Genomic DNA, 72,089 nt, shown 5'->3' on the forward strand with positions numbered 1-72,089 from the left:
CAGCATGGCACGTGATGTAATGGCAAACAAGATCACTTTCATCATTTTAATTCTTATATGCATTTTCAATCATCATCATACATGCAGCAAGATACAATCATTAATGACAATACAAATCCATGGGGTCCATACAACTTAGAATAGTCCATATATCATGCCTTTTTGAAATTTAATAAATTCCAGCTTGCACAATTTTGGAAAACAATTAAATTAAATATCCATATCATCCTCAAAAAATCACACAATCAGAGCATGTATTAGAAAAGACATAAAGGTAACAATTTCATGAAGAACACATGCCCAAAAGAGCTTCACACAAAAAGATATAGCTCACACATTACAACATGCAAAATTCGGACAAAGTCAGATTGCGAAGTTCTTGAAATATTTCGATTAAAATACACGAATGACCTCCAAAAATTCTGAAATTTTACCAGGTTATATTCAAGACCCTAAGCTAAATTTTTCATGCAGACATCTAAGTCAGATTCGCTCTAGATAATTTACTATAGACGGTCGAAGTTCCTGTTCCTAGTACCGAACAGTCCAGTTTAGCTATCTTCGAAAAATCGAGGTTTCGCCTACTTATCTTTCTTCGTTTCCTCTGAAATTTTGATATGTTTTGCTTCAAGAGATCCCCTACAACTTTTATTAAAGGATCTAAGTGAGATTCGCAAATAATAGTCACCATATAGTCTAAGAAGTCTCGGGAGTCCGGTACCGTACTTCCAGATTTGCCGTCTTCAAAATAAAGTCGTTTCACTAGGCTACACTAGCTCATTTTACCTCAAATTTGAGTATGTTAGTCTTTAGGATGTTCTCTACAACTTTTATTAAGAAGTCTAAGTGAGATTCTCCGTAAAAAGTGACATGCAACCCACAAAACCACCAAGAGGTCGACAAAACAGTTCCAGATCTAGCGTTTTCGTATAGGAAGGGTTTTCACCCCTTAAAAATCAGTCATTTTGTCTCCAATTTTAGTATGTTATACTTTGAGATGTTGTCTACAACTTTCATGAAGGATTCAAAGTCAAAACCAACTTAAAACACGCATGCAATCCTCTACAACGTTCGGGGTCAGGCGGCACACTCAACAACAGAACACCTTTTCAAGAGCAACACACTCTAACTTCGGTTTCTTAGACCCTAAACACCCAAGATTCAACACCATTCCAAACACACATGCAAGGCACACATGCAAGAGCAGAAAATGGATCCCAACTTGCCTCCAAAATCGAACAAACGACGGCACACGGACGGCGACGGGCGAGCGGACGGACGGACGACGGGCAGGCGAGCGGCTCCTTCTTCCTCTCTCTCGGTTCCTCTCTTTCTCTCGCAACTCTCTCTCTCTCTCTCTCTCTCTCTCTCTCTCTCTCTCTCTTGGCTTGGGCGACAGCCCCTCAATCGGCCACTCTCTCTCTCCTTTTATTCCCCACAAAGCCATCATTTGAAATGATGAGAAGCCTCCCCCAATGGCCAATGCATGGAGTCTTCTTTTTGCCACTTGGCAAGACACATGCAAGATGGGCTTGGGAAGAAGTGGGCCGGCCTCTCCCCTTTGTGGCCGACAACAGCCCTATCCGTGGGCTTCATGGGCTGGCGACAGCTCCTCTTTTTGGGCTGTGCGGGTAGGCCCAAATGGCCGAAAATAAGGTGAGGTCATGGGCTGATTTTAAGCAATTACTTTGGCCCTTATCTCATCCTATTAATTTACCTAATCCTTAATTATATAAACTCCTAATTTAAATTCATAAATCACAAAACTTTGTGACCTATCTTAATAAATTCCAATTCCATAATCCTTCATGGCCAAAATAGAAATTTTCATCAAATAATTATTCGCCATAGGCTTGGCCAAAGTCTTAATGCAAGACGTTTAATTTGAGCACCCCTAATGACTGGCAAGGAATTTTAGGATGCCACATAATTGTCCAAGAAGTGTTGCACCAATTCATAATTGGGGAAAGAAAAAGGAAGTTTCAAGTGGTACTCAAACTCGATATGCAAATAGCATCCAAGTGGAATGAGATTTCTTGTGCGAGTGCATGACTACTAGGTTTCTTTGGTTAATACATGCATTTCAACCACCACATTCAACATCAAAGTTAATAGAGAACTTCTCTAACCATTCAAACTAACTAGAGGATTAAAGGCAATGGGACCCTTGTTGGAGAAATCTCTCTAAAGTGTTTTGAACCTGACAAAATGTTTCTATCAGTCTAGTCTGGAAGCTGTGCAGACCCTTGTACTTAAAGTCTGAAGACTTTCAGATCACCAGACTCAGCACACAAGACTCAAGACTCAAGACTATTCTCATTGACAGTTTCTAATCCAGTGACGAAGGCGATCCAGAGCTAAAGTGTTTGGTTAAGGATTTGGCCTTATCGACTAGAGAAGATCTCTTGGTTGGATTTGATACAACGGAGTAATTATTCGAAATCAAGATCAGTTGAAGATCCGATGATTGACGAAATATTCTTGGAAGGTTCTATTCTTGGAAACCAAGATCCTGATTGTATGGGCGAACAGGATTGATGGGCTATCGACATGTTCATTTAATAGCTCGAATGACCTTCTTAATTGATTCTGTCCAACGGGAAGATTGGAAGAATTCCTTTGGTAAGTGCCAACGGGTATGATGGCATAAAGGAGTATAAAAAGAAGACGTTCAAGTTATTCTAGTAAGTGCTCGATAGAGAAATTCCAGAGTTTGAAGCTCCTTGATTATTAGTCGATTCATATTGAGCGAAACTGTACACACAAAGAGAGTCTATACTTAGTGATACCTTGAGAGAGTTTGGTAGATCTTCTACACCAAGAAATCAAGGAAGAACAGTGCTGTAATATCTCTTTGTTCATAGTGGAATCCAGCCAGTGGGCTGTCAGTGCAGAAGAGTGGACGTAAGCTTGAAATAAGCCGAACCACTATAAACCTCGTGTTCAATTTTCTCTTCCCTACTCTCAGTCTTACTTTGATCGTTGTTTGTTTATTGACGAGGAAAAATTGTCTCATTTCTATCAATTGTCTAGTATTGTGCGATTATCATTAGAAATTACTCGTTATACCTATTCACCCCCCCTCTAGGTACTTATACTAGCCATATCAATTGGTATCAGAGCTCATGTACTCACTCTATTTGAAGTGTTTTACTTCAGAGTAAAAGATCCATGGCTAGTATGCTAGCTCCAGGGCTGGTGGAAGGTCAAAGCAATACCAGACCTCCTTACTTTGATGGAAAGGACTACAACATCTGGAAAAACAAAATGAAAGCATTTCTTCGATCAAAGGATCCTCGGAATGGGACGTTGTAGAAAAAGGAATCACTCCTAAAGTTGCATCCGTCTTAGAAAGAGGGAAAGAAACCTGTTGAGACCCAATGAGAATGTCTCGGGAAGAGATAATCAAGAGACAAACTCTTGATGCAAAAGCTATATATTCTTTATATTGTGCCTTGTCACCTACTGAATATAACATAATATCTTCTTGTGTTATAGCAAAAGAAGTCTGGGATAGGTTACATATCACCTATGAAGGAACCGATCGAGTAAAAGAGACCGTAATCAACATCCTTCTCGGTCAATATGAAGCCTTCAAAATGAGACTGAAGAATCTATAACTGACATGTTTAGCCATTTTACAGAAATTGTAAATGGTCTTGAAAATCAAGGACAACCAATTTCTGATCTTATGAAGGTAAACAAGCTACTGCGTGGACTCTCCAAGGATTGGAATGACATAAAGACTTCAATAAAAGAGACGCAAAGAATCATGCCACTATCTGTCGATGAGCTGGTTGGAACTCTTCAGTCTTATGAAGTGGAACGAATTAACGAAGACAAAGATCCAAAAGGTAAGAAATCCATTGCATTAAAATCAAATGATGATTCTGATGCTACAGATTCTGAAGATGATATGGACGATGAGGAGCTTGCTCTCATGATAAGAAGATTCAGAAAGCTGAATAGAAAAGGAAGAAGATTCAACTCAAAGAAACAAAGCTTTCAAATACAACAGACCAAGTCTATTGATGATGATGAATCAAACAAAGATATAGTTTGCTTTGAATGTAAGAAAAAGTGACACATCAAACCCAACTGTCCCCTTCTAAAGAAGAAGAAAGGAAAAGCTGAAAAGCCTCGAAAGGCTCTCAAAGCCGAAACCTGGAGTGATACAGAGTGTGAAGGAAGTGATGATGAATATGCCAATTTGTATCGATGGCGCAATCGGACTCGGACTCAAACTCGAATCGACTCGGACAGTGAATTTGAGGTAAGTAATTTTAAAATTCCTGTCAAGGTTTCTAAGTATATTGATGAGCTGTGTTTTAGTCTTAAGACTTCTCTTAAAAGGATTTCCGAACTTAAAAAGAAAACGCTGTTCTAAAACAACAGGAAAATGTGTTGAAAGAAAGAGTTAAATGTTTAGACATGAATGTTTCTACTCTCAAAGAAAGTGAAGAAAATCTTTTGAAAGAAAATGCTCTTTTAAAAATTGACTGATCAAATATTTCAAAGAAATTTTCAATAGGGTCCGAGAAACTTGAAAAAAATTCTTTCAGCTCAAAGACCTTATTTCAATAAGTCTGGTTTAGGTATGATTTGCGGAAACTATTCCCTTGATTGATTTTCCTAAAGTAAAAGAAAGAATCAAGCAAAGACCCTCAAGAGAGGCCTACAAAAATCATTTCAAGAAGGTTTTGTAAAGTACGTAGGTCGAAATGCTTCAGTGTTCAAAATGCAATAGCCCGGATCACTTTGAAAAAGAGTGTCCTATGGTTTGGAAACCGTTAAGAAAACATGGGCTAATACTTGTTTATCTTACTAACACCAATGGACCCAAGAAAATATGGGTACCAAAGAAAACTTGAGACTCTATTTTAAATGCGGGTCTCCATCAAAGAAAAGGTAAAGTGGTATATGGACGGTGGATGCTCAAGACATATGATGGGAGACTCAAATTGCTTTATAAAGCTAGTTCAAGTAAATGGTGGAAAAGTCTCATTTGGTGGAAACAAAGAAAGGAAGAATTGTGGGATTTGGAACTATGAAAATTGGAAATCTCACAATAAGTAATGTTTCCCTAGTAGAAGGACTCAATTATAATCTTCTCAAAGATAAGCCAACTATGTGATACTGGTTTTAAGATCTTCTTTCAAAAAGGAATATGTTCTGGAATCAATAAAGACTCTACTCAGTCTTTTATGGATCGAAGGCATGGAAATATCTATCTTCTGGATATGAAACCGGATGAATCGCAACTTAATTTCAATTCAAGACAAAGCAAGCTTGTGGCACAGAAAGCTTGGTCACATCAATATGAAACAGATAGCCAAAATCTCATCAAAGCAGCTTGTTCGTGATCTACCCAATTTATCATACCAAAAGTCTGATCTATGCACTCCATGTATATTGGGAAAGCAGGTAAGAAATTCATCTAAGCCAATAAATCATGTCTCTACTAATTATGTACTCTGCAATTGCTGCATATGGATATCTTCGGACCAACCTTGAGAACCCGAGCATTGGAGGTAAGAAATATTGCCTAGTAATCGTGGACGATTACTCCCGATTTACTTGGGTATATTTCCTTGCAAGTAAGTCTGAAACCTTCTCGTATTTTGAAAATTTTGCTAAAAAGGTTCAAAATGAAAAAGGATATGTTATTTCAAGAATAAGAACAAACCATGGAGGTGAATTTGAAAATCAAGATTTTACAAAATTTTGTGATGAATCTGGCTTCAAGCATGTGTTCTCCTCTCCATACACTCCTCAGCAAAATGGAGTTGTGGAAAGAAAGAATAGATCTCTTCAAGAAATGGCTAGAACTCTTTTAATTGAAAGTAAGATTTCTTCACAATTTTGGGCTGAAAGTTTGTTTCAACAGCGTGCTATATCATAAATAGAGTCTTTTTAAGACCTATTCTAGAAAAAAAAAAAAAAAACCCTTATGAGTTATTCAAAGGTAAGAAGCCTATTGTTTCGTACTTTCATGTGTTCGGTTGCAAATGCTTTATATTGAAAAATGTAAAAGATCGAGTTGGTAAGTTTGAAGAAAGATCGGATGAAGGCATCTTCCTTGGATATTCTACATCAAGCAAAGCCTACGAGTCTATAACAAGAAGAGTCAATCGGTGGAGGAATCAATGAATGTCAAATTTCAAGATTCAATGCAAAATGAATCCAAAGTCGAGACTCAACATGAAGAATGCGAACCTGCTCCGGACTCTTCAAAGCTTACATCTCAAGAAGCATCTCGGACTACGGAAGACCAGCATCAAGTTGTTCATGAAGATTCAAGTAAAGAAAGAGATCATCAATCGACAAATCAACCCGATCCTTGGAAGCATAAGTCCGGTCATCCCAAAGATCTCATTATTGGCGAAATTAATGAAGGAATTCGCACGAGATCCAAAAGGCGTGAAGAGTCTAGTCTTTGTGGCACTTGTTTCGAAATAGAACCCAAAAGCATAGAAGAAGCTTTATCGATGAAAGCTGGATTGAAGCTATGCAAGAAGAGCTCGAGCAATTCGGTATCAATGATGTCTAGGAATTAACTCCTAAACCAAAAGGTAAATCATTATTGGAGCTAAATGGGTTTTCGGGAACAAGATGAACGAGAAAGGAAAAGTCGTAAGAAACAAAGCAAGACTCGTGGCCAAGGGATATACACAAGAAGAGGGGATAGACTAGGATGAGACCTACACTCCAGTAGCAAGGTTAGAAGCTATTCGATTATTGCTTGTTTTTGCTTGTTATAAAAATTTCAGGTTATTCCAAATGGACGTCAAAAGTGCCTTCCTGAATGGATTTATCCATGAGGAAGTTTATGTGGAACAACCACCAAGGTTTGAAGACCCAAAGAAACCAGACTCAGTCTTCAGACTGAAAAAGGTCTTGTATGGTTTAAAGCAAGCACCTCGAGCTTGGTACGACAGACTAAGTAAGTTTTTAATACATAATGGTTTTGTCAAAGGTAAAGTAGATACTACTCTATTTATCAAAAAGGAAAACAAAAGCTTTCTACTTGTTCAAATATATGTGGATGATATTATTTTTGGATCCTCTAATGAAAGTCTGTGTGAGAAATTCTCTAAGTCTATGCAGGATGAGTTTGAAATGAGTATGATGGGAGAGTTAACCTTCTTTCTTGGACTTCAAGTAAAACAATTGAAGGAATGAACTTTTATTCATCAAGAAAAATATGCTAATGATCTTGTCAAAAGGTTTGGACTGGAAAAGTGCAAAAAGACCGACATACCAAGGTCAAGTTCTTTGAAGATAGACAAAGATGAAGAAGGGAAGAAAGTTGATCAAAAGCTGTACAGGAGTATCATCAGTTCACTTCTTTATCTTACTACCTCTAGACCTGACATTTTGTTGAGTGTGTACATCTGTGCTAGGTTTCAATCAGACCCTAGAGAATCTCATCTCAATGCTGCGAAACGCATTATCAAATACATTGCTTCATCTTCAAGCATCGGTCTTTGGTATCCTAAGAAGGGAGACTTTAATCTTCTTGGATACAAGCCCCTTCAACCTTATGAAGTCAACTGTTGAAAGGCTTATATTTCACTTTCAGAGATTTCTTGAGGGCAAACAAGAGATCTAGATTGTTTTGGGGATGGCAAAGTTTAATACAAGGAAGAGAGATGTTAGAGCAGCAAATTAGATGGACAGTGGGAGATGGATCGCAAATCGGGGTGAGAGAAGACAAATGGTTCATGGATGCATTGGAGGATCAACAAACCAAGGTGAACCCCCAATATGTGGCTGAGCTAATTGACCAAGAGTCCAAGCAATGAGATGAGTATAAACTAAAGAACTTATTTGAATAAGATTTAGTAAAAGAAATCCTCGTGGCCCCACTAAGGCATACTATGGAGAAAGACAACAGTTCCGGCACCAACTCAGTCAAAAGCAAATGCAACAACATACAAATAGCAGACAGCCATAACAAATCCGAAGCATCCTCATCATACCAACCCCCCAAAAAACTATAGAACTTGATCTGAGGCCTCCACACCCACCCAAAAATCAAGTTCTTTATATGGAGTTTGTATGCAAATCCGCTACCAATGAAGGAAAACCTCTATAAGAGGGAGATGTTACTTGATCAAAGTTGCCCAATCTGCCATCGAATGCCAGAAACGACATAACACATTTTCCTCCTCTGTCCATGGACGAACGAAATGTGGTCAAACCTAAAGCTGAGACTAAATCCTTCCCCTAAATACATCACTAGAATAGACACATGGTTTTTCGAAACCCTTACCTCTTACAGCAAGCCTCTGTCAAAGGAGTTGGTAACTGGAGTTCTCTGGCAAATCTAGAAAAAAAGAAACTCCATGGTCTTCAAAGGCGAACCCCTACACCCAAGCGAAGCTGTGAACAAAGGAATGGCAAGTCTACAACTTTACCACTGGTGGAACCCAAGAAAATGAAAGTGAAGCCAAGAACTCACGGACTCACCTACGAAGTGGGTCTCTTAAAGGGTTCCATGAAGTACAACGTTGATGGATCATGGACGAAAGAACAAAGAGAGGGAGTAATGGCCAAGATCTGCAATAATGAAGAAGGCATCCTTATAGATGGCTTCACATAGAAGATTACAGTCAATTTAGCCCTAAAAACGGAGGCCTTGGCCCTTCGTGTGGCTCTGTCGAGGTTAGTGGAGGCAAGAGAGAGAAAGTCGTCTTCAACTTTGCCTAAACTAAACTGTAAGTTCAAGTACAATCTAACAGCAAAGTAGTTGCGGAGGGTTTAATGGGCCTAATATTGAGCCCATGGACGGTGGAAACAATTAAGAAGATAGCAAAGTCTTACTGGCCCAACTTAAAAGAGTCTTAGTATCTTATGTGCCTAAAGAAGCTAACAAGTCCGCTGACTGGGTAGCAAAAGCCCATTGAGACAATCGTCTTTCTCATAATTGGGTATTATATCCCCCTATCAACTATGGGTGTTATTATGTAATGATTCCAAACTTAGGGTGTGTTTGTTTCACTAAAAGTATTTTACCAGAAAGTGTTTTCCGGATTTTCAACCATTTGGTTTTCTAAAAAAGATTTGGTCAACGGAAAAGACTTTCTGGTCAACACAAATATTATGTATTATTTTAGGAAAACGATTTCCTCCGAGTAAGAAGGTGAAAACACTTTCCCTTCTCATTTTTCTCTCTGGCCTTTCACTTTTCCTCTCTGTACGCCGCTCTCTCCCTTCGCTCTTTCACTTGTCTTTCTTCTTTAGCTCTTCTACAACGAGACACATCTTCTTCGCCATTGAAGGTCCAAATCTTCTTCTTCATCATCAAAGGTTTGGCTCTTCTTCAACAACGCTCAACACGGTTCCAGGTTCTCTCTCCTCTCCGATTTGATAATAATCTCAGAATTTTTTTTTTATCGATGCTTTACATCGTTGAGTTGATGTTGATTCTCTGCATTTCAGTTGTTTGATACATGTTTCCGTTCATCTTCTTCAAGCAATTGAAGTGAAACGCCCCTCAAAGCCTCTCTCTTGATCCTCTGTGTATTCCAGAAGCTTCTACCCCTGCTGATCGGCGCCAAAATCCACCGCCACCTTGCCACATCCAGTGCTCTTCGGATCATGATGTTCTTGCGCACTTGAGCTTCGAATCCGTGTGCTCCATCAATGGACTCAAGTTTATTGACTGACAAATTTCTGGTGGCTTTCGGCAACCTCTTCTAATTGCTATCTTGCTTTCAAATCGAATGTTGAGCACGGAAGGACTGAGAGTTTTAAGAACTTTTCAGGGGGCTTAATGACTCTGTTAGCTGCATTAGGTTATATGCATCTTACAGGGAAGCTAGAGAGGAGAAAAGTATTCCGTCAGTGTATGCGCACTCATTGTTCTCCTCCAGAGCTCGTTTGAGTCATTTCTAAGGTGTTGATAATTTGCATGGTTTGGATTTTTGCACAAGTTCGAGGGTACTTGCATAGGGTGGAATTGTGTCATGCAAATGCTTGAGTTCTTTTCCAGGGAAATGTGTTTGTATTTGGCATTTACTTGTTCTTTAATTGTTTCAAGGTGACCTGATTGGTGTTATTTTATTTCGAGGTTGGAATCTTCTTGGGTGCACGTTTATGTGTTTATTTGCTCGCGCATGTAGAGCGGTTTGGAGCCTCTGTGCCCTCTAATTAGCTGAATACTACTATATATTGTAGAGCAGCAATTTGGAGAACATAACCCTTTGTGATGTCAATTGTATCCGGTGTTTTCAAGATGTTCTACAGAGTCATAGAAGAGAGGCCTTGTTTTCAAGAAGTTGTGCAGAGTTAATAGTTTAGCATGTATAGATGTGCTTGTCATAAGTTTATAATCTCACTCGTTATTGTGGTTTTGTTTTCCTGCAAGTTGCAGGACTATAGCTTACATGCTACATAGTGCTTTTCTAGTTATTTACGACAGTCTTTGGCAACACTCCATGCCAAAAAATCCTGTCTCTTAGGCTAGCTTTTCTAGTTATTTGTTAAGAGAGTGTAGAGGACTACAGCTTACTTATTACATTGTGTCTTTTTATTTGATTTTAGGGGGCACATTATATCTGAATATAGTAATAACTCGCAGGCTCCAAGTTTCTTAGGTAGAAGGATTGCAAAATGGGTTTTCCTTTTGTTCTAATGTTGATAAATCTCCTCTTATGAGATGCTATCCATTTATTTTGAATGATCCATTTTTCATGCTTGATAATGCCACTAACAAGGATGATAGGTTTGCAATGCTCTCGGAGAAAATAGGAGAGGTTGCTAATGCAATTAAAAAGATGAGTCAAAATCAATTGGATGTTGTTGAGCTCTACAAAGAAGTGATGGAGGTCGAAGGTTTTGATGAAGCTACCCTCGCACATGCCTTTGATTATCTAGTGGACAAGGAGAGAGTTGCAAAAGCATTCATTGTCAAGAGTGTTAAGCTAAAGAAGTTATGGGTCAAAGATTTCTTAAATAGAAGAGAAAGTGGATATTTACAAGCATCTGACTTTCAATGTTTGTTCTTGATATTGTTTGAACATTAGACTTGTTCTTTGGTTACTTGTAGTAGCTATTCAAGTAGCTAAGCATCAAACTCTGAATGTTTGTTCTTGATATTGTCTAAACATTGGACCTTTGGTAACTTGTAGTAGCTATCCAAGTCGCTTTTTGTGGCACAATGTTCTTTGATTACTTGTTGTAGTGGCTATCCAAGTAGCTTTTTGTGTCACAATTTATCCTAATGTGTCATGGGAAGATAGAGACATTAGTACTAAACTATGAAATGTTTAGCTCATTTACTATGTGGGACATCTTTATCATTCAAACAGGTTGTCTTCAAAGAGTATGGAATATTTGAAGTTCCAGGTCCTTTCAAGTTGTGGGCAACGCAAGAAAGATCGTCTAGTGCATTCTGAACTTCGTGTTTGACAATATCAATGCTTCTTACTGCTGTTGCAAGTTACGGCTTGGCTCTGTACAACTCTTAGCTTTTTAGAGTTGAGCTTCTCTTACCATAAGCTTAAGCTCGTCATTGAACTCTCTGCTTCAAGCTCTGATATCAAAGTATCCTATGGGAGAACAGAAAAACTCATGAGGACCCTTCGTGGGGATGTTGCGGAGCAGTAGTTATGTGTGTCCATGGAGAATTGATCAATTTCCTTATCTACAGGACATAGATTCTAGGTATGGTCTTTCGTGGTGTCCATGGGCAATTCAGGATAACTTGCAGAGAGCCGCACAAGAGGTGCATCCATCTGAAGAGAACCAAATGTATTGAAGCGATTAATGAGATCATTTTAACTTGCTCTTGTAACCGGAAATCATGTCCATTTTCAGGAAAAAAAAAAAAATACGTGTATGAATTCAGGTTTCCTTTTCATTTTTCATTTTGCAAGTTCAAATTCTAGATTTACTAAACTGATCGAGAAAAATCCATTTATAAAGTAACATGGACTCAACAAATTACTCTGGAAGTAAGAGGCATACTATTGTCAATTGTCAGATCATTTTTCAAATGTGATCCAAACACCAAAAAATACTTTCAGTCACGTATCACCAAACAAAGAAAAACCAAAGAAAAACTAATCACTTTCCTAGAAAATGGTTTTTCGGAAAACATTTTCCAAAAACGTTACGTTTTCTATGAAACAAACACACCCTTAGTTGCGTCTCAGCAACAAATTTGTAATGAAAACCTTTTATCAACCCAAAAAAAAAAAAAAAAAATATATATATATATATATATATATATATATATATTATTAAGTGGTTAATTTTAAATATCAAAGCTCGAGTTACTGTTATCTAACATTACTATTTTACACAGTTTCCATGTATCATAATATTTTAGAGACGACACGTGACTTATAAAAGATAACAGCACGTTATCCCCGTCCTTGACATTCTAATCAATAAATTACATGTTCAACGTGGCAGAGATAATCAGCTCATAATGTTTAATTTTGTAGTCTAGTATGATGATCTTACAAAATTATAGTGTTCTCTCTCTACATGAGCATGCGTGATTATATTGATACTGGCCATTTGATCTTATTGAATTGAATATATCTATCCCTTATATAAAGAGGATAAAGTTCACTTGATTGTTGGCTTCTTTCTCTCTCTCTCTCTCTCTCTCTCTCTCTCTCTCTCTCTCTCTCTCCGCTATTGGATTTTATTAGTTGAAAGATTGTGTTCATTGAACCCAGAGGCCGTGTCGAGCCATTTTATTTTCAGGTACGATTGTTTAATTATTCTCAAGTTAATTTAAATGTAGGTTTTTAAGAATTAATTTGAAAATAAACCTATAGTAAAGATTTTTAAGGTTATTCTCAACCTTGAGCTATAAAGGGACACCTAAATAAATCAATGAGAAAAAAATAAAACAATATCTCAAGACATTCTCTTTTGTCTAAGACATGAAAACCATGTGAAAATTTGGATTTACTTGAATTTATTACAAAAAGGACCGATTGAGAGCTGTGAAAAAGAAACTTTTAGCTGATGAAAGGATACATAAATTGACAGAAAAGAAAGAAAAGAAAAGAAATTATGTAATTTGTTTACGATGAAAAGATGGCTCAAGAAATAAACTAAATAAAAGCGGAAGTTTTACTGTAGAAGAAATGGAAATTAAAAGTACGAAAAGATTAACAAAAAAAAAAAAAAAAAAGAATTAAGAACTAGAGAGAGAGAGAGAGAGAGAGAGAAGAGCCAAGAATCGAACCTACCCAACCGCACCACAAATTGAGTGCTCTATTACTGGGCCATGCAATATTCACTTATGATAGGGCAACGCAATAAGTATATGTCTAAAAGGTTAATTGAGCAACCAATCATTAACTGACACGCGACAAATCCTAAAAGTTGCGTTGGACTCACTCTTGGTACCGCACCTTAATAAATATAAAGATATTCCTCTTCATGATTAACCATTTCATGGCAACGCCATGATGCGTTGATGCATAAAATGATGTACTAAATTACTCTACAAGCTGAAAGTACGCAAAATCAAATCTACTACTCAAATGTATCACCATAAGTAATATGATTAGGAATCGAATATCATTATCGGTAGTGGGCATAATAAAAGTATTTTTCTTTGTTATCGATATTAAAGTTGAAATAAAGACTGTAGAAATTCCAAAAATATTATATGGAGAACCCTTTAGTGTCACAATTTTTTGAAATGATCGCTTAAAGTCAAAAACTTTTTAGAGCGACTCAATAAAGCACCTTTGACGATTTATATCACTTGAAAATTCTTCATGGCTATTGGAAAAATCTTCCTAAAAAATTAAACACATCTAAACACATAGTTCAATATAGTCTTCCCCAAAGTGAGAAATCTATTTGCAAATGGATTTATGGGCGTTTTCAATGATTTTCATCTTTCAAGTGTAATTCAATATATTCGTTTGCTTCCGTGTTTGGTTTCAAGCATTCTGATTACCCAATTTACCTTACTTCAAATTAAAGAGAATTCGTCATTTTTATCAAAATTAGATACATTATATTTCAATATTTTATATATTTCTTATCATGTATTACGACACATACAAATGACTAATTCGGCTTGGATGAATTTTTCCAGTTTCAAATTGAGATGAAATATCAATTTAGGGTTTTTCAACGGATGTCCATTATGAACGGTTTTACATGTAATTTGAGTTTTTTTCATCAATCGATGCATAAAATCAAGTTACACACTTCCAGATATGCAAAACCCATTGAACTTGTGTCTTGATTTTGGTGAATCCAACCAAAGTCGGGTCAAGTTGGACCCGACCAAAGAGTGAAGACAATCTTCGACCCAACACGTGGTGGAAAATAGAGCCAATTTTTTTTTCTTTCCAAAAACGATAGTGTCAATTCGGATGTTTTAAGCTTAATAGAATGCCAACAAGGACAAATTTGATGTTAGAATATACCATCTACAGTAAAAGTGATTGATTTTAAGGTTAATAGATTCTAAACGAAAAAGCTAAAACCTATTCCATGTGAGCCAATTCCCATTTTTCTGGAATGAGGAACCAAACCAATTGACCAAATCGGTCATTTCGTTTCAAGGTCGACTCTAAAATCCACCTCTTTTTCTTTTTATCTCTTCCTATTTCATTTCTTTAGTTAATTGTGGAGATAAGATCTGAACAACAATATTCTGAATAAGAGATAAACTGCAAAAAATTCAAACCAGTAGACATGTGATAAATTTACCACAAATTAATTTTTTCACTATAAAAAAACCTTAAATTGATACACTTGTAACAAATTCATCTTATATTATTTTCTGTTAAATTTTACTGTTAAACTGCTGAATTAAATGACTTGTGACGGTTGTACAAATATACTAATTTGAAGTTTCACCCTCGATTTGTCACATATGTATCAATTTATGTTTTTTTGTAATATTAATCTAATTTAATGACTAACAGAGATAAATTTATCACAAATGTCAAATTTAGTGTTTTTGGTACTCAAAAATTAATTTAAAGTAAATTTGTCACATATGTATCGGTTTATAGTTTTTCATGATATTAATCCAATTTCAATCTTTAACTAATTTATGTTTTTTTTTCAAAATAATTACACCAAATATTTTATATTTGAACATTAATAAGACTTACTTTAGTCACGTGTGATTAGTATGATTATTTTTAAAATTTTAGTATTGTATAAGACATTATGCTTATTCTCGCTCATATGATATTTGATATTGAAATTTGCAAGGGCAAAAATATCACCCCCAATAGAATTGCCATTCATCTAATATCTAACTTTTTTTCAAATAAAGCCAACTCCACCTTCACTTTTAATTCATCTGAACAAATTTTTTTTTTTAAAAAGTCATATTTTCCCCTTATTTACTGTTAAAAAAAATTCAAACCATATCTTTTAATAGTGGGTTATAAAATAATTACCATCATTTAAAAACGAATTCTCCGGATTTTTATATTTGTAATTGGCCAATCGCAAAATTGATCGGAAGAAAAAATTAAGAAAAAATTATGGCTTTGAAAAGATCGTTTCCTTCGCTTCTTTTTGTCGTTTCTAAACTTTTACGTTTCTTATTTTGTACCACAAATTTTTCCAGCGACTCGTCGAAAGTTGATTTGATTGGGGAGTGCCGTGTCATGGGACCCCATTGTCTGCTTTCCACACAAAAGTCATTCCTCGATTGGTGTTACCGTCGACGTCCATGGATGTGATGGCTGAGGCAGTACACACCACAGACGAAATAAGAGCATCATTATCTCACGAAACAACTTCTTATCATATGCCCAAGTGAAGATGAGATGGTGATCATGAGGGCGAGCTTGGGCCCATCCTCTAAAAGTGTTAATATCATGAAAAATATTAATTAATATATTTAAGATAAATTCATTGTAAATTCATTTTTGAATTATTAAGATCTCAAATTAATATTTACGCGAAAGATTTATATCTAAATTTCCATTTAGATATCATTCACTCGGTAAAAGCTAATAGATAATAAATATGTTAAAAATATATTAGTTTGAAATTTTTGATAATTTAAAAATTAATTTCATGTAAATTTATCAAAATTCTACAAATTTTGAAGTTTTCGGTGCTCTGAAAATTAATTTAATGTAATTTTATTTTAAATATAGTAATTTGAGATTTTTCATGATATATTAACTCACGATGAAAAGATCGATATTAAATAAATAGATATCTGACTTCAAAAAATATTCAATTAACTTCATGAATTAAATAAGATAAATCCAATATGATAAGCATTTCATCTAATGATATCTAACTTTGACATACCTAAGTTCTTGATTTCTACAAGTCCGGATGAAATAGCGGATGTTACTAAAGAAGGGGATAAACAAGAGCATGTTTGCACAAAAAGAGATGAAATGGCATGGGAAACTAGAGATAAAGAAAAGTTGGAAAAGCAATTTGAGGTGACGTTTGATGAAATGAAGTGACATCCGAACTGTCATCACTTCAGGACAGGACGTGGGTGTCGTCCAGTCCATGCATGGGTCCCTCTTTCGTCTCCTCTTCCACCTCCCCTCATATCCGTGGCTGATAACTTTTCTGGCCCTCATGCTGTCATAAGCACCACATGGAGTCTCACTTATGACGAAATTTAATCATGTATGCTCTGTAAAGAAGATCAATTCATGGATATGGACGAAGATCTAGTGTATATCCCCAAACCACGTTCTCCGGTTGTCTCCTTCACTAAATTCGAATGAGCAATCTTTTTAATTGGATGTCTACCTAATCAAATTGTTTTATTATGGACGCCTTAGACAATCAGAATTCAATATTCCTTATAAATGAAAATATTCTATTCCACCTAATATTATAGAGCATTATACATGATGCTGGATAGAGAATCCATGTTCCTATAGTTTTTCATTTCTCTCTCTTTATCATGTTTTTTATCATTATAATGGATGATGTTGGAATTGAGAATGTTGCTTTCAATGGAGCTCATCGCGGAGTTTCGAGCTCCAACTTGTCGCCGTTAACAAGCCTCTCTATATTTGGAGGCAAGGAGCCTTCACCTAGAGGCTCGACACCTCCTTGGTGGTCATTTAAGTCTCCAAGGTGGCATCGAGCTTGTTGAGACCTTGACAAATCCAGAGGCCAGGTGCGAGAGCAAAGGATCATATGCGCTTGGGGAGAGGGCAATGAGAGAGAGATTAGGGTGGGGGGAGATGATTGAGGAACGAATTGGACATTGGCAGCAAGCACGACGAAAGTTGATAGCAACTGTCAGGATGAGGCGTTGGTGGTGGGGCAACGATGCATTAAGGGGAGAGACAGAGAGAGAGACAGAGAGAGAGAGTCCTTAAAATATAGATGAAGTGGATGAAAAACAATCACTATAGCTAACATACGTTAAAAGTGTAATATCGTGCAATATATATTTGAAATTTTGGGTTTACATTCGGCTAATAAATACATCATATTCATAAGATGTAAACTCTTTTTGCTGGTTGTGGATACCCTTCCTCTCCGTTTGGTTGTGGCCAATGTTTGGCTGTTTGCTCTTTTTGCTCGTTGTTTTTCTTCTCTTTTTCTACTTTTCTTTCTTTTCTTGGCACCATTTCGCTCAGATTGACTTCTATATCACCTTAATTGTAGGCTTTGGTGTCGGGTTCCCTTGCTGTAGAGTTGTATAGCTATTGGATTAAAGTCAATATATATTTTACACTCTAAAAAAAAAAAAAAAAAAAAAAAACTTCACTCATCATGAGAAGAAATTATAGGATCTCTCCCTCATTGCCTATCTGAAATCGGATGTCCTCTCTTGTGTATTAACAAGCTATGATTATAAATATCATAAACATATAAACTTAACTAAAAAAAAAAAAAATGTATTTATGTTTCTAGCCCATTAATGAAAAAGGATGCAGGTGACGAGTCGTCACATATCATTCGAAAGGGTCACAGAACTCGGACGATCCACGTCCCTCTCGTCTTTTCTCAGGACGAGATATACGCAAGATTTTTTGCCTATCCTATGACCCTCCACGCTCTCTTATCCTCTTATTTATATTCCTCGCTCGCTGGTCCCTTCACCCACACGCACCCCCTGTCTCTCTCCCTCTCTCTCTCTCTCTCTCTACCATGGTACTTATTTTCTTCCACTAGCTGTCGTCTGCACTCAACAGACTAGTCAAAATCAGGAAACGGAATCATCTTTTCGACCCACTTGAAGCAAAAACTCGAGGAATTTATACCTGATCTTGTGCTCATCTCTTGCGATACCGACTCTTGCTTCTTAGAATCCTTAAGTACTGACACAGAGAGAGAGAGAGAGATCCTACTCATATTGATTATCTCAACATGTCAGCCGCCATAGCCGCTGCAGCAGCCGGGGCGTTGAGCAGCCAGTGCAACTACATCGGCACGACCTCCGCCCCGGACGCCGCAAGATCCCATCTCCACCAGTCGTTTATGTATCAGCCGCCGGTGTTTCTGCCGCCCGCCCTGAGCCGCTACGAGTCGCAGAAGCGGCGCGACTGGAGCGCGTTCCTGCAGTACCTGCGCGACCACAAGCCGCCGCTGGTTCTGTCGCGGTGCAGCGGCGCGCACGTGCTCGAGTTCCTCAGGCACCTCGACCAGTTCGGGAAGACCAAGGTCCACGCCGAGGGCTGCCCCTTGTTCGGGTGCCCGCAGCCGTCACCGGCGTGCCCGTGCCCGCTGCGGCAGGCCTGGGGCAGCCTCGACGCGCTCGTGGGGCGGCTTAGGGCCGCCTTCGAGGAGACCGGCGGGGACCCGGAGACGAACCCGTTCGGCACGCGGGCCGTGAGGCTGTACCTGAGGGAGGTGAGGGATGCGCAGGCCAAGGCCAGGGGGATCGTTTACGAGAAGAAGAAGCGGAGGAAGCAATACGAGGAGCCGAGGTCGGAGGCAATAACGTTTCGGCACTGACGATGACAGTGATGTTTTGAGTTGCTTGAGATTGACGCTAGACAGACTTCTCAAGAATAATTAATTTGATGTGGCTTTCTTTTTTCTGGTTTTGCGTTAAGCTATTACTAGATGGATCGCGAACACGATCCATTCCTTGGTATTTCCATGAATTTCAACCATTGATTTCTGCTGTCGAGGTATCAAGCGAGCACCGTTCGAGATAGAGGATCTTCATCCGAATTTGGCAGCCGGGGATTGATGTGCAACATCTAGAATGTGGGTATGGTTAGGAAGATGAGAGTAATTTAATGTTTTGGCACCCTATATGTCTATGCAGCTGGAATTTGTAACTCAAATTATCATTGCAGACCCTATACCACTTCGCACCGGTCATTGCTTTCTTGATTAATATAATGGTTTTTGTGGAACCTCAACGTTGTCTCGGCCCTCTTGGGCAATCTGAAAGGTAGAAGAAAAAAAAAACTAAAGAGAACAGATAGCTTCCGATGCATCTGCTCAGTGCTTACATTAGAAGATCTTGCGAATGTTTAATTTACCGAGGGAAATGATAGGTTTTTAGCTGAGTGTGGAAGAAATTTGATTCTTGCACTGAATATTTAGACAATATTATGCAACATCTGATCCGAATTGCAACATTACTTAATAAATATGTTCTAAGAAAAATTTATTATGTATATAACATCGCTACATTACATATGGAGTTATTATGCAAAGGTTTTTTTTTCTTTCGCGCACTCAGTTGAGTTTTCCAAAAGCTTTGGGTAATTAGACAAGTTTGGAGCGCTATCATTCCTATTAGTTCCTGCTCAATAAATCACCAACAGTAGATTATGTGAACAGGATTTTGATAAAAGTTTGGGACTAATTATAGAGGGTTTGGGATCTCAAAGGGAAGTCATGGGGAAGAAATTGAGAAAATGTCTTTCCAAATTTCATCGAAATTTTGTTGCTTGAACTTTGAATGAAGCGAGTTCATAAATAACGTAAATGTGTTTTTTCATAGTTGATTTTTCTTGAATTTAAATTATTAATTGAGTGAGTTTCGAGAGAGTCTAATCGTAACTACATGAATTCTGAGTAAGCAAAGATATTAACGTAAACTATATAGATTGTATATCTTGCATTTTGTATATCTTCAATCCTCTCAATTATGAAAATTTTGGCTACGAAAAGTTTGTTATGAAAGAAATTTTGCGACTGAAAAGCAGCTTTTTTTTTTACATAGCCGCCAAGTAAACTCTGGAGTGATGCTAGCGGAGAACCCACCACCCCGACATCACGCTTAAGTCGCCGATGCTTCCCCTAGGGTTTGACCCCTCGACCTTTCCCCCAAGGTTGAGGTTTCTTATCCAGCGGAGCCATCAAGGCCGGCGGTACTGAAAAGCAGCTTTTTGTTGCAAAATTTCAAATCGGGGCGAACATGTCCTAAAATAGCCACGAAATGCAATTTTTTCGTGGCTGAAGGTATGACCTATTTGGGGCAATAGTTCTCATCTTCGGCCAAGAAAATAATTCTCGTGGTGGAAGATTAGACGTGCCACTACGAAAAAAATAGTCGTGATAGTATATTTGACTATTAGCCACGAATTATTCCATTTCTTGGCAAAAAATGTGAACTTAAATTGACATTAGTCACGATATACAACAATTTTGTGGTAAATGATTTGTATTTTAACTACGAACAAAGTTTCTCTGGCAAACATTTTGTGCTGGTATATCTTATATCTAACCACGAAAATATTATTAATGAGAGAAGTTAAAACTTAATGCCACGAAAAATGCTTTTAGGACAACATGTCAGATCTTGTATCACGAAAAAGTATATTGTGGCCGCATGTTCCTGGCAATAGGTTGGATCTTTAGCCACCAATTTTCAGGGCAAACAGTTATACCTGGTATGAAAGTCCCTTTCTTGGCAATATAATACATTTCTAGCCATGAAATAATGTTCGTGGCGAATTTTTTGGAACACTTTGTCCCGTATTTAACTATGTAAACAAGTTTTGTGGCTAATAGATCATACATTTTGTAATGAGAATTTGTTTCGTGGCTAATGTTTTATGGTAGTGCTAGTAGGTGAGGTCTTTATCGACAAAGCTTGGTTCGTCGCTAAAGAGCTGACTTATTGCCAAACATGTTTCGTGGCTAGAAGTAATGATCTATAGCCACAAGTTTCAATCGATGGTCAAATTGTCGTGGCCATTGGTAATTCGTTTTCTTTGTGACAATAAACAAAATTTATGGCACTGAGAATGACTCTGTCATTGTCAAATTCACTGCCAGGAAATACTAATTATGTAACCCTTCTACAAATTTATCACATCTCATGTCTATCGATCATATATAATTAATGATAGCAAATTATTGAATGTGCAAGGATAGCTAATTTTGGGAAGAATCACTCAATTGGTCATGAACCTATTATACATTTTGCTAATTTAGTTCTAAGTTTTTGTGCAAAATTTTAATATAATTTTTCAGATCAATTTTTGGCAAAAATAACGGATGTAACGCCACGTTAGTGATTTCCTTTTATACTGTCCTTTCATTGACTAGATAGATTAACAACCATCGTTCTTAATTGACGACCATTCTTATATTTCAACATATCTCTTGCTGATACAAGCTGTTAACGATCATCACATGATAATGTTATACGTTGGTTAAAATTTTATTCATAAACATAACAATAATTAACTAATCTTGTTGATAATTTATGAAATATAATAATTCGATTCTGCACCTCGACAATATGTCACTTCGAGTATATACTGACAAGCATAACAACTAAATGTTATGATTAACTATTACGCCGGTTTAAAAATAATAAGTATATATTTAGAGTATATATGAGTAAGTTATTATTTCCTAATAGTAAGTAAAAACTATTTCAAAACGACAAATAAGTGTTACAATTTTAGTTAATGTAATTTAATTTCGGATAATATAATAGTAAGAAATTACAATTTTAAATCCAAAACATTTTTGTTTGAATATTTGGGACGTAAACAAAATTTTCTTCACAAAAATTATGGGCGGGAAAAATCCTTCCGGTTTTGGTGACGTAAATCAAAACTTCCATTGCCAAAAGTTTTTCTTGCCTATTATTAGATAGGCAATAAATGAGAACTGTCGTCATATGGTCCTTAGCAAGACCTTAAAAGGCTATGACATCCTAGAAAGATAGGATAGAGGCCGGGATCCGGGCCTCGATAAATATACCGGCCCATTGGCGCGCCCGCGCACACAACCCCTTCATGGGGTTGGCGGCGCCCCCTCAGATTCCCGTGAAACCAATCCCGGGTAACCATTCCCGGCAAGGTTCAGGAAAATGAAGAGGCCCAGTCCTGGGAAACCCGGCCGGGGGTGCGCGCGCGCGTCGTATGCACCATGACTAAGCTTTTCTTGTCTTATTTTGATGTGTTTTCGATTTTCTATATCATTAATGCTGTTACAATCTTAAATTGAGTTAGATCTATTATCTGCAGAAAATTCTTTTCCCAGCAATTGATGAGTTTGGTTGAATGAAATATGCTTTGCGGTATGTTTTTAATTTATCATATTTTTCATTTTTTATAATCTAGGGGCACAAGCATGAAGACCAAACTATCGAGTGGTTCTTAGAATGCTTTGCAAAGGATGTATATGAACAAGTGACCTCAAATTTTTGAGTTGAAAACCCTTGATGTCCAATTAACCATTCTAACCTATTGAGTTATTTTCATTTTAATTTAATGTATTTTAGTTTATTTTCTTTATTCGTTTTTATCACAAACTGCTCGTGCCAATCACATAAGCAAAATTAATGAGTGTTCTTCTTTTGATAAATCCATGACTTTTTTATCACACGTCTAATCCATATCGGGTGTGATGGTTCTCTTGTCCCACATACACCTGGAAATTATCAGACAGACACAATTAACACTCATAGGGTGGTCTCAGTAGAATCAAGCGTGTAATTTGAACCCAAGCCTTAAACTGAATGAGGAAAACAAACACGATTATCACTTGAGCAACCTCTTATGAGTTACCAGGAGGCAACCTGCTCTATGCTCTAATCAAGAAAATTATCAGTAATAGCAAAGTTAATGCACATTATCCATTAATAACGGAAGTTTCATAAGTAACTTATTATCCATAAGTTTCACATTGTTATAATATCTACCGATACTGTCCCTTTGATAGAACAAACGAGAGATACCTCATTAATAACTGTTTTAAATACAGAGTCTTGGACGAGTTTGCCAATTAAAGGGAATATTGCCAGAGAAAGGCAAGAGAGCAGAGATACAATCGCCGACAGAAGAGCAACTAAGTCTTCTCCCTCTCTGTAACAATCTCAGCATCAAAAGAGGGCGACGTCCCATAGAACTGGAGGTCTTCAGCATGATCATGTCCCCATCATGCTAGTCATTTAGGGTATGGTGAAAGGAGGGTTTTCAAGATCCTCCTTGTGGAGAGAGTAGAGTGCAATCTCCTCCTTGTAGGGTTTTCTCTCTTTCTTTTGTCTTTCTCCTGTTTTAAAGCTTTTCGCTCCACCAACTCTCTAATTGCCCTCCTCTCTCTCTTCCCTTTTCTACATCATAATAGTAGCAGTGGTACGAGATGCTAATGAATTGTCACGCATTGATTTACATCACCTTCCATTTGAAGGCTCGAGTAGATACTGAAGGAACTGGTGTAGTAGAAATAGATTTTGGTTAGTATAGTTTCAGTAGCTGTTCAAGTTATTTTATTCATTTCCGAGGATTTGATTTCTTCAGATAGAACCAAGAATTTGCTTAGGTGAGATTTGCTGGGGCTGGCCTTTTAATTGAAAATTGAGTTTTATACGTTTATAAAACTTATCTTCCACTGTTGTTTAAATTGCCCTGTTGATGATTTGATGTTTCTAACAAATAAAAGTAAAGGCTAGAGACCGATTCCTGGAGGACGATGTAATTCCAGTCGAGGGGCGATAGCTGGCTAAATCATGAGTGATCTAGGTAAACATTATCCCGTCAACAAGGTATTATTATAGATCATCGTATGGATGGTTTGAAAAGGACTAGTAATGAGTTTGTTGATCCTGCTGCTCGTGCATTTGTTTCACAATGCGCGGACCTTGAAAAGGACTAGTGATGAGTTTGCTGATCCTGCTGCTCGTGCATTTGTTTCACAATACACGGTCCGCGTGGAGCGGCGACTTCTCAAGCACCACGTATGAGCAAGGCAACAGCGACATCCCTCTTTGGACGACAAGCACTGGCGAGAAGGATGGAGTCCAATAAGCCTGAGAGACGAGTCAACAGTTATACCCTAGGAGCGTCACCAAGCAAATATTGCCCCTTTGGACAGCATGTTATGTCACCTTCCCCAGACGAGAAGCCTCCCGACAAGACCATCACTTGAAGCTCATCCTCATCCTATCCTATTGGAGGGATCATCACGAAACCACTAAATATCCAACAGCTAAGCAGCCAATGGCACGAAGGGCAATTTAACCACTGATGCCATTTCTCATGACATGTGATCGCTTGCCCTTTGTCATGACTAGACAACCCACCTCTTGACCAATAATGGAGGGCCTAAATCAAGATCTTCACCCGGTTAAGCTGCTTCTTCCTCGCCCTCTGCACCTAGTACACATTCCTATCCTGATAACTTCAGCATCTGAGGACCAATCCAGATCAAAAACCCAAATGTCCTAACCCGAAATTGTTGCTGTCATTCCTCACGAGGTGTGAACTTTGACAAATTCCTCGAAACCGGATCGCAGGCAACAACATTAACTTTACGAGATACTGAATAATGGCAACAATTCATGTGCCACGTGGCACAAGGCAACAATTGATTATAACTTTGTACTATCATCATGTTTCTAGTGTAACTTCTCATGACATGAAAACATAGCTTCAGCCTGTTATAGAGCTGGTAACTACGGGTCATTTTTAAGAACAAAAGGGGACACTGAACTATTGACTTTAAATAGGTACCGCACAGATTTTCTCAACAATAGGAAAGCACTAAGGTTTCAGTACAGCAATAATTACCGATTATAGATCAGGGCTCATCTTGTGAGAAGAAAGCCAAAAGAGAGGCAAGATCACTTGCACAACTGAACATATGAGAGAAAAATACTTTTCATTTGATTTATAAACAGCATCCTTACAAAGGTGAGAAACAACAGAACCCGGCAAATCTCCCAATGTTAAAACTTCCATCCATCAATTTTCTCCTTTTCTTTTTTTTTTTTACAAAAGTCCGTAAATATCAAAGCGGACAAACAAATATACAACACGAATCCCGACATTTCCAACTCGCACTAACCCATCTATCTCAAGTTAGATGAACTTCCTAATGCTCTTGCAGTTGATAACATAAATCCCCACAAACAGCAAAGAATGGTAGTTGGTACAGAATTGCGTTTAACTAGTAATTGATTGAGGAACCACGAGCCTGGCCGCAGATGGGTCTACAGTTGTGAAGATATAGGTACAGCTGCCCTCGACCCAAGATCTGCATCGAAATTAACCATGACGTTGCATCATCTTATTCACAATAGTATCATATAGTAACAACTCAGATCAGCATCTCAGAAAAATAGCAAGCACTAGAAACTTTTTCCCTGTTTCAGTACAATATGCTTCGAAAAAGTGCCCTCAGAAAAAATTTCATTCCTGAGCCCAACAAGAGACCTGGTTCCACTTCCGAACTGGGCTAGAAATCTTTTTATTTTGGCAAGAAATATCCCAGTTTTCTTATTAACATTATTGAGGATTCATTTTACACTGTGCTAAAGGCATATCCAATTATTACCTCCTAAAAGGACACAGGCTACAAGTTCCCATGGGGCAAGCACTCAAACACTACACAGAACAATTATGGCTGATTGGAACAAAGAGAAAAAAAATAATTAAATATCCAAAGGAGAACGACATTCATTTCCATTTTTGGCTTATCATGGAAGCCAGCTTCTTCTTTTTTAGTATAAAAGAAGATTACACACAATAGACTATGCCAATCTGAAACTTTTGCTGCAACCTCAACACCACCACACATCAATAAAACCAAATAACCTATCATGACGATTAAATAATCTTGACCAATAACTGGAAATTCAATATGCAGAAATACAGAAACTTTAAAAACCTAACCTTTGAGGTTGACCAGTAAGTATCACAAACATGTTGCAGTTGCTGGCTACTAACATTCCAAAGCATAAGTCTGCACCTGTTATTTAAAAAAAAAAAAGGTTAGCTGATAAAGCAACCTAAACCTGCAAAACACACTGATTCTCCCGCATAGTACAATTAACTTCTTTCAGCTCCAGCAACCGACGACTTACTCGAGTACATACTGAAATGCTGGTATTGTTATCAGTTTAACAAAGTAACCCAAGAGAAATGGATAATGTGAGAACTACCAAGAGAACCAAGTTAATGTATGATGAGGATACTTTATTACAGAGACATTTGAAAAGCAATAGTTAGGGCAAATTTCAGCTCCAACACTGTAGGACCAAAAGAAAATAACATATCAAAGAACTAACAGTTGCACACCTATACATTTGAAATAATACACACAGCCTTGATGGTGATACGTGGCAACAACATTTGAAAAGAAGAGACAGATCAAGAACTAACTGAATGCCTTGACTAGAGGTTTTTCCCTTATTAAGTCAGGAGTCTTTAAGAGTTTTAGTACATTAGTAATTTATTAAGTTCCCTTTTCCTATTTGGAATTGAATATTACATTTCAAAGTTTTATTGTATTAGGATATTAGGATGTTGAATTTACAAGTAAGAGTTTCCTATTTCAACTTGAAGTAGGGTTCAGTAGTCTTTAAATACCACGCACTTGCTGTGGATTGGTCATTGTCCATTTAACTAAAACAGTTACATTTTCAGCAACTGTTTGCTATTGGATCATCTGACGCAACTCTTCTATTTAGTATGAAGCTTTCAAAAATAATAGCTGTGAAGCTTAGGAAGGTAATTTTCTTCCAAATTCCTTTTACTCCATCCCAATAATTCCAATAAAAGCTTTCCCCACAAAACGTCATCAGTTACTCCATATAATCATCATATTTCAGCTCAAACCCTAACTTTACTGTTCAAAGCCCAGAAACAGTACTTCTAGACCTGTAGAACATCTTATCAGGTTGTCTTACATCAAGCCTAAAAAGGGGTCTATGGAAAATTATCAGCAACAACCTGGGAGAACGGCCAGGAGCTCAGAACCAGTGGGCCCAAGGGAAGAGACATAAAGCAGAATTGATACAAATTCTAAAAAGAAAGCCCTTCTAGCGCCATGGATGAATATTCCTGTACAATTTACAGGATCAAACTACTATTACCCTCCTTTAGTCCTGTCCCAATCACCGCATACAAAAATACTCCAACTAAGAAAATACTAACGAAGTTCTACTAAAAATAAAAGCTTGATAATAAACAAAAGGACCAGCCTTATTTTGCAAATAACTGTATACGCATAAGCAAACACTAATTATGAACAGAAATTTGTTCACCTCTGGCACATTTTCATCAAGAAAACCAGATGACTTTAGATTCAAGCCATGAGAGCTGTCATAGTGGAGAATCCTCAACTTGCCTTCCTGAGTTTAAAAGAAAGAAACGTAAGTATAAAAGAACAGCTTGTAAGCCTAGTCACATGATCATTCAGTCATCCTGGAGCACATGCACTCACCTTCGTTCCATAAATGAGGCCACCTCCAACTGAAGGGTGAAAGCATGCAACATTGACTTCATCCTCTGCACTTGGAAGAACTCTCACAAGTTCCATGTCAGAAACTCTGTATACCTGTGTAAAGTAAATGAGTTAGAGAAATGCATTAAGTCACAGCAGTACATAATAGCACTTCACATAATGATACACTTCTTTTAGAGTAACTTCCAGGTATATCAGGCCCTATAAGCTAATGGATAACAAATTTATGATGGGAATGATACAGACAAAACAATTGAGATGGACAAATAACCTGTCTCAAATGTACAAAAAGATGATAGTGAAAAGCTGCTCCTCAACAGTTCATGTCACTAATTTTTAGGGCAATACAAGGCTACTGCAACATTTCATGCAACCAATACCAATAATATCAGTGCCATTGCTATGAGGTAATTTTTCAATTATACTTAGCTAAGTGGCAATAGCCACCATGAATTTCCCAGAAGATAAATGGAGACTAAGAATAAACACTTGTATATACGACCCCATTTCTCATGGCTGTATGGAATATTTTATCATCTCGCTCATCAACCGAAAGAGGGCTTAATTAATAGATATGGATAAGTTCCCACCATATTTTACCAAGTATAAGATTGAACAAACACATCACCCCCAGTTAGTATAAATTAATTGTGTTGCAAGCAATCGAAGTCACTGAGCAGATACAATTTCGGAAATAAATGGCCACATCAGGTAAAGCATGAAAATATAAGAAGAAACCGGAAGCACAACATGGGACATCATCCCTAGAGACATTACACTTCTTACTCTATATCTTTACTCTGAGAGAGAGAGGAAAAAAAAAAATCTCGTGTCATCAGTTTCAATCATCCACAGCTTTCCTTCAAAGTGAGTACTGCCAGAGGGCAGCCCAATTGCATCTCATCTCTTAACAATAACATATGATGTTCCCTAATTCTATGCAATGCCATGATAATCACCGAAGATATCACAAAGCAGGCAAAGCAGACAAACTGTAACTTGGCACAGTGCTGAGGGGAAGGATGACATATCACGTCAGAAATGACAGTCACTGACATTTTTTTTTTTTTTTTGGGTTAGAAGTCACTGACATAATTGAGCTGCAAGAAAAGCAGCAGATGTTGCTGGAAAGAGACAAAAGTGTCTCCAAAGGTGTATCTAAACATATCTTAGTCAGGCTATGCATGCAAATAAGACATCTATCTTGACTTTGTCAAAAATTAGGAATGGCATCTTTGGATTTTGGACCCTGGGATTTGGTTAATCCAGAAAGAAATGGAAGTTTTTGCACCTTGGGTTGAATTGACAGTTAACATTCAGATTGAAAGGTAAAAAATCATGGAATATATGTTGAATGCATGAGACATTGACTTTGGCCAAAAATGTAATAAGCTCATGTGATTTGTCAACAATAAAAGATGTTTATCTAAAATCTATGACAGCAGGGAAGCAAAGTAACATCTTTACAAGCTGACACCACTAACAGTAAGAGATTTTTCAAGACAATTGCAAACAACGTACATCACAGATGGTACTTAAGTATTTCCCCCAAGATGATGAAGCCGTAACATTTTAAATTACAGAGCAATGTAACTGGGTCAAATCTGGTCGCTGCTCTGAGTTCATCCCTAATAGCTAGCATATCATTCTCGTTAATCGTTCCAACAGCATTAATCATATTGGAATATCTACTAATCACCCATTTAGGACTCGTATGAAAGAAGAGATAATTTTGTTGCAGGGAAAAGGACACAGCATCTCTCCCACCTTTTGTTTCACAGATTCCTCCTTGCACACATTTCATCATTTAGTTAATTCCCCATTTTACGATCCTATCTGGTAGTTGGGAGTCGCACATTATTCCTTCTAGCATGCTCATGTAAATTCAAAAAATAAATTACAGAGGCAGAGTGGGCTCAAAGCAGATACATCAACTGGGTAGTATGGGGCCCAATAGATTTAATATACGATGCAATCTTATGTTGTATATGGTTGCAAATTCAATCTGACAACAAAATAGCAAAAGAGAGCTCAGATATACCAACTATAGAGGAAAAAACAAAAAGGAATTTAGCTGAAATGGAATCAAATAGGCATGACCCAAAATATATCAATAGCAGAAAATTAATTCACGCCACAGAAAAGAAAAAAAATGGCATATTATCCTTCAACAAAAGTAGCCAATTAAGTGATAAACTAAATTCAGAATGACAGCAGAAGCTCAAAACTGAATATGGAACAACAATAAACTTATACCTCCAAAATGGTGTAAATAGGCACCGTATTCTCTCCATCAATGACAATACTCTTAAGAAGTGAACTATGGCGACGGCCGTAGGCAAGTAACAAGTGTTCAGATGTCGGAGAGAACTGCACAATCATGAATTAAATTGAATCAATAGACGTTGACAAAGGAAAATAATATGCTAGGAAACAAAGATTTCACAAACTCTCCATACATTACTTGTTTAAAATGCTAGTGAAGAAGTGTGCCTAGAAAACAAAGAATCTGCCAATGAAATAAACATATTTAAGCCTTTTCTATTCCCATAAAGACAGCAGATTAAAAGGCCCATAGTTACTGTTGAGGTTTTTACTAATCACATGACAAATGAATAGGAACAATATTTCTGCATGGGCACATTGTCAGATCACTAACAAAACTTCGAAGTAAAATATTAAAACAAATGGCAAGAGTGATATGAAAATACTAAGCATTAGATATTCAGGAAACTCAGAATTAGAAAGGATGGCTTAAATATTTAAGGAATAATCACAACAGTAATCAGACAATCTTGTAAAACTCAATCAAGAGAACAAGATATTAACCTGAATGGAGGTTAAACAATGAGCGGCTCTTACTGGTCGTGAAGCAAGCACAATTCCAAATCTGTACAAGTGAAAAGCATATCAAATCCCACATCACAAGATAATGGCAATAATATGTAAAGGTACACACGTATGCCACTAGCAAAAGAATAAAGGTGAAAGATGAGAGCATTACGTTGCCTCCTCTAAGGAATATATCCTTAGCTCATACATGATTTGATGAGCAGAAATTGGGTGTCTTGTAGGTGAGGTTGCCACTCCTGTGACATCCTGATTGACTTGACCATGTAATCCGGGATCAGATTCCAAATGAGGCAGCACACATGCCACACAGGCAGCTAAAAATCTCCCACATGGAGAAAAATGGGCTCCCATTTCACTGCAACAAATGCAAAAGGAACTTAGCCAGCAATTAAGGCGAGTGTGTGGCCACACACAGGACACTTAAAAAAAGCATTATTTCTCAGGAACAAAAGATCCACCTAGTAACAAGCAATCATTACAAAGACCCAAGAGGTCTTAAGTTTAATTCCCACTTCCTACCCTCCAAGTCCCTCAGTTGGCCTCCAAACACCCCCCCAAAAAAAAAAAAAAAAAAAGGAAGAGCACAAAAGGTAGTTTGTTGCCTATACTTGCTGCAATGAGACCTAATAGCACTGTCTAGATCTAAGTTACATGATATACCTGCATAGAACAGCATGTGGAATAGTTAAGCGGCAACTTTCTAAATCAAGCTGTGCACAAGGATCTTTTACGTCGTGTGGCCATATTCTAAGCTTCACAGTGCAGGGTAACTCCGTAGATGCTGCTGCAGCCAGCGAGGCTGCAAGTTCAGACCTGAGTTTACTAACAACAGATTGAGGATCGTTTTCATCTCGTGGTCCATCATTATTAGGTCCAGTCACGTGCACCCCCCGAGACCCAGGAGAGCGATATCTAGAACCAGATCTTCCACCAAACCGTGACGGGTCCATGCTAACTGGCATCACTCCAGATGTGATTGGTGAAACACTTGCAACCTCACCAAAAGCAGATTGAGTTTCAATATCTCCAGGACTTGATTGACGTACACTTCGTGGACCAGCTTGGGTCTGACCAACCAACCATCCATGCAATAAAGGCAGCTCCCAAAATCTGGGGTCGCTAAAAGAGAAAAATTGAGTATTTCTCTCTTCAGGTTGCACTTCCATATCCTCCACAGTATCCATTGCAGATTGACTTACTTCAGCTTCCACTGCACTTGAGAAAGCATTATTTCCCGTTTCCTCAGGCATGGAAGGAGAGTTGCCACTTTCAACTGGAGACAGAAGGAGCTCATACTGCCCTGATGGGGTTGAATATGTCCAAAGGCGCACTGAAGAAGATGAATCTACCCTTTGCTGTCCATTAAGACCAACATCCCCATCTATGCGCTGCAAGGGTACTCTTCCATCGTCTCTAGTAAAGGAAGGCCACATCAATAATGGCAAAGGCATGAGAGGCAGTTCATCCGCCAACCTAGATCTTTCATGAGAATGAGCATCTGCAAAATATACAGTAGGAGGAGGGTAGTGCAAATAACCAGGAGAAGTTGCAAGAGTCATAGCTGAATCTGCTGAGTCAAGGTCATTGACCTGCAGATAAATAAAATGCTAACATTAATAAAAGCTATGGTTGAAGAAACAAAGTGCTAAAAATAAAAACTTCACCTCAGCTGTTAAAAGAAATGGAGCTGCATGTGGGTGGAAATGCACGGCTCTAAGAGATCGCTGTGTCCTCAGAACGATAGTTGGGGATGATGTCTCTCCTCTCCTATTGTAGTGCCATATGTACAACTAATATAGAAATACAAGGTCAAAGCCTCCAAAACTAATCCAAATTTAGCAATCCACAAAAAATTCAAAGCAAAATTCCACCTTGTGACCAGATGCAACAGCAAGAAGCTCTCCTCGAGCATGGAATGCAATTGATGCAATAGGACGGTCTGTAGAAAAGACAGCACAGACAAATCTTCTTAGTAAGTCCCACAATCCACATAGTTTCCTAAGATATGTTAGGGAAGGGAAATCAGAACGACAATTACAAAAATTGCGTGATCCTATGCACTCTGCGGTATTTGCATCCCACAGGCGAACTTCATGATCCAGACTGCCACTTGCAAGGATCTCCGGATACAGCGGATGGAATCTCACCTGCAAATTTGAGAAACAACTGAGATACAGCGAAAGTAGAGCACTAAATCATATTTAGTATACTCAGGAGCCCTATAACAGAGACTCACCACCCATGGTGTCCTCCGATGACCCCTTAACACCTTCAAGCAACTTCCTGTCTGAGAATCAATGAGTTTCACCGTATGATCTCCACTGCAATAAAGAAAATAAAATCCAACTTCATAAATGGCGTATGCCTACTCTAAGTCAGAATAAGACTCAATATTAACAGTGACCACCATTATCCAAACATATAAGGATATTTGACTCACTGTGTAGAAGCAAGTATTTTTCCATCAGGACTAAAGGCAGCTGCAATTGTTGATCTTGGAGGAGGCACAAGTGGACAATATTTGGCAGACAAATGCCGCAGTGACGCTGACTCCACCCTGCCAAAATAATCATGCTCAAACCAGTCAATAAAACGTGAGCAAAAAGGCTGTCTGCCACTGATTCTCTTTCATCTTCATTAGAAAAAATTAGTAAGGACAAAAAAATTTATACCACGACCCAAATTTCAAATAGAATCACATTATAAGTCTAAGAAAATACCATGATATGAGACCCTGTCTCACATCTCTCACTGCTTCACAACTTTGCTGGAATGGATAGGGCTGGCACTTTGAAGCTTCTCTCCACAATTTCTTTGATGAATGTTTTGACCGTGGAGAGACCTCTCTTTGCACTAGGAGTTTAAAGATATTGCTAGCACTGGAAAATAAGAAATACATATGAGGAGATATGTGCAGCAATATTGCACGGGGAAAAAAAAGACTGACTTGGTATAATCATAAGGATAGAGATAGAAAAGTAAGGCATAAAATGTACTGAATTACTCAGTGAAAAAAGTTTCCATGTCCAATCACCAAAGCCTGATCTATTGTAGTTGGGGAATTTCATTTGCTTAGTTGTCCATAGAAGGGCTGGCTATCATGCTTTGCAGTCTTTTAGCAACTTACTCAGTTATTCCAAAAACAAAAATCAGAGGGAGACTGGGAGAGAACGATTATCTCTAACAATTTCCATTAATGAAATCATTACTTGATGAGAAAGAAAGGTTCCTCTACATACTAAGAGACATGTCAAGATATCATTGCTAAGGAAAATTATCGTACTTAAACCACTGGGCTGTGACAATAATAGATGTAGACATACATAAGGATTATTGCATTTGGAATCATCAAGTTTGGATTGATTGCCCTTTCTTCTCAAAATAAATGCTAAGAAATAATGAGAGACTAACCAATTCAAAGATTCAATCAAAATGCTTTCCATCATTTTCACCCAAACATGATTAATGGAAAACACCTCAACTTATCACCCAGAGTCGTGAAAGCACTTAAATTTGAAGCATGATGAGCAAATTACTTGCTAATAATCACTTCTTTGTTTGAATGATCAATAGAATACAACATTCATGTATTCATCATTTTAACCCCAAACATGAATAATGAAAAATACCAAACTCATCACCCAGAGCACTGGAAGAACTTAAATTTGAAGCATGATGAGCAAATTACTTGTTTAAAATCACCAATCTGTGTTAATGATAAACAAAATTGATAAACAAAATTTATGAATCCATGATTATTACAAACTTGACTCCTATAATTAGAAAGGATCAATGAATTATATTGTGTCTATTAATTATTTACTTCTACTAGTGAAGGTCATTTATTACATCTTACCAATTAATCAGATGTTCACTATTTATTGCATGTTCAAATTTAACAAGATCCATTAGCAAGGGGTTTCTCTAAAATACTAATAACAGAAAGACATATCACATTAATTAAAAAGTTAAAACAATTAGTAAGTCAATAATATTAGTTCTATCCTTGGAGACTGATATGGAAGATGAGCACCAAGAATTATTCCCTTTTTATCCGCATGGAATGTATCTTGAGGAGGAATACTGACTCTCAATAACTTGCAAAACCGAAGTCAAATATTGGCTAAGAGGTGGTGGCTCTATAAAGATGTAGCAGAAATTATTGACCATTTATTGCAACAATATGGTTGGTCAAGAATGCTTGGGAATTTGGCTTGGTCCGTCATGGGCATTCAGTAGGTCAATACAAAGACCATGCAGGAAGAGCTGAGAGCTTGGTGAGATATACGCATTGACAAAAAAAAGAGAAACAAGATTCAGATGATCCCTCTGAAGACTTTTGGCTGATTTGGAGGGAGAGAATCCAGATGATATTTTATAATTCAGAAAGTGATTTCTTGGCTTTTTACTCTGGATATTTGGTATGAACACAAAATGAGTCCTGATGTGAATGCCATTCTAGACTAACTAGAGTAGTCCCCTGCAGTGCTGGGATTTAAAGATGGTTTGTCATCCCCTTGGTGTCTTTTAAACTAATCAATTACTATAAAAGAGATACGAATTCTACCCAAATATATATATCAACAGGGTGCCAACCCCATACACAAGAGCTTGAAAAGAGAATCCAGCCATGCACAAAAAGAAAAGGTCATTGTTTTGAAATTGTCGAAATGAATATGATCCATGTCATCCTAATCTGTAATAATTAATCTAGGTTATAAGACATGCTGATGAACAACTACATACTTACAAAATACACGCAAGCATAGTTGTTGAAATCCTAAGCTACAAGGCACGTAACATACAAGAGACAAATGCTCTGCTAATTAGATGTCCACTGAATTGAAAATGGTGAAAATGGGCTAGAATGCGTGATTCAATAGAATGGCAAGATTGTTTCAATGATCAGATTAGCAAATCCAACTGAGAGACACAAACCTCATGACTCAAGACTGACTTTGAGAATTATAACCAAATAATCAGTGATAATGGCCCAAAAAAAATTAAAAGAAACAATTCTTCAGAAGAATTTGGATCAATTGAAAAGAACCCATCTTGCTTAACCCAGAAAATTTCGAAATGAAACGCAGCTACGCACTAAATCACACATACAGATCCAATTCCTCACGCTCAGATCCTAGCGCGTAAATTAAAGTTAATCCAGATCGTACAATGCCCACAATCTCTCAGGAGCTCAACATGCGCCACAATTGAACAGCCGTCCGTAGCCTCAACGGGCATCATCAAAATCCAAAAGAGAAACATACACACCCACGACCAATTAAACGATCGAGCTCAATTTCACCTTGGATGACTTGCAGCGTGCCCAGAAACAGCTCGGGGCGCATGCGCCTGCTGCTGATTGCGCTGCGAAGAACTCGAGGTCGAAGGATTATTGCCGTCTTCGGGCCACGAGACACCCCTCATTATATCCTCGGAGCAGCCTCATGCATCCACAATTCTCCTGCGAGGGAACCCAAATCCAGCTCTCGCCGCCGCGCCCGATCCCTCTCGGGCGATCAGCACGCTCCCCATTTCCGGGCCGCCCTGCTCGGACGTGCCATTTTCCTCCTCCGACACGACGCGACGCCGGCGAGGGGCGCGGAATCTGCGCGGGATTGGGCAAAATTTGCAACCTTGACCCGTCCTCTTCGGCCGCGGGGGCGACGAAGCTGCCTCGGTGCCTGCGGGTGTCGGAGCCGATTGATGGAGCGGAAGACGAAGAAGACGAAAGGGGAAGGAAACCCTAGAATCAGGAAAGAGAAATCTTCCTCTGGTCGTCTGTTTTTTTCCCGAGTAACAGAATAAACATTTTCTGGGGGCAACGAGAATTAGGAAGGAAAAGGAAGAATATTGGCTCGTGCCAAAGAACAAAAGGTGTGAATGACCAAAAAAACCCTCCTATAATCAGTACTCGATTAAATATTGACATAATCACTGGCCACTATGATTCCAAATAGAAAAGGGCGATTCCGTAAAACAACTGTATTGTCAATTGAAACGAACGCCAGATTTTACTCTTTTTTTTTATCATTTTCATAATTGACTTTTCTATTGACCTTACAAATACGAGAGTATGATTGTAATTTTACCTCTCAACTTCTCATATTGCACTTAAGACTCTCAATTGCTCAATCTTGTTTTCTCTCTCAACTTTTTATTTTTCACTTTTATTACCATATGAAACTATATATTGTTGCTAGATATGCCAAACATAGATAACACTAAATTTTGGCGCGCTAGTTCATGACATATTCACGCTCACTCAGTTTCAACATAAAATTAATGAAATTCACCATAGTTGATCGAGCTCATGGGAAAGGCCATACAAGCTCGATTGAAAATATTTAAAAATCAATACTTGCTCAAGTTATCATGCCCTTTTAATCTTAATTTATTCTAAACTCCATCTCTAAGTTGAGCTCAATGATAGCTTGCTTAGTTTTCAATGTAAAGCAATGTCGAGTCAAATTACCCAATTGGCATTAGCTTTGAAAAAGAGATGATCTAGCTACATATTCTAATGTTACTATATTGTTATAAATTCACTTTAATCACCGGCTCTATCTTCGGCATCCCTCTCTATATAACAATTTTAGGCATGGCCAACTTCCCATAGTGTTTGATCAATGGTTACTAGCAATTCTAGCTTTATACAAGTGAGCTATAGCCTGTAATCCAATTTGAGGACGGGTTTTTGGAAATAGCTCATTCACAAAATTGTGACCCTTTGTCTTGGCCATCCTAGCCATTATAGCACTCCACATCATCCTCAACGTTTCTCAACTGATTATCAACAATTTGTTCAAGGTTCCAAATTTAATGATGGCAACTAAGCACATGGGTTGCACCTATTGCAGAACTTTATCCAAACATTTAGGATGCGTTTGGTAACGTTTCGTTCAAAAATTATTCCAGGAATAGAAATAAAAAAAAAAAATGATTTCGTTCTAACAATTTTGAACAAAAGAACACGCCCCAGTAAACTTATTCCCGAAATAGAAAAAAAGAACGAGAACATGTTTGGTAAACTTGTATAATTTTTTTGTTTCTTTTAATTTTTTAATGTTTTTATTTCATTTTCATTTTTTCTTTTTTCTTTTTCCTTCCTTTTGGCTGGTCGCCTACCTTGACCATGGCCGCAAACGAGGGTCGGCGGCCTCGCGAGATCCGGCGAGATCAAGCTCGCCTAGCCACTTGTGAGACTCACGCCTAGCGGTGGCCCGGCGAGGTCGAGCATTGCCAATCCGGGCGAGCTCGACCTCGCCAGATCCGGGCGAGCTCAAGCTCACCCAGCCAAGGTGAGGTCGCGTCGCCAGGGGCTGGCAACACTCGGCCTCGCCAAGAGCTGACGACGCTCCGACAAGGTCGCTGGCCCTCAACGGCGTCAAAAAAAAAAAAAAAAAAAAAAAAAAAAAACAATAAGAGAGAAAAATCATTTCTTGAAAGTGTTCAAAAAATAAGAAACGAGTTTTTTTTTTTTTTTTATTTCTTGTTTCGTTCCAAATTTGTTCTCAAAAGCTAAAAATAGATTTTGAACAAAAATCCAAATAAACGCGTTTTTTTTTTTTGTTCCCGAGAACAAAAAACCAGGAATTGTGTTCATAAACACGGGCCAGGAACACAAACAAACAGGCCCCTAGCAACGTAAGCTAACAATAGCCACGCACCACCTATGCGCGCATGCCCAAAGGCACACACTCTTTTAAGAGGATAGCGGCAAGCCAAACCCTAATTTCTTATTCTATTTTGGAAATTGCTTTCCTAAATATATCTAGTTTTGGAAAATTTCATGTATCATAGTTTATTATTGGTGCCAATTTTATTTAGCGAATTAATATTGTAGCGGGTTAGATATATTTAATCATATCAATATAGTTATTTGTATGCATCATATCAAGCCGTGTGATGCCACGTGTGGATATCTTCTTCTTCTTCTTCTTCTTCAACTATATTTCGTGTTATTCCTCGTATCACTGCTCATTTGTATTTACAGGGTCGCCTCAAGTGTCGCTAGTCTAGCTCATTGAATAGACAACTGCTTTTCCATTTTCATCTTTGAATAGGTTTATGTTGAGTTCATGTTCGTTCGGTGAATGTTCAACCTACATGCTTTTGCTATTTCCATCATTGAATTATGGTCTACAATCACACAGGAAGCAACCCTTTTCGATCTCACACCAAACCTTTTCAGAACGTTATTATTCCATCTAAGCACAACCAAACTAAGACCAAAAACCCACTTCTCACACAAAAATCTGCAGTATATTCAAGTTTCAAACTTGTACAATGTGTGCCTTTGCAGGCTTACTGAGGAGGTAAGCCCCATGTATGTAGTCCTTCGCATACTGCAATAGGGTGCGGAATGTGCCCTCATCATCCACCCCCTTTTCACTTCTTGTTTAGTAAGTTGGCGAGGTTGCGGAGCTCCTCGAACGCTTGCATTGTCTCTGAATCAAATCCGCCTGCAAACTGCATAGGGACAGAAAAGAAACAGACATCATTCTTCTACATCTAATGACTAGTTTACTTATGGTACATGTGATAACAAACTACTGAGGAATTAGTTTTTGGTCGACTTTTCAACGGAAACAGGTAAATTCGTAACTGTTTAGAAACATGATAAATCACAAATGTAAAGCTTGTCATTGGGAGAAAAAAAATGCGGAAGATTTAAGTGATATAAAGCTTATACTTCAGTCGGCAAAAAACCATATCAACATACTAGTTCAGCATACAAATACAAGCATCTGAGACTAGAGCTCTCAATCCATGTATGGGCGCAATCTATGAACACTGATCATCCTTGTACGGTAGATCTATGGACAGTCATCCAATAGTTCATCTCAAAATTAGGCAGTAAGCTACACCCAGTCTAAGTAGCTCCTCATCAGTATCACCTAGTGTAGTCTAGTACACACGGACTTCCTCTCGCACCCCATAATGCAGACCTCAGGATATCATCAATAGAAACCAACCTTATGGTGAGAGAACCCAATAATTTGTCTAGATTGAACCTTATTCAAATCTAGGGGAATTCACACACAAAAAGAATATATACTCTAAGAAACAAGGTCTCTGATTCTCATAGTTCGTGATCTTACCAACAATAACAATTGATACATATTACCCACTAAATGCAACTGGTTCATGAATTCTGTTGTGTCATTGCAGCTATTCAGCAATTGTGATTGAATTCTCAAGTGTCAAGAGTTGCAGCAACAAAGCAATTTAATTTGGACAGGAAGCAATAAATATGCAAACCACAGATGTACTGCAAATTGAAATGTAAATATTTTGGGTAAGGGAACTCATTAATTTGTTAAACCTGATGAATTCTGAAAGCAAATCTCACTCCTTGGAGTAGCATATAGTCCATTGCAGGATCTTTATCAGCTGTAGCCTTAAGCTGAAGTTCCATGGCCACTCTCTTCATGTACTTCTGAGCCAACTTGACCGAGCCAATCTTTATCTACAACATAAAATGGATGGCTCATTCTCCATTAATCATGATATTTTTTGCGTTCGCAGGATGAATAAGGACTTGAGATGTGTAGAAATGCAAGTCTAGAAAGTTGATCACCACTTAAGTTACTGATGCATTGCATCCCCTGATAGGAAGATGCAGATTGCACCTGCTTTATGAGCATGACTCACAACCGATGATGAAAACCAATGTGGCTTTGTTGTGAGGTTCATGAAATAAATTCAACATTTAAGGAAATTGCACCATATCAATTCTCAGCACTATATTCATCTCCAATATCATAAAGACATTTATGAGTTCATCATCCATGCATCTCAAATTGTTTCTGTGAGTTTAACTAAAAATCACGAGATCAATAAATAGATAGTGGGGAAAGTTTTAGAGTCTATCCAATTGATATGTGCTCTACTGACTAAACTGTTGCTGGCTTCCATGTATGGCACCTGATTTTGATTGTGGCACAAATATAAAATGAAAATGAAGCAACTGAAAATTTGAAAAAGAGTCTCATTGAATTATTTCTCAATACACTCATCTTCCTACAGAAAACTGAAAAAAAGCATGTTAAAGTCACAAGTGGTACCTTGGTTATGATTCCATTGTCCAGCATCCAGTCAACTGGAATTTGATATTCCTTGCAATTACGCATCAAAGACTCTCGTGTCCGGAGAAGGTTGTAAATAGTATGCTCCATCCTGGCAGTGGCAAAGCATATATGCAAGCATAACTACATAGGACAACAGTAGGTTCTCCAGAAAAATATTGTTTAAATCATGTATTCATACTTTTCAGACAAATTGACCATTTTCTTCAACGCAACATCACATGGAATCCGCAAGTCATCTTTGTAATAACACACTTCTGACTCCAGCTTCTTGAGATCTCTGTAGCCAAAGGCTGCTTCTCTGAATGTATCAGCTTTCTTCTCGGGCCAATCAAAGTGCTTCAGAACAGCCCTCTCATCAACCTTAAGTGGGTATACAGCAAGAACTATCAGGATCGGTTTACTCATAACCTCATGAGAGCTTATATACTTTACTTCTTAAGCACTTAAAATGCTTGATGTGTGCATTATTTACTTTGCATATAAGAAATCGTTTATTATATATAAAATTTATCAAATCCAACTACATTTTGGCGAGGCGTATTATCTCAAAAGACTAATGCAAAAATGCCAACAAATGTGTCCATGAATCTGACCTAACAGAAAAATATAATAATGAATTATTTTGGTTGACATATCTAGAGTACAATCAACTTACAAGAAAGCAAAGCTCATCATCAAGCCACTTCACAAAGGCCACAACATCTTCAATGTTCTCATAAACTGCATTATTCACCTCTCTTATCAAAGAATTGACAAATTCTCCTTGGGTCTCCACGTCTGCCTTTATCTGAGTATAAGAAGACAACTATTAATTATGCCTGGTATGAACCAAATAATTTCTATATAAGCAATGCTAACCAAAATAAGGCATGATTATGTTTATATTAAAAAAGACTCATGCTGCAACGGAAAGAGGGTTATTTGCTCTTTCATCTCACTTAGACAAAGCTGAAAAGGAATTGCTGTTTAAAAGCTACTTACGGCAAGCAAATGTGAGGAACGGTTTTCGATTTCTCCAATCATGCTGCTGCGGACATTTGCAACATCTGAAGCATCACAGGGTCCTCCGCTCAAAGAATCCTTTCTAGAATCTCTCTTCATTAGTGAATGGTAAAACTCAACTACTTGAGGAGCCCGCTTCACTGCTCCAGAAGTTCTTTTCCCGTATAATTTGGACGGCGGTGGTGGAGGCGGAGGTGGCGGAGGTGCTGGAATTGGGACAGTGGAACCTTTCTTAGATTCAGTATGAAATGTACATGAAGGCCTTGGCGGGGGATTTGGAATACGCAAAGTCCTTTTCTCAACTTCAAAAGGAACCGCTAATTTACTAGTTTCTTGACAGTTTGTATACAACTGGGGTCTTTGCGGGAGACCCCATTCACATATTGTCGGCATAAGTGGCTCCATGCCCTTTTCATTTTCTTTTGAGCACATGAACCCATCAGATTGCCTCCTCTTGTTCAGCACAATATCTTCTGCACTGCATTTTAGCCCACTTATGGAATGCCTCCTAGGGCTTCTTTCTTCTTCCAAGGTAAACCAATTTTCTTGTAAACTGTTATCAGCGCACTCCTGATTTGACAAGTCCTCACTGGTAAGAGGCCATTTCTTCAACTTTTTTATTAGACTCGCCCTTCTGGCATTACTGTACTCTATAGACTCGCTGCTTTGACATGATAATGAGCTAATAGAATCGTTATCTGTTTCACCAGAGTCCGGGCTTGATGCTCTATCAGAATTAATCTCTCCCCCAGTGTTGCGTAGCTCGTTTCGTAGACAGGAATTTACCCATCTCAAATAGGCTAATTCCTCGACTTCATTTAACCGACTCATTTGTAAACCTTCCACTTGTTTACACAGGTCTTCGTTTGTATGTCTAAGTAAAGAAGCCTCTTCTTTAATCTTTGCCACTATGTCACTCTAAATAAACCAACAAGAGGATGAGCACATCACAGGAGTCAAGTAAAAAGAAGAAAAGCTCTGTACTTGTAACAGAAGATAAATAGGGCAAACACAAGCAGAAATGGCAATATAAAAAGATTCTTTTCTTAATTAGAAAAAATTGCAGTCTCCTGTATTTGTCCCAACATTCAACCGAGTTAAGAATATATACAGAGGCCAGAGAAACGGAACATGTTCGGCGTGAGAACTGGGTTCACTTTAGATGTTTGCCTTGGTGATTCGATTGCTTACTTCCTCTATTTAACCACGGAAAATTGAGTTATCTGCAGAACATCTTATTCAGGGGCACTCAAGTAATAGAATAATTCAGCAATTGTGATATCCATTCATAACTTAAAAAACACATCCTCACCAATGTCGAATCAAGAAACCAAAAAGGTTTAATCCATGATAATTACCTCAGAACCCTTAGCAAGAGTAGCCAGCTGAGATTCCACGGTGGAAAGCCTACAAGCAAGATTCCTCTTCTGAAGCTGCAATTCCTTATTCAACCGTCTCAGTTCCAAAACTTCCATTCCCAGATCACGCGAACATGACAAAGTCGCCGAATTCTCACGGTCCTCTCGCCTCAAAGCCTCTTCCACAGGAACCGACGGCAGTTGCCCCGATAAGCTTCCTTTCTCACACTCCAACAACTCAACTCTCCTCCTAAGCTCGTCAATTTCGCTCTTCTTCACCTCTACTTCCCTTTCGAGGTCCAATACCCTCGGGTTCCTCTTACACTCTGTCAGCTCTCCCTGAAGCTTGAACTCCCTTTCCTTGGACTCCTGAAGCAAGCCCCTCAGGTGGTCCAATTCAACGAACAGGTCGCGCGAGCCTTGCCTCCGGTGAGTCTGCTGCAGCTGCGGATAGACCTGAGCCGAATTCGCCGAGCAGGACAAGTCGCCGATCAGAGACCTTTTGACCCGAGAATGCGAGACTGCGCTCTGGTTCTTCTGGTTGGCGACGTCGGAGCCGGAGAGGGGCACTTTCTTCGTATGAACGGTGGTGGTCAAGACCTTGGTTTTCTTGTCAGCAGTGAGGCCTTTCACTATGTGCGAACCCCACGAAGAGGCCGACCGAAGTTTCAAAGAATGGCCGTTTCCCTTGGCATTTTGAGCCCTCGGCATCTGGTTCTGATCGGCATACCGCAGGACCTTCGCGGGGTTCTCCAGTGGGTTCTCCTTCCTCATTGCGTCCGTTGTGATCCCAGAAAGCTCTAAGCTTGGATGAAATTCAAACTAAAGCAGCGAAACCCAAAATAGCAACTCGATAATCTGGAAGCATTAAAAGCCATTCGGAATGAACTCCAACATAAGATCGAGCTGGGTATTCATATCAAGAACGACCAATGAACAAGCTTCGACGGAATCATCAGCTGCGAAAAACTCTGGGCCGGGCGAGAGAAGCGGGGTCTGATCAATGCCCGATGGCCAAGCCCGAACGAGCGGTTCAGCGAGTTTGAGAATGGAGATGAGCTGGTCGTCGTGGTCGCGGATTCATCCCGGAAAAGGGAGGAAAATTTTTGACAGACGGGAGCTGCGATTTCGAGAGGACGATAAGCGAGAAAGGTGGCGACTTTTCCTTTATTGCTGCAGAGCAGTGTGCCGTCTGTCTTTTTGAATTTTCGAATTTGAATGGGAGGGGCTTTGGGCTTCTGGGGCGGACGAGGGGAGGAGCAGCATGCGGAAGCAACGGTCGATTTCCGTGCCCGGGGCCCACACTAGTGCGTGCGCGTGGGTTTTTCGGTTCAGAAGAGCACACTGCCATTATATTCATAGCGTGAATGAATAAGAATTTATTTGAATAATGATACAGAATTTCTCACTTTCGGCAATGGCTAGTGATCGGCAGTGGCAATGGCTGACGGCCAACAACCAGCAACCAACGACAACAATCAGCAGCAGGGAGTGGCGGTAATGGATGGCAAATGGTAGCCGATGACAATGGATGAGTAATCAACTAATAGTAATAACAAATAATGAAAAGAGTTTTTATTTTTCATTTTTGTTCTGGAAATACACAAGTAAAAAAATTTTACTTCTGATTTCTATTCAAAACCTATTTCTAGAGTAAAAATCTATTTCAAAAATAAATAAAAAATGAAATAGTTTTACCAAATGGATTTTTGTTCCAAAAACAAGTGCAAAATAGAAAAATAGATGTGAAACAGGAATAAAATGGTTATCATGCGCACCCTGACTTTCTCTTTTTTATTTATTTATCCTCCTTTTTTTTGGTTAAATATTTATTCTTCATTTGTTTCTAAAAAAATAAAAAAATGGAAAAATATTTTGGGAAAATTTCAATTACGGACTCGAAATGAATCTATTTTCTCAAATAATGACCAAAAGTGAACTTTGTATCATATAAGGACCTAAAGTGGACCCGTTGTTTTAAATAAGAACCCGAAGTGAATTTTGTGTCAAATAATGACCCGAAGTGATCAAGTTAATCTCTATTAAAGACTTTAGTTCGATGGCAAACATTTTCCAGCGATTAAAATATGGGCAATTTTATCAGAAATTTGTGATTGAAAAAAAGGGAAAATTCTAAATTAATTAAGTTTAGGTTATTCATTTAGATGTTTATGTCTTCTCCTTTCTTCTCCCCCGCTGCTCCTCAACAAAATTGCTTCCTGGTTATCATCGCAACTCGATTCTTGTCGCCCCCTCGCCTTGCTCAACTAGTGGAGAATTTGGGTGTCCGCAAACAAACAAAGAAACATCTGGTTTTCTTCTTGTTTTTGAATTCGCGCCTCAATCAGCAAAGAATTTTGGGTCTTCGACTTTGTGGAGGATGGGTACAAGGAATGGGGAGAACTTTGGTCTTTGACTTTGCAAAGGATGGGTACAAAAAATGGGGAAACCGTAGAAAACCTAGGGTTTTTTTTTGTTTCTGTTTTAAGATTTGTTAATTTTCCCTATATTTTTTTTGGACAAAATTGCCCAAACTCCGGTCGTCGGAAATGTCACATGCTTGATAGTCGGTGAATATTTGGCTGACCAATAAGCTTAGGTTCTTATTTGAAATTGATTCAACCACTTCAGGTCCTTATTTGAGACAATGGGTTTACTTTAGATCTCTATTTGATACAAAGTTAATTTCGAGTCATTATTTGAGAAAATTGGTCAACTTCGAGTCCTTATTTGGAATTTTCCCAAATATTTTTTAAATGATCATTTTTATTGCTTGAAATAATTAGTCAACAAAAAATATTTTCATTACTGGCAACAATATATATTTAGACATATTCGTGAGTGATAAAAATATTTTATGTTCATTGATTTTTGTAAGAGACAAAAGTGATTGTTTTTTGAAAAGTATTTTTCAAATCATCTATTTTTTGCGAATTTGTTTGTTTAGAATTAAGTTTAAGCAACGAATAATTTTTTTCCTTTATGTTAAAATCTAAAATATATTAACCAAATTTCAGATAATTATGAAAATTTGTCAATATTCATATATTGTGAAACTTTTGAGTTTTCGGGATTTGAAAAAGGAGTCAAAACAAGTATATTGCAAGATCTTGATTAAGCAAAAAACACAAGGGAACAAACATTGCAAAGTGCCCACGTTAACTTATTCTTTGTGGAAAACATCTGAAATTCATATGAATGTTGTCAGACGTATTTTCCTATAATCTGTTCACTCTTTTCAAATTCAGATATAATTATAAATTTGATGAAAAAAGTGCTTTTGCTTTCTTTATATCTATACTATAAAAAATGAAGTAAAGAGGGCGTCCCTCTTTTATGGGATATCAATCATTTTTTTCCTCTCAAATGTCCTCCTTCCACTTATTTTACAAGTGTTCTATCCTTAGACAAATGCGTAAAATTGTGATGTTATATTATCTCTCACATACTTTACTTTTTATAATTTTGTACTTTTTGTATTAGAACAACCTTCCAAAAATAATAGATTCTTGAAATGATTTTGTCTGTGCATATGTATGTCAGCAATATTCTACTTTTCAATTTGCATTTCTATTAGTTTCTTTGACTCAAATAGTTCTCAATAGGACGATTTTACTTAATTTTTTAAATGTCACAGGCGTTGGGTTGAAATGTCACTTTCTTGGATACACCCAACGCCTGTGACATTTCTTGGATACACTCAACGCCTGTGCAACTTTATGAATACATCTTTAAACAAACAAGCCCGAGGATAGAATTTTGAAAAGCCTTATAAAAGGAAGAGAGAGCACAATCGGAGAGAGCGAGTAATTTCTTTTTAAAAGGTGGGAAAAATTCCCTTTTTGTAATTTTATTTGGGGTCTTCCCATTTACATGACTCTTACCAAGCGAGGCGTGGATTTATCTCTAAAAAATTAATATATATATATATATATACAGAAAATTAATTTTTTTGTTTTCTAAATTCTATTTGTATGATATGACTTATTAAAAATGCTTCCTTACGATTTTCCTTTCTTGTAATTGATATGGAAAAAAAGTCCACTTACGACCTAAAGATGATAAACACAATTACCATAGATTTAATACCACGAAAAAAAATTAGTGCACCTATGATAAATTTATCCAAAACTAATTTTTGACTCACCAAAAACTCCAAACTGGTATGTCTATGATATATATACTTCAAACTAATTTTTAAGTCACCAAAAACCCAAATTGGTACACCTGTAATAATATACCTCAATTTGGTATGGATTTTCACGTGAACTTGCCATGGTAACATCCGGCTTAGCAATTTTATAGAAAAATTTGACGAAAGCTAACTGAAAGTAATAGGTTACAAATGTACCATTTTAGGGTTTTATGCAACTCAAAAATTAGTTTTGAGTAAATTTATCACAAGTTGAAATTTTTGGTAATCCAAAAATTAATTTAAGGTAAATTTGTCACATGTGTATTAGTGTGAGATTTTTCGTGTATTAACCCTCATCTAAATTAATTATGACCAAAGTAGAGATGCCGAATGAAAAACTTGCACAAAATGTACATATTATCGAATCTAGTCTTTCATTCTAAAAGGCGAATCATCGAAACAAACTAAAATGGATTCTACCAAAGACACACACCAAAAAAAAAAAAAAAGTGTGCCTCACACTATTAGATCGAAGATATATTTTCCATGCACGAAGGTCGAGTTTACCTAGAATGCCTGCAAATTGTAATGGCCTGCTATGTGAAGAAGAAGCAATGACAATCCACGTGATCCGATCACTGGTGCCTGGTGGTTTATATGGAATTTAATCTAAACTGTAGAACTCATCGCCCCAGCGATCGTAACTTTGAGATTTCTCAACGGGAGTCATGAAGAAGGGAAGGATTTGAATGGTCAAGATACCTTAGTAAAGAGTTAAACATTAGATGCTGAGCATTTAATCATTTCAACCCCGTTCGTGGAGAAGAGAGATCAGTCAAACACTCATTAATGAAGTCATCAATTGTTCTGACCAAAATCATCAATTGCAAAAACCCACTTCATGGAAGATGGTGAAAATAATAGTAGCAGCAGTAGTAATAATGACAATAATGATGATACAATAATTATTACCATATGAGAGGGTTTTATTCATTAATGACGTGCACTTAATTGAACAACAACAACAATAATAATATACAAGAAGAGGAAAAGAGAAACTACTTTTATGATAACTACTAATTTCTAAACGCCCCACCTCATTAATGTACATAAACCAATTTTATATGCATACGTGTATAAGATACGATCGAGGCTTTGGCAAATTGATTTTTTTTTTTTATAAGTCCTTGAATTAGTGATGTCAATTGTCTGTGATCTACGAATAGGACATGTTAACGTGCAGCATCATCAAGATAGAGAAAATAAAGCTGAAAGATCGGTTTGAAATTTCATTATTTGATACTCGAATATCAAATAATTGAAAAATGGCAAAAAAGTTAGCCGTATCACTTAGAACATGATTACATGATCGGTGCATTTAATAAAAAAAGGAAAACTAAAGGCTTGTAGGGTATAATTGAAAAATATGTGTTGAAAATTTAAGCATTGAATTTTGCACTGTTGACAATCTTAGCACTTGTCTCATAATTGAGGTTACTATGTTAGCCGTCAATTATGAGATGTGCAAAGCACTGCCGACATAGTAGAAATTCTTGCGAGTTTTGCCTCCTTACTGTAGGCACGAGCGTCTATTATACTAGCCTATCCAAAGATATCCACTTTTCCGAAGAAAGTGACGCAGAGTTCATTTCCCTATTGAGGGTTCCATGTTCCTGGGTAAATATTTTTCTTCCCCACGTAGGTTGGATTACCCTCAAATTTTTACATCTCAAAGTTTAGACATAGCAGTTTTAGGACTTACAAAGATCTTTTCTCAGGAGGAAGTTCCTCGGCCACTATATTTTTTCAAGGCATGAGAGCTGCCTTTATCCCATGAGTTTTACACTCGGGGATACCTCCAATGGAGGTTGGGGGTAATTAGTTGACTCACCCCACCATAGTTGAGCCCCATCATTTTGCAATAGGGGCTTACGGGGTCCCCCTTCTCTGGAGGATTCTCCCCTTAATTTCCTTATAGGCCTTTTAGGGACCTGTCTAGGTCTGAACGTGCAATATCATTAAGATATAAACCATCAAGCTGAAAGATTAGTTTGAAATTCATTATTTGGGACTCAAATAACTAATAATTGAAAAATGGCAAATAAGCTAGGCGTACTCTACTTAGAATATGATACAAAGGAAAACTAAAGGCTTGTTTGGTAAAACTAAAAAGTATGCGTTGAAAATTTAACCATTGAATTTTACGGTGTTAACAATCTTAAGTAGAGAAAATAGAAAAAAAAGAAGTTATTTTATGATAACTGAAAATGGTTCATTAAATAATAATATTTTTACCAAATAAATATAATTGACAAGATTCTTATTACCAGTATTTACTTTCTAGTGAACCAATTACGTAAGCCCTCCCTTATTTGAATCTTTAAAATCATTGCTAATGAAGGTTATTAGACAAACTTAATTACATTAAGTGTTGAGTTATTAAGTTTAAGCATTTAATTTGGATTATCAAGCAAGACCTATGTGTCTATTCCAAAAACTAAAACATTAAATATTTAAGTGCAAAAGTAAATTTACTTTAAGGTACTGTCACTTTCAACTTCTAGTCTTTCTCAAGATATACAATATTGAAAATCGAACTACCATCTTTAAGTGTATACATATAGAGTGATTCTTAATTTTTTTTAATTTAGCATTTTTTAAATTTATTACTTTTTTTGGAGGAAATTTTTTAAGAAGAAGTAATAATTATTTCTTTTTATATTACAAACAAGCTCTAATGTACATGGAAAAAGTGCATAAGTTCAATATATTTGATATAGTCTACAGTTCATACGATGATTGTTTGAACTAATTGACAATGATTATAGCTGCTAAAGAATCATGGTATTTATGCCACCATCCATTGTACTGAAAAAGCATTTAAAGTAATATATAGTTTTGAGGCATATTTATGTTTCTAAAAATATTAGGGAAAATTCCAACTAAGGGCCCGAAATGTCATCATTTTCTCAAATAAGGGCTTAGAGCGGATTTTATTTCAAATAAAGGCCCAAAATGGCTATATCAATCTTAAATAATGGTCTAAAGTGATTATGGTTATTTCAAATAAGAGCTTAATCTCACCAATCTGCAAAAAATTCTGGCCAATTAAGGATATTTTTGTCAAAACACAATTTAAATTAAATTAGATTAAAAAATCAAAAAGAAAAAGGAAAACACAACCACCTATGGTTGCCACCCCATCACTGGTGGGGTAGTGGCGATGGCTGACAAGGTTGTCAATGCTTGGGCGAGGGCTAGCAACCCCCATCGACTAGAGGCAAGAGCTTACTAGCCCTTGCTAGATTTGGGCGAAGGTCACCTGCCCTTACATAGTCCTGGTGGCCTTTACCCAATGCCTCTAGACTACTTAAGGGGCCTAAACCGGGGCAAAGGCAGGCGACCCTCGCCTAGATATAGGAGAGTCACCACCCTTTTTCGTCTTTGGCAAGGGCCAGACCCTTGCCTTGTCTCTAGTCAACGAGGGTTGGTAGCTCTCGCCTAGGCACCAGCAACCCCGTCGACCATCGCCACTGCCCCATTGGTGATGGGGTGGTTGGCCGTAGGCATATGTTTTTCCTTCTTCTTTTTTTTAGTTTTTTAATGAAAAATAGAAAAAAGAAAGAAAAATTTTAAAAATTTTGAAAGAAGAAATTCCCTCTTGACAACTGGTGAGTTTAGGCCCTTATTTGAGTACATGAGAGTACTTCGAATCCTTATTTGAAATAATGTCAATTCATGCCTTTGAGAAAATGAGAGTACTTCAAGCCTCTATTTGAAATTTTCCCAAAGTATTATTTCACTGTTTAAGAAATTTGGAACAGAATTATAAAACATATGTGAATCTATATATCAATATTGATTTGTTGTAAAAACTTCAAGCATTTCTTGTGAGAAGAAATAATTTTTTTTTAAAAAGAAGAGAGCAAAATATGAAAAGCAAAAATCATTCTAAACTCCCCTAAGTCTTTATAATATTATTCAAATTTAAAAAAAAAATACTGAAAACATTTTATATATGTATATATATGTGAATCTAGTGCTAAATATGTGTTATGATAGTTCTAGGTTTATAAAACCAGAGTGCAAGAGTTGTAAGATTGTGAAAAATAAAATAAAAAAGAGATGCACTCTATAATGAGAGAAAATAAATACCGACATTGGTTAAAAATGAATGATGAATGTTTTAAAGAAAACAAAGAAAAATGAAAAAGAGACAGACGGAAAAGTTGAAAGATAAAATAATGTATAACTATCGTAATTTTATAAACACATAAAACTTAAAAGGGTAACAAGAAGATAACATATCTTTTGTTACTTTAACATATAGATTGAATGGAAAGATATTATAAAATCCGAGTAATTGTGTTGTAATGAGATCTTGTGAATAATTGAAGGGATCATTTGACTTTGTTATGAAAAGTTGATGGATTAGATTGAACAAACTAAAAGTTGAGAAACTAGATTGCACATTTTGCAATGTATAGGGATGGATTACATATCGAGCAATATTGGACATTTATGATGACTTTCTCCCTTGTTTGATCAAACAAAAAGACTACATTGGACATTTATGAATAGTTTAAGAACCATATTGCACGAATTAAAAATTTGAGGATGCAATTATATATTGAACCAAAGTTTAGGCACTTAGGCTTCTTTTGGTTGGGTTTGGAGAAATGTAAAAGGCTTCAAGTTAAATGGGTTTTTTGAAATGCAAATAATGTTTGGTAAATTGTAATTTAAAAGTACATTGAGAAGCAACTTTGGTTTAAATCGTATTTTGGAAAAAGTTCAATAATTCCGTTGTACATTGAATCAAAGTTTAGAGACTTGGGCTACATTTGGTTGGACTTTTGGAGAAATGTAAAGGGTTTTAGGTAAAATGGTTGTCCGAAATACAAATAGTGTTTGATAAAGTATAATTGAAAAAAAAAGCACAGGAAGCAACTTTAGTTTCAATGGTGCTTGGACAAAGTTAAAGAATGCCATTGTACATTAAACTAAAACTTTGGGACTTAGGCTACATTTAGTTAAGCTTTTTGAGAAATGCAAAGGACTTCAAATTAAAAAGATTTTTCGAAATACAAATAATATTTGGTAAAGCTTAATCTAAATGTGCATTAGGAAGTAACTTTGGCTTAAATAGTGTTTGAAAAAATCACACTTGTAAAGGACTTTCACTCTTTTTTGTTAAATTGAACTTAAACCCTTCACTGAATGTTGGCAAGTTAAATTTGGCATCGATGACAGTTAGCCAAGGTTGCACGACATCCAACAACCTAGAATTGCACAACCTCGACTGACTGCCACAGGAGCAAGATCTAGTTCGTTGGTGGTTAGGATTAGTGTCGCCAGTGATGTCATGCGGGGTAAAAAGTGGTGAGGCCATTTTCAAAATTTTCAAAATTTAATGAGGGCAAAGTTGGAAAAAATCGCCTAAGTATTTCTAAGATGTTAAAGTTCAAAGCTTCTACAGACATGTCTTGGGTTAAAGGATTTTGGAATGCAATGCATTTCCCCAAGACTCTCTTAAAAAATTTGCTAAATGCCTTGACATTTAGCCAAGGGCCATTAAAGGCCGAGGGGCCTTTTACAAAGTGGTTGCCAAACTCATAGGTTGTGATTAGGAATCAAGATAAAATCCAGCTAAATTTTATCATAATTTACGTTTGATGTATGCTTAAGACAGGATGAATTTGAATATGAAGTATATATAATTTGGATAAAATTATTCCATGAGGAAGGTGGGATAAATATGGATAAGATTTTTGATATTCATGATATAAAAGTTATTTTTTTAATAACAAACTTCTTAAATTAACAAAATAAAAATTATATTTCAATATAAATAATATTTTGAATTCTACAATAAGAAAGTCAAAATAATGAAAAATAACAATTTAGTTTTTAATTTAATCTTATTTTTATTTATATATTCAAATTAATCTTACAATATAAATTCAATATATAAATATAGAAATATATTTATATTTATTACATATTTTAGGTATTTTAGTATTTTAGGTATATTAGTACAATTTACTATTTAATTAAATTTTGTTAGAGAATGATGGAAGGGGAAAAAAAGAAATCAAAAAGAAAATAATTAAAAAAGAAAGGAATAATAAAATAAAAAAAGCAAATAAAAAAAAAGTAGGCAAGAGTTGAGTGAGAGCTTTTTATCATCTCTATTTGTTGTTTATACCAAATAATATACATAATATGATGTAAATATATCTGATTTTATTACTTTGATTCACTAAACAATGGATAAAATATAATAAAATACATGGATTTCATATCATATCTTATCCAATCATATCCTGATTAAAAATATGGACAACCAAAAGTTAACATAGTGTTGATATCCGTCTACTCTTAAACCTGATTTAATTTGGATCATCAAGTACCTATGTGTCTAATCCAAAAACTAAACATTAAGTATTTTACTGCAAAATAGATTCATTTTTAGGTGACTTTCACTTTCAACCTTCAGTCTTTCTCAAGATATACAATTTTGAAAATTGAAGTATGTTTCTTTAAGTTCATACATATAGAGTGATTTCTAATTTTTTTTTAAATTATCATTTTTTTCATTTATCAATTTTTAGAGGAAAAGTCATAAGAATAAGTAATAATTATTTCTTTTATATTACAACAAGCTCTAATATACATGCAAAAAGTGCATAAGTTCAATATATTTGATATGGTCTATAATTCAAACGATGGCTTTTTTGAACCAATTGACAATGATTATAGGTCCTAAAGAATCATCGATTTATGCCACAATCAATTGTACTTAAACTATATTTAAACTAATATATAGTTTAAGGCGTATTTATGTTTCTAAAAGTATTATTTTGCTGTTTAAAAAAGTTTGGAATAGAATCATAAAATGTATGTGAATCTATATATCAACATTGATTTGTTGTAAAAACTCCAAGCATTTGTCGTGAGAAGTATTATTTTTATTAAATAAAAAGAGCAAAATGCGAAAAGCAAAAATCATTCTACACCCCTAAATATTTGAAATATTATTCAAATTTCAAAAAATACTGAAAATATGACATGTGTGTTATGATAGCTTTAAAATTTTAGGTTTGTAAAACCAAAGTGCAAGAGTTGTAAGATTGTGAAAAATAATATAAAAAAGATATGCACTCTATAACAAGATACAATAAACACCGGCATTGGTTAAAATGAATGATGATTGTTTTAATGACAGAGAAAAGTGAAAAGAGAGACAGATGAAAAAGTTGAAAGAGAAAATAAAGTAGAACTATTGTAATTTTATAAAGACAAAAAAGCTAAAAAGGTAATAAGAAGATAACATATCTTTTGTTACTTTAGGATATATAGATTGAAATTGAAAGATATTTTATCATTTGAGTGATTATGTAGTTATGAAATCTTGTAAATATTATTGAAGGACTCATTTGACTTTGTTATGGAAAGTTAATAGATTATTGAACAAACTAAAAGTTGAGGGACTAGACTGCGCATTTTGCAATGTATAAGGATAGATTGCATGCCAAGCACTGATGGTGACTTTCCCCCTTGTTTGATCAAATAGAAAGACTATATTAAACAATTATGAATAGTTCAAGAATCACATTATATGAATTAAAAAAGTTCAAGGATATAATTGTACATTAAACCAAAGTTTAGGGACTTAGGCTCTATTTGGCTAGGCTTTTGGAGAAATGCAAAGGACTTCAAGTTAAATAGATTTTTTCAAAATGCAAATATGTTTGGTAAAGTGTAATTTAAAGTACATAAAGAAGCAATTTTGGTTTAAATGGTAGTTGGAAAAAGTTCGAGGATGTCATTGTATATTGAATAAAAGTTTAGAAAAATGTCTTTAGGTTATGTTGGTTGGATTTTTGGAGAAATGTCTTTAGGTTAAATGAATTTTCTAAAATGCAAATAGTATTTGATAAAGTGTAACTAAAAAAAACCATTGGAAGCAACTTTGGCATAAATGGTGCTTAGAAAAAGTTCAAGGATGCCATTGTACATTAAACTAAAAATTAGGGACTTTAGTTGCATTTAGTTAAGCTTTTGGGAAACACGAATGACTTTAGATTAAAAGAGTTTTTCGAAATGCAAATACTGTTTGATAAAGTGTAATCGCAAACTACATTGGGAATCAACTTTGGTTTAAATGGTATTTGGAAAAATCATATTTGTAAATGACTTTTACTATTTTTTGTTAAACTGAACTTAAACCTTTACCGACCAAAAAAAAAAAAAAAAGAACTTAAACCCTTTACTTGATGTCGGTGAGCCAAATCTCGCTCCTATGGTAGTTAGCCAAGGTTGTGCCACTGTAGGAGTGAGATTTGGCTCACTAGTAGTTAGATTTAGCATTGTCGACAACATTGTGTAGGGTGAAAAATGGTGAGGGCATTTTTGAAATTTTGAAAATTTAAAGAGCGCAAAGAAGAAAAAAAAATCTTAGTATCTAGGAAATGCTAAAGTTCAAAGATTCTACATATCTGTCTTGGGTTTAGAGGCTTTAAGGGGATTTGGAATGCAATACATTTTCCCATATCTCTCTAAAATGATTTGCTAAATGCTTTAACATTTAGCCAAGGGCCTTTAAAGGCCCAAAGGCCTTTGGCAAAGTGGCTGCCAAACTCATAGTGTCATTATCCCTCTCCTCTTAAACTTGATTTGAAACAAGTAGTAGAAACCCAACGTGTGGTTTGGCGGACCCAGTAATGCAAGAATGAACGCAGAGAGCCCAATCACATTTCTCTACCTAGTGCCTGGGATGGTCCATCAAGAGGAATTGAATGGGTTAAACTACTGAAAGCCCAATTGCATATTAGCGGACCTTAAGACAAATTGCCAAAAAGACCAAGAAAAGCTTGTCACAAACCCACCAGAGGGCCCGCAAAAGAGTCGTGGAATAATTTCAACCTGACCTATTGAGCTTTGACTTTTTCTTTTTCTTTTTGTCGAAAGTAGATAGTTCATTCGATCATCGAACAAAACAAGTCTTACAAGATAACGATGGAGAAAATTCCGAACATAAAATTTCCAAAAGAGGTCAAGGAGGGGTGGTCAACCAATTTAGAGGAAGTTTGTTGGCACGGTGAGTCCTTGCCAGCCAGTCCGCTGCTCTATTTGCTTCTCGGGGACAATAAACCACCGTAACATTTCTGCACGTTGCTAGTTCTTCTCTGCATTTTTGCACAATTTCTCTTAAGTTCCAAGGGGGCTCAGCCCGGCCCATTACCAGGTCCACAACAGGTAAACAATCACTTTCACAAGTTCACTTAAGCATTTGACTTCGAGTTCCTCCCACGTGCCGCGTTTGAAGCCCTTTCAAGTACAGGATCCCGTGCAACAGAGACTCAGCTTCAGTGTGTTGTGAAGAGGAAACCCTAGAATCGGAGACGAAGCCCTCGATGACTTACCCAGATGAATCACGCACGATTTCGGCAACGGAGTAGATAAAATCGCCTGGAACCCATGACGCATTGACATTCATCTTCATCTCCCTTTGTTCCGGTGGGTTCTAGCAAGCAGGTATACTGCGATTTGGGGGTTTTGAGTTCTGTTTCATCTGCCATCTGCTGAAGGTGATGTGCTATTCATGTGCTAGATCCAATAGATCGGCTGGTTGTGGGCGTTTTGCTCTGAAGATCCAGTTGTTCCAAGCCTTCCAAAGGACCATTCCTGTGAGCTCTCGTGCAGGTAAGTCACTATTAGCATCGAATACTCCCATCTGCCACTGATCAAAGCGCTTTATGTGGCTTGTGGTGTTGACGCCCTTGAATCGTCGGTCCTCCCAGATCTCTTTGGTCCATTTGCACAATAGAAAAAGATGTTATGTGATTTCTATTCTTGAGTAGCATAACGGGCATAACGGGTTGGGTGTTATTTTTCTTTTGTAGAGATTTTCTCTCGTGGGAATGGTATTTTGACAGAGGCTCTAGAGGAAAGTTCGGATTTTCGGGGGTATGGTAAGGCTCTAGATTTGAGTCCATAAAGTTCATGGGGGCTTGAAGGAACAGGATGCCCTGTTTTGGTTTGTGCTTAGAGTTGTTGGGTAAGCTCTGTTGTAGCTGCTCTTTATAGAATACTTCCCTACCCTGTTTCCTGTCCATACTAAAAACTGTCCGACTTAGGGTTCTAACTCAGGGGGATCGCTAAAATCTCATTAGCGATGTTTGCATCAAAAAGATGTTGTATTTTCTGTTGTTCCCAAGCTCTAGAGTTTGCATTGATCAATTCTGACACCAAGATAGGTTCTTGTCGGTTTGCTGGTCCTCCAATAACCCCCTGCTCTAACCACTTGTCTTCCCGAATTTTAATAGATTTTCCATCCCCCACTGACCATTTAATATTTGCTTCTATTGTGTCTCTTCCAAGCAACAGGCTCTGCTAGCCCCATGATGGTCGTTGGCCCTTGCGAGCTGTCCAGAGATCGCCATTTGGGAAGTAGACTCCTTTCAGAACTCTGCTCCATAGGGCTGTTGAAGAATTGGATAATCTCCAGACTTGCTTACCAAGCATTGCACGGTTGAAGGTTAGCAAATCTTTAAACCCCAACCCTCATTCATCCTTTCGAGTTTTTAAAACTTCCCAGTTTTTCCAATGTGTCCCTCGCTAAGAATCTCCTTTCTACCACCAAAATGATGCAATTCTTCTTTCTATTGCTCGACAGATATACATTAGCAGCTTAAAGATGGACATTGCGTAAGTAGGAATGGCCTGCACAACACTTTTAATCAGAATCTCCTTCCCTGCTTTGGTGAGGAGCTTTTCTTTCCAGCCCTCTAACTTTGAATTTACTCTCGCTAATATCCATGCGAACATTTCTTTCTTTGAGTGACCCCATTCCGTTGGAATACCCAGATATTTACCTGTTTTCTCAAATATAGGGACTCTCAACTCATAGGCCATATTTCTTCTTAAAGGTAAGGGTTTGTTGTTGCTAAAAAAAAACCCCTGATTTGTTTAAATTGATAGCTTGCCCCGATGCATAGCAGTACTGGTTAAGTATATGTGCCAAATTTTGACATTCCACAATAATGCCATCCAGAAAAAATATAACATCGTCGACGAAAAGTAAATGAGATAGCGTAGGACATAACTTGTTGAGTTGTATCCCTTTGATGCTGCCTTCTGCAATTGCTTTTTTCATCAGCCAGGTTAAGACATTTGATATTAAGATGAATAAATATGGCGATAGGGGGTCTCCTTGTCTTAGTCCTCTCGAGGGGGAGAAGAATGGTAATCTTCACACTGAATGACACCATTGAAATACACTGCATGATTAGGACACCCACTTTGCACAAAAGCCCATTTTCAACATACAATCCTGTAAAAAAAATCCCATTCAATTCTATCATATGCTTTATGCATATCTAGTTTTAATATTGCCCGATATTTTTTCTTTCTCTTTGTGATGCGCAACTGATGTAAGACTTCCTGCACTATAAATATGTTGTCCTGTATTTGTTTGCCTCGAACAAAGGCGCTCTGCTTTGGTTCAATAATGATTGGCAACCACTTCTTTAATCTGTTTGCTAGGATATTGGAGATAAATTTGTAACTGAAATTGCATAAGCTAATGGATCTGAATTGGCCAATGATCTCAGGATTTTTGACTTTGGGAATCAATGAAATATGGGTTTGATTAAGGTGGGGGTCAAGAGTATCTGTGTGGAAAAAGTTCTGCACTAACTGAAACAGGTCAAACTTGAGAATATCTCATGATTGTTGATAGAAAAGCCTGTTGAAGCCATCAGGGCTAGGGGCTTTTAGAGCTCCCAATTGAAAAACTGCTGCGTAAACTTCCTCCATCGTGGGATTAGCCACCAGTTCCTCATTAATGTTCTCGACTATTGGAGAAGGGCACTGATTAAGGACAGGTTGGTAGTTTCTTGGACCCTCTGATTTATATAAATTCCTGTAAAATGATTGAATATAATTTCTCAGTATTACAGGATCTTGACACTAGCTGTGGTCTTCCATTTGTAGCATGGTAATTTTATTTCTCTACCTCTGTTGTACATTTGTTGTATGAAAGAACCTGGTATTTTTATCACCCCATTGCAGTCACTTAATACGCGATCTCATGCCTCAGAATTGTTCTTCCCGTTTCCTCAATTTTTCTATATGGTTTATGATGTTATGAGCTTCCTTCCTGCTAGTGTGCTGGGCTGGTTGATTAGTAATCTCTATTAAAGCCTGATTGAGCTATTTTATCTGTAGAGGTGCATTGGCAAACTTCTATTTGCTCCACTTTGCCAGCACTTTTGAAGTCTCATGTAGTTTCACTGAGAAATTGGGCTGGTTAAGGGATGTTGTGTTCCATATTTGTTGTATGAACTCATGATACTCCTCATGTTCCGTCCAAAATGCTTCCATCTTGAAATCTCTCTTTCTTTTCTTTTTTTTTCAGGGTATAACTGAAGTACAAGAGGACTATGATCCAAGCTGATAGCTGGAAGAGCTTGGACTTAAGCTTCATGAAAGGTGATTTTGCATTCCAAAGTACATAAAACTCGATCTAGGCATTTTTTTAACAAGATCCTTCCCTTCCCTGTTGTTTGCCCATGTGTATGCACACCCATGACTATCAATGTTCATTAGGGAAGACTTACGAGGCTTAAGGGCCCTCAACTTTTGCCATAATGTCAGCCTCTCACCAAAATTTGTAGATGCATGAACAAAAGTTATATGCATTACATGTTTGCTATCTGGGTCAGTGCATTCCACATCAATAAACTGTTTGGAACTATCTTTCACCTTCAATGCCACTTCCTCATTCCACATAATAGCTCATCCCCCCACTATGCCTGTCGGATTTTCTAGGAATAGATGTTGGAATTGTAATTTTCTACATACTCTTTCCACCATCGTTGCTTTGTTTTTAGTTTCCATGAGAAAAACCAAGTTGAGCCTTTCAAGAGCAATTAAAGCTCTTAGTTCCTGGATTGTCAGGGGGTTGCCTAGCCCCTGACAATTCCAGCTAATGATTTTAATGTCGTCGCTGGTGGCTTATTAGGGCTAGCCACCAAAGCCCACTCTTTTCCATCTTTGATCAACTTAACAGGGGTCTCCAGAAGGTCCGTATCATCTATGAGAAGAGGAGTTGGCTCAGGTACACACTTCTTTTTCTTTGCCTTCTGCACCTTCATATTCTTCTTACTACATTTTCCTACTTTCGATAGAATCTGTTTGGGAAATTCATGACATATTATCTGTTTGCCAGAATCTTTATTTTCCTTTAAACTTAGTGCATGGTCTTCAATTGCCTCAGGTTCATGAGAACTTTCTACTCTTTTTTTGCTGCAAGCTGCAATTCGCATGTCATAGGCTTCCTCTCTTACTGTGATGTCCATTCCACTGGTTTGAGTGGGTGAAGCTGGTATAGTCTCTTCCATTGTAAGCTCTTCTATTTTACCGTAAAATGCTTCCCAATAAGGACTATGATCACACGCTTCTACCTTCAACTAGGATCCATATGGTCTGATTTTGTTTACTGCCCATGGTGATTGCGCATAAGGAATTTCTGCACAGTCTGTGGCATAGTGGCCAATTCTTCCACATGAGTAGCAGTACAGCGGTAAGCGCTCATATTTAAATTCCACCCAAAGCCATTTGTTACCAATGTCCAAGATAGCCCCTGATTTCAGTGGATTAGTCAGGTCAATTTCCACTCTTACTCTTCCTCATTTTTGCTGGATATTACCTGTTGAGTCTAGTTGGATGTCCAAGACATGACCAAGTTTTCTTCCCAGATCATTGAACACTGTTTCTACCCTCCAACTAGGGGGAATACCTCCAATACGCACCCAAAATGCTGATCTAGTAAAATCATAGCAATGCTCTGGAATTTCGGGCTCACATTGTTTGAGGACCAGCAAGTTGCTAGCAAAAGACTAAGGTGTTGTCTTCATAACTCTCTCTTTTTCCCCCTCCGATTGAAAAACAGAAGTGAAGAGACCTGGTTCTTTTTGGGAGTAAGTTACAGCTTCAGTTTTCCACGCTTTCTTCATTGTGGATAGAAAAGCTGGGTAATTAACATTTGGTTTAGAGTATAATTTACCAAAAAGAGTGCGATTGCATTCATCCCTTTTTTGTGGAGGTACCTCGGTGAATACTTCGACAACATCATTCTCGGACCATAGATGGCCGAGACTTTTACATAAAATTGCCACTCTCATTTCATTCTCTTCCTTACTCTCCATTTGCTCTTACTGCAGGGAATGCGATTATCGAAGGTGATATGGAGAGATTTTGGGGGCAGGGCTAAGAAAAGAAATGGCTTGAAGGGAGCTCTTTAAGAGGCATGGCAGTAAGTAGAGGCATAAGGGATCCTGAGGGGGTAAGGGACATGGGTAAGTGAATAGGAGATGCATGGCAAATATCATGCGTTCAATCCTTTCTTCTTCTGCTCGTGTAATTACTGCCGAGAATCTAGTAAGGGTTAGTACCCATCTCTAGTATCAACAGATTTCCACAGCAACTGAGACAACGATGAAGCCCTTTGGAAGATCGGGGAGACGCAACAAAGATTATAATCAAAGCCAGAAACTAACGTCTCAATCCACAGTGACAGAAAATCCAGAAACCTAGTGAAGAATCCAAAAGAGATAGCAGAAGTTCCACTCACATCAGTTGAAATCCATAAGCCCAGACTTAACATTGAGGAGAAGGAAACCGAAATCCGACCTTTGCGAGGCATCTTCTGCAAGATCTTCATTGCCGGTTGAGTCCATAACTCGCTGGGAAAGTTATTGTTCTATTAGGCGAAAAGACGACTCAAAGCTCTGCAGAATCAAAGCAGGAGAAGGCATTTTTTGGGTTTTTCGATATTGGGTTTCATTTTATAAAGCGAAAGAGAAAGGGATTTGGGTTGCGGAAGACCGGTTTGGATTTAGGGTTTGTAAAAGGGGATGCTACCATGGGGGTAGAGAGGATCTCGTAGAGACGAGAGATTAATCCCTTGAGCTTTGACTTGAAAAGCTGAGGCTTTTGGTTTTTGCAATTCAATTGCAGCGAAGATCTAAAAATCAAAAGGAGGGATGCTAGCATAACTGTAGCGTCATTCTCTTACATTAACGGTGCAGGGAGAACCACTAATTTTATACTAGCATTGGGTGAGCTCTTACTTTCTTTTCTTTTTTAAGTACAAATGATACCAAAATACGAGTAGTTCTCCCTACTTCGTCACTCCATTAAAAGTGACGGACCCATCGGTTAAGCATTTTTCAATCAAAACTCACTTCTAATCTAGCATTGTGACATCGCTTCAAGATATCATTTCATGCAATCAAAGTTATCCATGCCGTGAAACTTGGTGGAATTCGTACTCATTTGCTACGTATCGCCTTGGATCCTATGATGATTTTTTCCCATCATTTGGATGGAGAGCAGCTTTCTTTTTCGATGAAAGCCACGCGTTTCTCGATCGGCTTCGCAATATACTAGTCGGCAGATTATTGCGATGTGACAGCGCGCTTTTTGCAGAAAGCTACAGCACTCTAGTGCAGAAGGAATAGCAGGTAGGTGCTTGCTTGCCGATGATCAGCATGTATAAATGCAATCCCTAAGCCCAAGCCTTCACATTGTTTTGGTCGGCAAACGAGGATAGGGACCGCGCAGCTCAAGGGCCATGTAATCGTGCATTTGCCAATAGACTTCTTTGGACATAGGAAAGGGAGACACGGTACCAAATACGAGACGAGCTCTGTCTATTCGACACGAATTAATGCAAAAAGTAAGGGCGGTGCCACGGTTGCTCTGCCTTTTAATGCTCTCGATGGCGATCGCGACACCCTCCGGCTCCGCTCTATATTTGGCTCATGAATTCTGATCGTTTTTGGGACGTAAGTGATGTTTTACCGGTCAGTTCAGATTCAATCCTGCAAAGAACATGGATGAGCCGCGGGTCGTGAGATTTGCAGTCGAATTCGCACCAAGCAAGCTTGTATCAGCCAGAAGACGTCTATTGCCAATTCAATTGCTAGAGACGATTGCAGAGGAAGAGATCGATAGTCTGGAAACTGGTACTGCTTCGCTTTCGACGCATCTTCCTCCTCATTATGCTGACTGTACAGACAATGGTGAGGGACTCGCGAGCAAGAGGGGCCTTGTGGCTCTGGGTTCATTGATGTGCTCCGCGATAACGAGGGGCCCGCGCCCGGGCTTGGCGTTGTGGACCAGGATGGGGATTTTTCCATCTGAAGGAGGAGCTCGCTGTCGTTCCACAAGTCCTCGTCCCCATGCTCGTGCTTGACCCATTTCTTGGCCGCCGCTATTTGGCACCTCATCTCGAAAGTGCTCGGCCAGAAGCCCAGGAGGGTCACTTCATTGGCCATTTCCTTCGAAGTCGTGTGCGTGACCGTTGAGAATCGAAGCCAAGCAATATTGAAGTATTGAGGAGTGAATAATGGTGACTGTTGAGCAAGCACTCGAAACTAGAGCTGAGAAATACTTGTAAACAAAACCAGAACAATTCGTTAAATCTCAAAAGAATCCATGTATGCTCACTGTTCAGATCTACTCATCTACTCTTGAGTCCTGTATAATGCTAGTTAACTTTTACCAGTTAAGAGTGTTTATGTTCGTGTCGAGTCGACGTGCCATTTGCCTAACGAATTGTGAAACATCCACAACGGTCTACTTTGCATTATGAATTCTGTCGTCTCATCATATTAGTGCAGTGTCAAATGTCAATTAACATTTCACAATCACGAGAATTCAGCACTAAGTCGGGGCTTTATCTTTTGAATTCACGAAAGGTATCAAGCAAGACATGGTTCACTCGGGCATGATCTGCGCGAAGTGAAAACATTGCTAAAGTGCACTCTTGATCTACTCAAGGCCAAACTTCTTCTTGTACTCCAAAACGAAGGCATACACCTTGTGAGGGTCAGAGAGTGACCGGGACAGACTCTCCTGCTCCTCCCAGGACCGTAGAACTGCCTCAGGGTACATGACACAAGAAAAGCACAGTATAAGAAAACTGCATACTTTTTGCTATTCGATCGATTGAGAGTGTCCTCCATGTTAACGAAATGCGTATGTGAAAGAGGATCATAGTTAGAACATTAGCATAGGTACTGTCTTGTCGATGTAGTCAGCCCAGAATCTGGTTTGGGCTCTGCCGTGAGGATCGGATAGGAAGAACGGAGCTTTGTTGTTCCAGGTCTCTTCGATGTATTCGATAATGATGGGGGACTTGCACACAGGCTTGCCATTGTGGACGAGCACGGGGATTCTCTTGAGGACCGGGTTCAGATGGACAAGCAACGGGCTTGGGTTGAACAAGTCCGCCTCCTCCTTGTATTCATACTCGATCCCTTTCACGGCAAGCGCTAGCCTGTACCGGATCCCGAATACGCTCGCCCAGAACCCGAACAGGATCACCTCATCATCGTCGGCGATTGCAATTCAAAGCCGAGTCAACCTTTCACAAGCAAACAAAATCTGTCTGTTTTCTTTTTGCGAAGGGTTGGGATGGGGTTATGAAGGGTCGCAGAACGCATATGCTGCCTTGTCGTGTCCCAGCCAACGGGCGATCCCTTCGCATGGAAGAGGACGGAATTTGGAGCAGAGTGATGGTAGTTGGATGATACTTCAATCATCATCCGGGACCTGATGACCGATGCCATATAGCAAGATTCCGACCCTGTTTGTTATTTTGTCTTTGGAAGGTTTTGTGAAACCACCACATGAAGCAACAACTGGCTGCATTAACGAATGATACATGAGAGAAGCGTCCGACCAATTTGCTCTTCCATTTGATGCTAGGTTGTCTTTTATCTGTTAGAATAATTAAATATAATCACGCATTCTTTTAATAGCTTAAAATTTTTAAAATAGTTGGTAGTAGTCTTACAAAATCTCACATAATAATAGTACTAGAAGTCTCAAGTTCAAATCCCCAATTAAATATGTCCACACTTAGTAATAAGAAAAAAAAAAAATAGACTAAGTGTGAGAGGGAGTATTAGAATAATTATATATTAAACCATGTTTTCTTTTAACAGTTTAGCTTTTAAAACAGTTGGTGGTTCGATAAAATCTCACATTATGAATGAAGCAAAAATGATCATCTTGCTCATCTCTCAGTTAATAATAACCCTCTAAGGCTTCCGGTTACATAATAGGTATCCCCACTTCCACTCGGCGATCATCCACAAGAAGAACAAAACCTTTCAGGGTAACAACATCGACAAAAAGGAAAAAAGAAAGGAACATCTGTATAACATCAATCAAAAGTTAGTTATAAAGGTTTTGGAAACATTTATTTGACGGAAGTACAATACCGAACAACCAGCAAAATCCATGTTACAAAAGGCAAACTATATAAAAGGCCGGAGAAAGGTTTGCTAGTAAGTGCTCTTTGACAGCATTACTTAAAGAGTTGGGATGACTGAAACCTGCATGGTACTCGAAAATTTGTATTGTTAAAGCACAGTCTAACCTATGAATCACGAATCCTCTTAATAAGTTGTAAGATTCAATTATATTTTTTATAATAAAGTTATAAAACTTTCATTACACTCATCCAATTATTTTATTTGCATTGCTGCCACCTTGTGAGAGATGGGCGTGCTCAAACTTCTCAAAACCCCAGATTAAGTTATTGCCATATCTTATTCTAATTGGTTGATCATGTTGCTCCAGACCTGACCCTAAGTAAACCATGGATTAAGGGAGGCATTGAAATCGGGAAGTTTAGGAATGCACATGATATTTGAAATTCATAAGGGAGTACAAGAATTCAGGTTTGGCGTTCCAATTCATTTCAATGGCCTATCGAAAAACGAAAATTGATATTCCAATTTCCAAATTCGCATCTTGATGTAACCATACACTAAGTAGTAATTAATATTTCAAATATTAATTACAAAAATCTGGATATTATACTATTCAATACTAAATCATGATTAGTAATTTTAATTAGATTGTGGTTATTTTCAAATTGAAATAATATTTAGGAATCTATTACAAATGATATAGATTGGGAGTTAATTAACCATAGGATTCATATTAAGTAACATATAATTGTAGTTTACTTAAAAGTATGCGTTAACTTTGTTCAATTATAACTAAAATTTTGTTTTTTTATATGTATGTTTTAATATAATAAAGTCATAATTAATGCAAGTATAGTGTAAATTAAGGGTGAGCAACTTGGTCGGTTCAACTTAAGTATCGAATCAAATGAAATAATCCAAGCTAATTCACATGGAGACTGATTTGACTCTCGAGTAAAAAATTTGGGACAATTCTTGATCAGTTTAGTTCTCAATTTATGACCTTGAACTCATTTCAAAGTTGGTACTATTTGAGAAGCGGCTTTGATCATGATGTCGTATGGCAAAAAAATTGTTGAATAACTAACAAATTGAGATGATGGATTTGTGTATACTTTTTGTGGGTTAAATGGAGCCTAAAGATCCGCTAGAAGACAAATCCTGGTATGTGTTTTCGAGATGGAGGATTGATAGAGTCCTTGTGATTGTACTTTATTTATTTATTTAGATTTGTCCTACTCTAACTCTTGTCTCTTTGTCAGACTTTTACTTTGCTTCTTTGCAAAATGTAGGAATCGAACTCCATATCTAAAATTAAATATGCTCACCCCCATCTAATTCTATTACTACTAAGCACGTGCCAAGGGGCTATGATTGTTCTTGTGTCATTTGAGCTTCAAACTTATTTTCCTCAATTGAAATTCATTCTTTCAGCAAAATCATAGTCATCAAGACGTGAAACATGTGGACACTTCGGGGATATAATCAAATCTTTCTTGCTCTAACTAGTTGCATATAATGGTTTCACACAAGGGGTCGAAAAATGAAATGAAAAACTAGACTGACCAAGAACCGGTTTGGAATTAGCTGATTCGGTTACAGGCTATTTCCAAGGGTGACAATTTGGTTCTTGGTTTCAAAAATTGAAAAATCAACTAAATTGGGTAAATTTCATGTTATTGTTCTATAATACCAAGGAAGTTGGAAATTTAAAAAATTCATTAGTTGACCCCTTTTGGATGCCAAGAAAGCTCCTTCTCAAAATTCCTCTCCACTTCCCTTGATCTTGATCTAAAGGCCCTTGGCATTTTTGACCAATGAAAAAATCTAAAGGCCATTGTAGGGAACTTGGAAATGCTAAATAGGTTCCAAAAAAAATATTTGCCAAATACATTTGCAAAATCTTTTGAGCCATTCTAAAGGACAAACACAACAAATGCAAAGGGTGACGTGTGCATTGGAAGTTTTAAAATTTATTGGGGCTTAAAACTTGTAAAAAGTACAAATAGGTTCTAAAACTTATCAAATTGATACAATTTAGTCATTCTATTAATTCCGTTTAGTTAGACTAAAATAAAATGCTGACGTGGCTTTTTAAAATATTTTCTCTCTTCTATGTGGCGATAATGTGGCTAAAACATGGAACGCTAGGCTAAAACAATGTCACTTAGGATTTAATTCTAATTTTTTTAACCTAAGCTTAATTAAATAAAAGAAAAATATTTAAAAACAAAAAAAAAAAAAAAAGTAGCAAAGGCAAGGGCCTCTACCCACTCTGTTGTCGAAAAGGGTCAGCAGGAGCTCGATGAGGGTCAATGGGGGTTGTTAACGTGCTAGCTAGGGTTGACAACCTGACGGCAAGGGCCTCTGCCCTTGCCATCGCCCACCCCATTGTCGGAAAGGGCTTTGGGGGCTCGGCGAGGGTCAATGGGGGTCATCGGCCCCCTAGCTAGGGTTGGCGACCTCCTCCCTTGTGTTTGCTACCTTTTTTTCGAAATATTTTTTTTTTATTTAATTAAGTTTATGGTTAAAAAATTAGAATTAAATTCAAAACGACATCGTTTTAATTTAGTGTTCTATATTTCATCCATATCATTACCATTGAAGAGAGAAAATATTTTTAAAAAAAGTCACTTTAGCATTTTTCATTAATTTAAGTGGACGCAGTTAATAGAAGTAGTCGATTGTACTAATTTGATAAGTTTTAAGACTCGATCGTATTTTTTATAAGTTTTAGAATTCAATTACACTTTCATTATAAATTTTAGAATTTTTATTGAACATATCCTAATGTAAATGTGTTGTGGAAGGCGGTCTAGAGCCGACCGCTCCTAATCCTAGTGTAATATATTAGATATTCTCATTCAATTGAGATTTTCCCAACGTTAATAAAGCAAATAGCATCGCATGGCTAAAACCCCGTCTCGTCGTTACCGATATTCATTTGTTTTGCTTCTGCCGTTGAGCTATCGTCTCTTCTTCTTCAGCGCAAATTGGAAGCAGCTTGCGCGGGGATGCTCTCTGGGTTCCTCTCCGAAGCTGAAGGCGTCATCCACTGAAAAATGTATGGGGTAATTCTGGCGAATGAGCAAATCTGCATCTCCTTCGTCGAGAGGAATGCGGCTCCCCACCGTCCGGCTCAAACCCAGAAAGGGTTTTGCCCATGCGGGTTTCCCGAATCTCGGCGTCCGATGCCTCGTGCCTCGAGCTGGACCAGGGCTCGTTACAGAAGAATCAATGCCCTGTTGAAAGAAGGGTCTTTGAGAAAACCGGATGGAGGCAGTTTGCTCGAGGAAGAGGTCGAGTTTAAGCCCTCCTTCGACGAGTACTTGAGGGCTATGGAGTCTGTGAAGTCTGTTAGGGAGAAAAGGCGTGCGCACAGTTCGAATGAATCGGACGATAGTTTGAGTGGAGAACCTGAAGCAGATCAGCTGAATGCCAGAGGGGAAAAACTTGATGGCGATTCGGGCCGAGAAATGGCTTCCAGTGCAGGTAAAGATGGATTGAGCCGAGATGGTATGAGGAAGAGAAGGCATGAATTGGAGACCAAAGAGGGTCGCGCAAATGGCAAGGGGAAGAGGGCTGTTCAGGGAGAGATTCCTATTACGAAGAAGCAAATTTTGAATAAGGATTCGAAGGCTCGGCATGCAAAAGCTAGCATTGTAGTATTGGGCAATCACAACGTTATTAAAGATGATAAAGGCGTGGAATTTAGATGGAAAGGTGGTGTTAAAAACACTGAAATACCCGGCAGTTTGTGGAGGAAAGATGAACGAGTTGAGAAAAGTATTGATGATAAATTAAATGGACAAAATGATTCGCTAATGAAAACTAGGAGGGCTTCAAACTATAACAAAGATGGCGAGTATTTCGATGAAGAAAGAGCTGCATTTAGGACCTTGAATGAGTTCAGTGATGTTGTTGATAAGCCAAAACTTTCGCGGATGGAAATGGAGGATAGAATCCAGAAACTAGCAAAATGGTCAGTATTATTCTACTTCCTCTTTGGCTCTTTTTCTAAATACCAATATATTAGTATTTGCTGATTTTGTCGCTGGACCTGCCTTTGTGCTGAATGTGGAGTAAGACCGAGCTTTCATGTTGTAAATTTATGAAGTCTTGACAAAGCATTAGTGAGCATAGTGGCAGTCCCAAGGGAGATGGAAAAGAGAAAGTTACCATTGCTCTTAGGTTGATTCATATGGACATCCAAGGAAACAGGCTGAAAAAGGGAAAAAGAAAATGGACATCTAAGGAGCAGCTGATATGAAAACATGATTACATGCACATGTTTTAGTGGACATGCTTAAAGTTTAGGTGGCGTTGGATCTTTGCTGACGATCCTGGGAACTCCTGTGAGATATTCTCATTTATAGGAGGGGGCAGTACCTTTATCACAATCCTCTGTAAACTTCACTTCATCTAAATCAATGTAATAACAAAAATTTGGTTGGTAAAACCTTGGACGGTCACTTTCATACGATGACTAATGCTAGGAGTGCCCATGCTTTTGTTTTGTTCACTTTGACCAGCATGGTGGTTTGGTTTGGAAATCTTAGACCCAAGCTGAATTTTTTTGGTTCATTTTAGTGCTTTCTTATACTCTAAAAATTAATATCTTGCATAATGCAAGAACCAAACTTTATCATGTGCTTTATGTTTGTGGAAGAGTAATAGTAGATGCTAGCTAAGTTCCCTGGTCCCATCATGTATTAAAGCAGAACAATTCTGAATAAACAGATTTGACTTGATCTTGTTTTCCATTTGAATTTATTAGAATGTCTAACTCAAAACTTAAGCTATCAAATGGAGGGAGACTACATACGTATTAGGCCATGATGTGTCCTGTAAACAAGTGATGTAGGCTAACACTTTTACCCTCTCTCTCTCACATGTAAACCGGACTGAAGCAGTATAAAGAATGCATGCTGAACTGAAGAACAGAAAATCACACGAAAAATAAACTTAAATGGTAAATGGCAGATTGGAACTTGGCTCTGAACCCATGATAGCAAATCCAACCCACGAGTCTAAGCTATTTGGTAGGGGATTATATACGAAGTCCATGGTAAAATCCTGTAAACAAGTATGAGATAATACTTTAACAGAACCGAATAATGCACATGCATTGAGTGCTGGAATTTATCACTTTGTTAAGAAGATCTGTGGGAAAATCTTCCCTGAACTTTATCAGCAAGATAAAGAAATTCTTGCATTGCATTTGGCTTTGGGTACCGTTGGAGAGTCAATTTCTTCTTTGTTTTATTTGCCTCATCCTCTGTTGTTTGTTGGATGTCCATGTTAATATGCTTTATAAGCTGATAAATGATGTCCTTGTTCTGTAATGCCATGGATTATAACTGGAGTGGCGTGTTTGCTGTATCTTTTTCAGCTTATCTGTCATATCTTTTTATTAGTTATTATGAGGCATCTTTATTGAGTTGTTCTTTTTATTGTCAGATTCAGTTTAGATATTTTAATTTAACAGGTTGAATGGTGCAGACATTGAGATGCCAGAATGGATGTTCTCTAAAATTATGCGGAGTGCAAAAATCAAATTTTGTGATTATTCTTTACTGAGGGTTATCCAGATACTTGGGAAATTAGGAAACTGGAGGCGAGTACTACAAGTCATAGAGTGGCTCCAAATGCGCGAGCGCTTCAAGTCAAACAAGCTCAGGTGCTGGCTTTTTCTTTGATACTGGTGCAAAATTGTGCTACCATTCTCTTTGTTTGATTGGTAATCATAACGATTTAGGCCTTTGTTTGTTGCAGCCTGGCAAAAGAATAGAAAATTCTGAAATGATAAAAATATCATTTGCACTCATTATCCCTCTTATCCCCAAAATCCTACTAGTTACTGCTATGTCATTTTAGAGAGAAAAGTAGATGCTGCAAAAAGATGAGATAATCTTCAGCTTAATAACTCATAAGAAAACTAAATGACTTGAGTTGTCTAGTCAGCGCATTGTTCTAAGGTGGAGATAATGGCAGTAATGTGGTGTTGGTTGTAAAGGAATGGCGTGAATGGAAATAACTAGTTCGATGGTGGTGATGAACTTAATGCATTCTCCTCCTATGGTAGTGTTGTTGCCTTGATGGCCATGAATTTTAGCTTTGTGTCTTATTTCCTTTGTCTTAAGTTCTATGAAGTGGTATCTCTGCTACAATCCTTTTTGGTGTCTTATTTCCTTTGTCTTAAGTTCTATGGAGTGGTATCTCTGCTACAATCCCTTTCAGGGTTTAATATGTTGCTCTCATTGTCAAATATGGATTTCATGGTTCCTTCTATAACTGTGCAATAAAACTTTCTTGAACAATTGTTAAAAACTTTTTAACACAGTACCAGTGAAACAAATTCACGAAATTGATCATTTCTAGTAGGTGGCCTCAGGAAAGATGCATATCATTAGGCAGTTCAAAACCATGCCAATGACTCTTGATTTGAAAGAATCGACGTCATGTGGCACCTTTGGGATGGTTCCTCATTTTCGTTCACCTTGTCTTTTTCTATCTTAATGCTCTTCTACTTCTCTGAATTGAAAAGAATTTCCAGCACATAGGTGATTTGAAGTTTAGTTAAGGTATGCAGAAACACTTAGATATATTTTGTTGATGAATAATCAATCAAAGTTTATATGATGTAGAAACTTCTTTCCTGATTGACCATTGCAACTTAGGGGCCATAATAAGCTTTTTCTACTTTGATAAAGAAAAAGAAGGAAACTCTGTC

At 37.5% G+C, this 72,089-nt stretch overlaps 4 protein-coding genes across 4 annotated transcripts in view; 2 read left to right on the forward strand and 2 right to left on the reverse strand.

Annotated features, from left to right (window-relative positions):
- The first annotated feature begins 18,035 nt into the window (after nucleotides 1-18,035).
- On the forward strand, nucleotides 18,036-19,322 carry LOC104441231 (protein LIGHT-DEPENDENT SHORT HYPOCOTYLS 5). The gene has a single exon (XM_010054266.3). The coding sequence runs from the start codon at nucleotides 18,319-18,321 to the stop codon at nucleotides 18,904-18,906; it is 588 nt and encodes a 195-aa protein (XP_010052568.1). The 5' UTR covers nucleotides 18,036-18,318; the 3' UTR covers nucleotides 18,907-19,322.
- Nucleotides 19,323-25,013: 5,691 nt separating this feature from the next.
- Nucleotides 25,014-36,294, reverse strand: LOC104441232. Its single transcript, XM_010054267.3, has 15 exons — nucleotides 35,777-36,294; nucleotides 33,192-33,350; nucleotides 32,912-33,028; nucleotides 32,708-32,792; nucleotides 32,510-32,618; nucleotides 32,343-32,410; nucleotides 32,136-32,261; nucleotides 31,132-32,060; nucleotides 30,623-30,826; nucleotides 30,448-30,508; nucleotides 29,875-29,988; nucleotides 27,598-27,711; nucleotides 27,419-27,505; nucleotides 26,046-26,121; nucleotides 25,014-25,407 (listed from the first exon to the last, which is right to left on the reverse strand). Exons 1-14 carry the CDS (start codon nucleotides 35,896-35,898, stop codon nucleotides 26,095-26,097), a joined length of 2,322 nt encoding a protein of 773 aa, XP_010052569.1. The 5' UTR covers nucleotides 35,899-36,294; the 3' UTR covers nucleotides 25,014-25,407; nucleotides 26,046-26,094.
- Nucleotides 36,295-38,637: 2,343 nt separating this feature from the next.
- LOC104441233 (protein CHUP1, chloroplastic) lies at nucleotides 38,638-44,108 on the reverse strand. Its single transcript, XM_010054270.3, has 7 exons — nucleotides 42,926-44,108; nucleotides 41,547-42,485; nucleotides 41,221-41,352; nucleotides 40,744-40,925; nucleotides 40,542-40,653; nucleotides 39,800-39,943; nucleotides 38,638-38,943 (listed from the first exon to the last, which is right to left on the reverse strand). The coding sequence occupies exons 1-7, from the start codon at nucleotides 43,697-43,699 to the stop codon at nucleotides 38,863-38,865; spliced, it is 2,364 nt and encodes a 787-aa protein (XP_010052572.1). The 5' UTR covers nucleotides 43,700-44,108; the 3' UTR covers nucleotides 38,638-38,862.
- A 24,159-nt stretch (nucleotides 44,109-68,267) lies between these two features.
- Nucleotides 68,268-72,089, forward strand: part of LOC104441234 (pentatricopeptide repeat-containing protein At1g30610, chloroplastic) — a 13,786-nt gene continuing 9,964 nt past the window's right edge. Inside the window, exons 1-2 of the mRNA XM_010054271.3 lie at nucleotides 68,268-69,338; nucleotides 70,845-71,036. Coding sequence (XP_010052573.1) covers nucleotides 68,419-69,338; nucleotides 70,845-71,036 — 1,112 coding nt within the window. The 5' untranslated portion in view covers nucleotides 68,268-68,418. The remainder of the gene's footprint in view (nucleotides 69,339-70,844; nucleotides 71,037-72,089) is intronic.

Source organism: Eucalyptus grandis, chromosome 1, assembly GCF_016545825.1.
Source record: "Eucalyptus grandis isolate ANBG69807.140 chromosome 1, ASM1654582v1, whole genome shotgun sequence".
Taxonomy (NCBI): Eukaryota; Viridiplantae; Streptophyta; class Magnoliopsida; order Myrtales; family Myrtaceae; genus Eucalyptus; species Eucalyptus grandis.

What these genes read in the sequence shown, in the direction of transcription:
- LOC104441231 (XM_010054266.3), top strand. Translation starts at nt 18,319, where the DNA reads ATGTCAGCCGCCATAGCCGCTGCAGCAGCCGGGGCGTTGAGCAGCCAG.
- LOC104441232 (XM_010054267.3), bottom strand. Translation starts at nt 35,898, where the DNA reads ATGAGGGGTGTCTCGTGGCCCGAAGACGGCAATAATCCTTCGACCTCG. An exon ending in AAAATACTTGCTTCTACACA is followed by an intron (nt 32,793 to 32,911) that starts GTGAGTCAAATA and finishes TCTTTATTGCAG; the next exon opens with TGGAGATCATACGGTGAAAC. An exon ending in CCACATGCTGTTCTATGCAG is followed by an intron (nt 30,827 to 31,131) that starts GTATATCATGTA and finishes CATTTGTTGCAG; the next exon opens with TGAAATGGGAGCCCATTTTT.
- LOC104441233 (XM_010054270.3), bottom strand. Translation starts at nt 43,699, where the DNA reads ATGAGGAAGGAGAACCCACTGGAGAACCCCGCGAAGGTCCTGCGGTAT. An exon ending in ATGATGAGCTTTGCTTTCTT is followed by an intron (nt 40,926 to 41,220) that starts GTAAGTTGATTG and finishes TACCCACTTAAG; the next exon opens with GTTGATGAGAGGGCTGTTCT. An exon ending in ATGGTCAATTTGTCTGAAAA is followed by an intron (nt 40,654 to 40,743) that starts GTATGAATACAT and finishes TGCCACTGCCAG; the next exon opens with GATGGAGCATACTATTTACA.